This window comes from Prionailurus bengalensis, chromosome A1, assembly GCF_016509475.1.
Source record: "Prionailurus bengalensis isolate Pbe53 chromosome A1, Fcat_Pben_1.1_paternal_pri, whole genome shotgun sequence".
Lineage (NCBI taxonomy): Eukaryota > Metazoa > Chordata > Mammalia > Carnivora > Felidae > Prionailurus > Prionailurus bengalensis.
This window is the reverse complement of record NC_057343.1, coordinates 150,429,802-150,501,890: the sequence shown is the minus strand read 5'-3', so window position 1 is coordinate 150,501,890 and position 72,089 is coordinate 150,429,802. Positions and strand designations below refer to the sequence as shown.

Below are 72,089 nucleotides of genomic sequence, written 5' to 3'. Positions count from 1 at the left end.
TGAGTGAAAGAGTTAGAATTGTTAAGTTTCTCATTTTATAAAACAATTATCTTTTAAAAAATCACAACTAGGAAAGGTTTAAGAAAAAAATGTATATAAAAATATTAACCACATATCTTCTGCATATTTTGTGCATTTTTTTCTGGTCTTTGCACATACCTTAAAAAAAAAGAGGACTGTATTGACTATATTTTTGTATTCTGCTTTTTTCCATTTTTCTTTTAATACTAATTGCTGTTGAAAAACATTGTTCTTTTTTTAAAATTTGTTAACATTTATTTATTTTTGAGAGAAAGCGTGAGCGGGAAAGGGGCAGAGGGAGAGAGAGGGAGACACAGAATCTGAAGCAGGCTCCGGGCTCCCAGCTGTAAGCACAGAGCTCTGGGTGGGGCTTGGACTCACGAGCCATGAGATCATGACCTGAGCTGAAGTCAGACACTTAACTGACTGAGCCACCCAGGTGCCCCCCAAAACATTATTCTTAATGGTGTTTAATATTTCACTGTTTGAATGTTCAATAACTTATCCATTTCTGGAAATGGGGGCATGTATCTCCCAACTGTTATTTGGACATTTACTTTGCTTCTAGTCTTGCACTAATAAAAAGTGATGTTGAAAATTCTTGTACCTAAATATATATTTATCCTTATGTGGAGAGCTTTCATGGAAACAGTGAGGCCAATGATTCCTAAAGTAATTTTGATTGTACTCTTCAATTTTAATTATGGAATTCAAGAAGAAAAGCATGTGTGTTATGAAATGAAGATTAAGGGATGTGCTGAAGAAGAGTTGGCTAATACCATAACTGTAACCTCACCATAACTTAAATAAAAATTGGACCAGAGATTTAGCCAGGGCAGAAAGGTAAGCGAAGATATAGCAAGAAATGACCGTATTATTATTTGAAAGAAAGAAAAGACAAACAAGCAGGACTCAAGCTGTCTTTAAGATGCTATGTCAGGATTTCAGAAGTATGATATTAAAGATTTTTACAAGAAGATGAGAAACTATTTTGATCATTACGAAGAAATGATTAGACATTCAGATACATACAGTTGTAGGAGTGATACTAAATTCTAGCAAAAGCTCAGAAGATTATTAAATTAAAAACCATCATGATGTAGGTGACCATCAGAAGAGTGAGACAAAGTAAAATGCCTTCAGCCTCATCCCTACGGCACCTACCATAAAGAAAGTGATGTGTTAGGTGCTCAAGGGAATAGGAACATGAACGTCAAAAGCAAATGGTGAGGTGATAGACCAATGTAAACAGGTTTTCCAGAAAAATTATTATGTTTAAACTATACTTTGATATATATCAGTTTTAGTCATGGTTATAAAGGGAAATAGTCTAAGACAAAATCAAGTATTATCGGCCATCCCTTGTAATGATTAAAGAAACAGAATAACCATGAGGTGGCGCTATTCAACAAGGAATCAGAAACCACTGAGCAGGAAGAACTTTAATGTTTCTTTTGGCATGCTAATTCTCTGAAAAGACACACTGAAACTGTTAAATCATAAGAAAAGAAACAGTAGGCATTTAAAGGGACAAATTACTAACTGCTCCATCTACCTCATTTCCTAAGGCCATTTTATTTTTGAAACATACTGCAAATAAATGAATTTGTGGTTTTTTAGAATTGGGAACAATAGCAAAGCTTGAAGACCCTCAGTCCGAAGGCTTGGATAAGTGCCTGTTGAGTCTCCGTGTGGGCGGGCTGAAAGGCCACAGCGCTGGCAACTCCAGAACAGAGGCCCTTCTGTTTTCTTCAGTTTACATGTGTCAGTTTCTCCAGAGGGCAAGGCGCCTCCATGTGTTTGGCAGAGAATGGCTTTGAGCGGAGCAATATGGAATATTTTGTGAAAGAGACATGGGTTGATTTATATTAATGTAAAAGCAAGTGTTTTAAAAATTGTAAAGTGGGGCAGTGACAGTGGGGGAAAAAAAGAGCAGTTCTGCTCCGGCGACTCATAATACTTTCGGTTATTTTGAGCCATTTGAAAATAAACAGTGAACAGCTATATATTAAAACAGAGACATTTAATTTTTTTTTTCGTAAACCACAGTTACAAATGGGATTAATTTTGTATCTTTCAGGAGAGTTCTAAGACCGAGTGTGAGCTAAACTAGTGTTTAAATTCTACCCTCTTTCTCCTGGACAATTCTTATGTCTTTTGTTTGTTTGTTTTTGTTTTTTTCAAAATCTATGTGGTCTCTAGAGTTAAACCTCCTGGTCCTTTGAAAGGACATATATCTGGAAATGGGGTCAGATGAGGAAAGACCTACAAAAAATATCTCCCCTGAATAAAAAAAAAAAGATTATAACATCAGTTGGGATTTCAAAACATTTAGGAAATACCATAAAAAAAGCAGAGTCTAAGAAAACCAGTTGGAAATAAAGATGTCCACAGGCAAAAATAAGTCGAAATAAGAAAAATGAAAGTAGTTTTGACCTGCTGCATATTTGAGTGAAGAGTTCTATAAAATTCAGTGGCTCTTTTGAATCAAAGAAGGATGCTGCTATTTGGATATAATGGCGGGGTGGGTGGGTGGGGGAACATGATTTCCTTAGCAGCTAGTACATCTATGTCCTCTGTGTCCCTAAACTTGGAAACCGGTCTTTCTTACCTACAACATATGGGAAGGTAAAGGAATACAAGATGAGGCACACTCACAAGAAGAACACTCTCACTGACTCTGAAAACCTGTAAGGTGATCAAGAAAGAGGAACAATGAAAACTATAGGAAGTTAGCATCAGGGACAGATTTAGACCCTCTATGGTCCCTGACTAAGGATAGAAAGCTCAACTTATGCAGAGAGAGAATACTTTCTTGATTCTGTCATCTTCACAAACACCAAACCTCATTTGGCACTTTCTTTCCACCCCTGCAGAGATGCACCAATTTCCTTTTACCATTCCCCCCCCATATTCTACAGTCTGATTTCTCAATTTAGAACACTGCATGATGTCACCATATTTCTCCAAATTGTCCAGTAGAATGGCATTTTTCCCACAGTCATTGTATTTTTTACTGGATTCAACTCCCCATTGAAATTTGGCTTCCTTTGGCTTCTGTAAGAAGTTGTCCCATGTCTCCCCACCTGATCCCCTGGATATACTTCTCTGTTTCCTCTTCAGCTTTTGCTCCTTGGATATTGACATCCCTCGTGTTCACTCCAAGCTTCTTTCCTCCAGTGCTACACACTTTCACAGCGTTAGCTTCTTCTGCCTTGCCTCATCTTCTAATTCTTTGCTGATCAATCCCAAATCCATGTTCAGAACTACTTGCGGAGGTACATATGTCTGTATCTCACTGTCTGAAGAACATCTCATAAAATGTTTGCAGACACCTCAAACTCAGCAGATTCCTGAAGTGATCTCTGGTGTTTCCTCCTTCTCCCATTTCTCCCAGTAAAGACAGCACTCTCCATTTCCTAGTCAGAAACCTTGGGGCATCCTTGAGACTCCTCTCTCCTCCATCCTCTATCTCATTTTCATCCGAAAGTCATTGGAAGGTGTTTTATATGTTTTAATAGATTATGTTATATATGTGTTTTGCTTGCTTCATATGTTTCAACACAAATATTTGTGCCTATTATCTACCTCTTTGTTTAGATATTACTTTATTTTTTTTCCTGAATCATTCCAATAGCTTCATAACCTGACTCTCTTGTAGATTGTACTTAGTTCTTCATTCAAACTAGTGCCAGATCTAACTTTCCAGAAGACAAATCAGATCCCACATATTTCCATTCTTACAAACTTTCTCTGGCTTCTCAGCATTCACTGATTAAAATCCAAATTTCCTAAGATGGCATTCAAAATTATTCTAGTCCTAACATACCATTTCAGTCTCAACTCATCCCTCTTACACTTAAATCATGCCTAAAGACTTGTCATCACTACGACACCTTTGCAAATTCTAGTGTCTCTTTCTCAAAGATCCCTCTCCCCATTTTCCACATTGTATTGATCAAGACTCAGATCAAACATCAACTCCTCTATGACAGTGGTTCATATTTTTCTACCACCTATTATGTAATAAGAATGTTTTATTTTTCTAAAATTGTACAATGATTTCAAATCATTAATTAAATAGGACATTTTGCATCGACCTTTATGAGTAATTAATATGTGTCAACTAGCATGCTGGGCCATGGGAAGACAAAAATGAATTCATCTTTGCCCTTGAAGGACTTACCATGTATTAGGTAATAAAGACAGAGAAATGCATTACAGTGCAATTGTCCAGTCCTTTGCCTCCATGAATAACTGAAATATTATATCCTTTCCAATGAGAAATGTGAGTTGTGTGTATACCAAATGGATCTCTCTTCTGTCAGACCTCAGGCACATATCCTCAAACTCAGCCAAATCCTAGTACTCTTTACTATTTTGCAGCATGACCAGGGCTTGCAGGATAAACCTGTTTTCCTCTCTCCTCTAAAGCTGCCTTACCACCATTTGATTTTCTTGGGCTTTCCTAGTTTCCTATAAGGAAAAGCAAACAGGCACTTTCATTAGATGAATTTTATTACTGTATGGTCATAACTGGAAAACAGCACTGAAAGGAAGTAATACACAGGGAATTTACAAAATTTAAGAGGATCTTCCAGAATTAATTTAGTGCATTCTGGAATATTATTGCTGAAGTACCCAGGTGCCCCGCTGGCTTTCTTTATTGAGCTTTTATTCCAGAAGGTAAACTTACTGCCTTCTTTCCTCCTTTGTAACTCTTGCTGTTGGGCTTGTGTACCCCAATCTCTGTGGAGATCTGTTTCACAGCAAGGAGGCTAGGACTGTCTATCACAATAGCATCAAGGATTCAGCCATCATCAATTTAGGTGCTTCCTTAAATTAAGGAGGTAATTTACATCTCTATAGACCTTCAGATCTGAGGATGTCTAAGTCAACTTGACCCCTGCCTCTCACAGGAAGGTTCACCTGTGGTCTTTACCCTACAGAAACTTATTTTAGTGGCTCAGTTTATACACTTTCTACTCTAATTTCTCTTACACCTTCCCTGGAAATGGACAGCAGACATTTTCATTTACTGGTATACTATTTCTTCACATAACCTGAAAGTTTATTAATAAGTGGTCGTGCATTTTAAGGCCAAAGAAGCTTAAGACTCAGTGAACAGTAAACTCTAAGAGGGCAGTAATTTTTAGTGTACACTTATCTTGTTGAGTTGTCATTAGTGCTTAGAATACTGCCTGGAAATTGACAAGCAAATATTGTTTCAACAAAATAAAGGTATTATGTTTTAGTATACTAGTTGTGATAGTCTCAAACTAATCAAAAAGAATAATGCATTTAATAATTTTTTGTTTAAAAATCTCATGAAGGGGCATTTGGGTGGCTCAGTCAGTTAAGTATCCGACTTTGGCTCAGGTCGTGATCTCACCATCATGGGTTTGAGCCCCACATCGGGCTCTGTTCTGACGGCTCAGAACCTGGAGCCTGCATCAGATTCTGTGTCTCCCTCTCTCTGCCCTCTCCCACCATTAGCACTCTGTCCCTCTCTCTCAAAAATAAATAAACATTAAAAAAAAAATCTCATGAAAAATGATGAGTGCTAACAGAGCTCAACCATTTTGGCTCTTTTAGAGGCAGCTAAGAAAATTATCTATATATTTAGCTTTTTTAGTGCAGATTATATAATCAGAACAATTTCTTCTGTGTTGTCACTAGTGTTTATCATCATAACAATGATTTAACTTAAGTAATTTCTGTATCAAATTATACATTGTTCATTTTAAATTTTAAAATACTTTTATAAGAAAACCTTATCTAGTGGGCTGGTAGTTAAAGAGGAAAACTTTTAATTAATTGAGATTAAATTAGCATGGTTGTTTTTGAGTACTTAACAGGTCATGAACAAAACCAAACAACATAAATCCAATGTCACCAATTTACTTTTGCTTCTGTTTTCTAGGAAAAATATTCTCAAACACTACATTCATAGGAATCAAGCAGAATTCTTCATACAGTATGGGTAGGGCTCCAGAATGTCACTTATAATAAATACCCAGGTGAATCTGGTAAGGCACTGAGCAGATTACAATTTGAGTACCTTGTTCAAAGGGTCACATTTGTAATGTAACAATAATATAGTCATTATCTTTAGAAATGAGTCTGTACTTAACCTGAATACTTAGTAGTTTGTTATACTATACAATTGACTATGTTCATACATGGAATATTCAGTTGTTTAGTTTAGTTCATTCTAAATTAGCATATGTTATTTAGAGTATAAGCTCCATATGCAGACTGTGTTGATCCAAATCCTCATTCTGTGTTGTATGACTTTGTGACTTTGATGAAGATTGCCTTGTGGTTTTATCCATTGTAAAGATTTAAAATCACTTTTTGGAATTATTTTTTATTATATACACAGATCTGAGTGTATATACCCTAAGGCTTGCACAGAATAGCTCTAATTTATGCCTATTGTCCAGTAATTCTCTCTGGTTTAGCATTTGTCATTTGTAAAAGTTTCATAGTTTGGACACGTTTGGACATTATTTGGTCACTTTTAAGTGTATAAATGGAACAGTATATTTTGAGAGCACAGAATTCATGACTAGCCAGTTATATATAAAAACAGTTTTCTTTTTTCCTTTAGGCAGAAAATTTGGAAGTTTTATAGGTATAGTTTATTATGGACTGTGCTAATCTGGCCCCATAAACTCTTATTTCTACCAGTATCTGAACTAAGACAAGCTTCTCGGTAGTGACTCCACCAATGAAGAGGACACGTTTACCAGTTATCCTATTGTGACCTCCTTAAGCACGGTATTATTTTATGAATCAACATTCATGGCATCATTTGCTGTATCAGTAAGATCTGTGGCATCTCTCATCCAGAGCCAATTCTGCTAAACATGTCCAATAACTATATCTGTTTCTTTGAAAAGGTGAGTATCCCTGACTTATCATTCACCCTTTCAGTTTCCTAGAAATAAGTTAAATAACTCCATCTTATGTATAACTCATCTAATAAGCCTTCCTGTAATAAGCATATGTTGGAATATGTTACCTGAATCTAATCACAGAGCAGATAGTGTGACCAATAACTGGTAATTGGCTCTCAAATTTCTGGTGTAAATCAGTGCTCAAAGTTTATTCCAATGTATCAGAAGAGTTTGAAGAATAGAACCGCTCCCATTCTCCCAGTTTTTGGCTAAACTGCATCTACCTCTGTTTTTTGGAAGCCAAGGTGAAGTTCTAAATGATGAGTTTCTCCTGGAACTGCAGATGTTCTGTCAGAGAACAAATACAGATTTTTCTGCTTGACCCAAAAACGTCATGGTGCGTCATGCAACATCAAACAGCTTGACTCTCCAAAGATAGTACACAATATTCTTTTGCCTTCAGTACCTCTGTACACAACCTAAAGTATTTCCTTTATAGAAAACAATAATGGTATATGTTTAACATATGCTAAACTGATCTATAATTATAACAATTTGTTCAGGGAACTAAGCTGTGATTTTGAGATGGATGTATAGATATGCATAAACACAAGCAGATACAAATAGGCCAAAACAAGTTTTGGAAACCCTGTAGTTTTCTTTCTTTCTTTCTTTCTTTCTTTCTTTCTTTCTTTCTTTCTTTCTTTCTTTCTTCCTTCCTTCCTTCCTTCCTTCCTTCCTTCCTTCCTTCCTTCCTTCCTTCCTTCCTTTCCTTCCTTTCCTTCCTTTCCTTCCTTTCCTTCCTTTCCTTCCTTCTTTCTTTCCTTTCCTTCCTTCCTTCCTTTCTTTTCGAAGCAAGATTGCATCTAGCATTCCAAATCGGTGAATGTTCGTCCTTATTTTTAAGCTCTCAAAAAATTTAGGGTTTTGTACGGCATAGAGAATATAGTTAATAATATGTCACAACTTTGTATGGTGACAGATGATAGCTAGATTTATCATGGAGATCACTTTGTGATGTACATAAATGTTGAATCACTGTGTTGTATACCTGAAACTAAGATAATATTGTATGTCAACTATAGTTAAAAATTCAAGGTTTCGTTTCTTTCTCAATGCTTCTTTTGTGATTGTTATCATGCTTTCCAGACAGTATAAGTTACTTCATGTCTAACTCAGATCTGAGAATGCACCCAAGTTAGAGTTGCCAGATAAAATACAGGACACCTCATTAAATTTGAGTTTCAGAATAACAACAAATAATTTTTTGTATATCTATGAAATATTTAGGACATAAACTAAAAACCATTTAACACTACTTAAATTTGATTGCAGATAAAGACTTTTTTAGTGTATGTATGTATACATACACTAAATACCATATGGGTTATAGTAAAAACATTAGCTCTTTATCTGAAATTCAAATTTAACTTGGAATTCTGTATTTTTGTTTACTAAATCTGACAACCATAACCCAAATCTAACTGTCAACTGAATTCTTAAACTCAGAAAGGAGACTAGTTATGGTTTAGCACATTTACCTCTAATGGATAGACAACTATGATATATGGCTGGTTAAGGTGAGGAAGTAGGACTTTTGACTCCTTCATATGAGTGATGTGGAACCCAGTATAACAGATTTCTAATACAATAAGGAAGTGTGAGCACTCCTTTGGAATTCATCATGATTGGATCTGACTAGGAATAATATGTTGACCATTATTAGTAGCTGGACGTCAGGTAGGATGTAAGTAAAACATTTGAAAAGAAATATGCATAATCTGGTTATGTGAAAGTCATCTGATAATGATATGAGTGCTTTCAGTAGTTAAATGAAAACTGTGATCATTAGATGTACTTTTGCCACCAGTTTGAGTGGTTGGAATGACAATAACAATATGAGCAATAATATCAGAATTCAGAATACAAAGGCAAGTTGAAATAGAATGCATATTAATAGTTGAAAATATAGGATGTGGACTAATTCTGTTAGAAGAACACAACAATTTCTAAATATGCAAGTGAAAGTGTGTAGGCAAATGTATGTAGAGGAGACCCAGGAACTGGAAATGCAGTAATAAGTAATGTACATTATTTAAGGAGCAAATGAGAGATGTGCAAAAAAAAAAAAGAGTGAAACATGAAGAGAAATCCTATTTTAATCAGCTTTGGTTGGAGTCAGTGTGGGCCCAAGTGCTGAAAATTATAAATTAAGGAAACTAATAGAAAAATTAATAGAGAGACAACAATATAAATGAGATGGAAGACTGCCCAGGAGGAAAGCACAAACAAGTGGTGATGATTTGGATATACGAAGGAAAGGTTGCAATGAGATTTATTTACCAAAAAAGACTAAGAAAATGGAGATAAGCCTTAAGTAGCTTTACTTTCCTTCTGTAAAATATCCGGGGAAAGCTGTCTCATACCTATTTCTGAGGCTATTTGCTGCTACTTCGCAGCGAAGAGGAATGGAAATTGGTATGCCTCAGTGGCCTGTACTTTCTATAAACTACTCAACAGGAAGTAATAGCTACATGACTTTTTGTGGCTGGCTATCTCTACTCACACAGCTACTTACCTGTTATACAATATGTTTATTTTATTTAAGATGTACTGAATATTATGCTGGGCATTTGAAATATACAAATGAACAAGTAACAGAATCTTTGACCTTTCAGAATTTATAGCTGTGAGCGTGTGTGTGTGTGTGTGTGTGTGTGTGTGTGTGTGTGCTGGGAGAGTGATTATAAGTAATTTGCTATTTCGGAACTCTAAACTTCACGGTGAGGAAATCTAAATAAAACACAGGAATGAAAAGAGTACATATTTATTAGAACTTGATATTAAAGCATTAATATACATGAAATATAAATACATAAGCAGAAAGAACAATATTATGTTAGATCATAGCCCAGAATCTAAAAAGTTTGTTTTCCCACACAGTTTTAGTAACTTACTTATTAGCAGAGTACTTACAAATTCTGTATTCTATGCATGTGTGTGTTGTGTGTGAGTGTGTGTGTGTGTGTGTGTGTGTGTGTGTGTGTGTGTGTAGTGGGGGTGGCTGGTTTACAAATTCACTTCTAAAGAACGAGGAGGGAGCTAGGAATGTACATTTGAAAATCTTTAAGCTTTTGTAAGCCAGTCCTATTTAGTCATGAATCAATGCAGTGGATCCTTGCGTGCTGAGGGCTCTAAGACTTACTTTGCACCTTCTATGAATTCCCTATCCACCAACCTCATTATTAAGTTCCTCTTTGTTTTCTCTCCTTCCTTCTTTAGTTTGATGCAGTTAGTCAGTTTCCTCTGGATCTTTAGATCTTAATTCCCTGTCTGGTAATGTTTGCCCCTCATTCTACTTATTGGAAATGCCCTTCCTCACTCAGTCTGGTCCATAGACTACCTCCTTATAGTCTTGTTTCATATTGACTTGTTCTCACCACATCTATCATGAAGGTCATGAAGTGGTGTTTGGTTTGAATCTAGAGTCTCAAATAGAAGTCACTTCCATAAGATCCATGGAGAGAGCAAGATAAGGCAAAGATAGATTTTAGTTCCAAATTTCGTGTCCTAGAGGGCAAGGACTGCACCACGAGGCTACACTAGGGGGTTTTAGTAACCTGCCTCTAGCCTTCTCCCCTACTGAAATACTGTGAGGATTAGGACACAATGCAAAGACAACTAGAACAAGGACAGAATGATAATGAGGTTTTTTCCTGGTGCCTAGGCTCTTCTCAGACCACATGTCCAGGTAGAGCCTCCCTTCCTGGGACTTATTGCCACATCAGTCTCATGAAAGAAGAAAGAGCAATAAAGGCATCTTCAAGAAAAGAGGAATCCAAGAAGGGCAGCTCTAGACCTTAATGGCTCTATAAGTGTCTCTAAGCCTTCACCCATCAATTTCAGTTCCCTTCCTCTTTGAACATGAAATAAGAGGACAGGTAGGAAAGAATATAGATGCTCCCTAACAACAAAATAGAATGCCTTCTGTGTACTTTACAACTCTTAAGCCAAATCATCAGGGCATTTATGCATCATTTTTTTTTTATAGAGAACCTGCTATATGTCAGGAATTGTTCTAGTCTCTCTCGTAAAGCTTACATTCTAGGTCCAGGGTTGTCTTATGTTTTGGTCTTTAGTAATACCATGTGGCTGAGGAATAGTGAAGGCCTTATAGGCTCTGACCTGATGTACTCAGCTACAGTACTTGCACCTACACATCCTCTCCAACATATAGAAAAGCTATTAGCTAAACCTTTGCTGTGTCTTACCGATTACTTTGTGTCAGAGAGATTCAGCTCACTTGTCTGGATTTTCAGTAGTATATTCCGAATTTATTTTTTTTCTTGACCAGCTCCTACTCATCATTAAAACCTTTTATAAAGTCTTTCCCTAACCGCCCCACCCGCCCAATGAAATAGAATATACAAGAAGAACAAAGCCACTTGTTCTACCATGGGTTCAAGTTAACAAAGAAAAATAATAAATTGAAAATAAAAGAAGAAATCTCTAGATATAGAAGATAAATATAAATAACAAACCTTAAACTATTGTATTGCAAGATGGGCATATTCTTACTCAGAATGGGTGTTCATTACTGTCAAAATGGTTATTGAATACAAAAAGTATTGAATGAATGACTCTCAAATAGAAGAATTTTTGTGAATGAATGAGTACAAAAGAATGTTAGGTTATCCCATGGCTATCATGCTTTTATTGCTGTGAAATAGTGGTAAAAGTAGGTTAGCATAGCTCTTTCTAAATGCTGAGTAATTGCATAAAGCATCGACTTGAGGTATTGTTATGCACTGTTAACTGTAGTATATGACCATTTCCAGTCAAAGAAATGCTTAAGTCAGAATCGCAATGAAGTACTCAACAGAATAAGGGCTAATATGAAAGGTTTTAATGTATTTATGAGGATTATAAAATTAGCTTGAATATTGACCAGGATGTTTCAAAGAAGAGAAATATTCTGCAAATGCCTTTTAAAATACACACCAAGTATATTGAAAATGGAATATAAAGTTTATAATTGCCCTACAAAAACTTCAGGTGATTTATAATATAGATTAGTTGCATGTTATATCAGAATTACTACCCATATAAATGTCTCAATGCCAAATATAGATCTGAATACTTATAATAAATATTAAACTTCCTAACTTTCCATTGCAGAAAATTTGTTCTGCTTGTATATCAGAGTAGTGACAAGTAGGTGAGTCAATAATGCTTCACACAATCTTGGTATCATCCCTAGCCCCTTATTTCTCCAGTTGAAACCTGAAATAACTCTTAGGTCCAGGTGAGATGAGTATAGTATGATGTACTGAGTGGAAAGCATTGGGCGGCACAACTTCCCCATTTTCCCACTCAATGACCTTGAGAAAATTACTTAACCTCTATAAATCTACATTCCTCACATGGAAAACAGGGACAATAGCACCAGTGTGGAAAAAAAAATTAAATAAAACCACACATGTAAAGTGTTGATGCCAGTACCAGTTCATAGAAAGCTTTAGGTAAAGGTGATTTTTTTTCTTTCCTTGTTGCTGCAACTTAGATTGGAAGCAGAAGGAAGGGAAAGTAGATGAATGTTACAAGACTAATGCCTTAATACCTTCACACCTCCTGCCTGTTCTGCATACAGACAGTACAGAGCAAGCACCAAAGGATGAGAAAGAACAAGGCTGGGAAGAGGGAAACACAGCAACCTTTGTTGTGATTGCTAATGTAAAGAACACTCTCGACCCTCCAGGGAAAACTTAGAGTGTGTCAGAAATGACAGCCGGCATAGACCTCATCTATGGGAAACCCTGCTAAGTTCTTGATCAGAATTCTGATTTTGCTTTTCTATCCAATGTCAATAGCTCTAAGGCTTAAAATCATTTGTCTTTAACCTTCTGATTTGTTTTCCTTTTATTATTATTATTTTTTAAGTTTATTTATTTATTTTGAAAGAGAGCATGAGCCCAAGAGGGACAGAGAGAGAAGGAGAGAGAGAATCTCAAACAGGCTCTGCAGGGTCAGAGCAGAGCCTGATGTGGGACTTGAACTCATCAACCATGAGATCATGACCTGAGCTGAACTCAAGAGTCGGACGCTTAATAAACTGTGCCACTCAGGCACCCCTAACCTTCTGATTTCTAAAAGCATGCAGGTGAACTATAGTAATGAGTTCAGACTTTGAGCTCTAAGTATATTTTTGTATAAGTTGATTAACCTCACTAAAGTTTTTGTTTTTATTTTTTTAATGTTTATTTATTTTTAAGAGAGAGAGAGAGACAGAGCATGAGCAGGGGAGGGACAGAGAGAGAGGGAGACACAGAATGTGAAGCAGGCTCCAGGGTCTGAGTTGTCAGCACGGAGCCCTACATGGGGTTCAGACCCACAGACCAGAAGATCATGACCTGAGCTGAAGTCAGATGCTTAACTGACTGAGTCACCCAGGTGCTCCTAACCTCACTAAAGTTTTTTTTTTTAATGGTAAATATTGATGACAAAATACATCACTGCTTTTAAACTCGTCGCTTCTCATTGGAAGTGGGCACAAAGGGGCAATTAGAGCTCACATTGTCACTTTGAGGGTTAGGATCTGAGGTAGATTTTGACATCAGAAAGGGAAAAAGCAAGCATACAGTTGTCCTTGCTTTATGTAAATTAGTTCACTAATGGAGGCACATATTCTGCTGCTAAAAAACCAAAGAGGATTTTTTTCTCTTTAAATAAATAGTATTTCCTGTAACTCTAGCAAGTGCTTGAGTAGTCACTTTATACAATTCTTTACCTTAAAAAAAATAAATCCTGGTAATGCATCAAAAAATTAAAGCAAGCATCACAGATTTTGTGGCACTAGTGAGAGACAGGGCAGAAGTAAGTGAAAATGATACAATTTACTAAGTCTCAATTTTGATCAGAAAAAGAAGCAAGGCAGTAAGATATGTCACTTTAGGTAGCCCAATTCAATCATTGTCAAACATATCTTGAGGTCCCTGTCAATTTTATAACAAAACCTGCTCTCAGTCAATATTTTCTTTCTTCTTCAACTTATCAAACATCTTCTGACTTTTATCACTTTATAACATTTTGAAAATTCCCCTTTCTTTTGAACAAGATGTCACTGATGATTTGGTGGCAGAACTCACCCTCTGAAATGGATGTCCCAGTTTGAACTGCCTTTACCTCTGTTCTCCTGCTCTGATTACCTGATGCTCTTTGCAAATACTGATTATAAATGTCATTAGGTTTAGCGACTCACCTTCAGTTTCTAATGCTTAAGGAATGGATCATTAACTCATCTAAAAAATGTCCCAAAAAAGGATGGTTCTACCCACTTGTCCTTCATTTAATTACCAGCCTGCAGAATAGAAGAAACAGAAGCTGTACTAAATGACATCTTAGACCAGAAAAAAGAGTCAGGTTGCCAGCAGAGCATATTTAAAAGAATGATTAATCTTTCTAAATTTGATAGTCAAAACATTTTGACACTAACTGGCAGTTTTAATGACGACTATAATTTAGCTGATGGATTCATTAATAAAACTCCAGGACTACTTTATAACATTTAACACTGAGATCACTACAGTTAAGGTTACAGAGAAAAGGGAGCAATTCCTTTGCACTTGTGTAACGTGCTCTCAGGGTACAGTTCAGGTAGTATTCATGGCCTGATAGAGGCCGTAATGTCCAATACTCCCAACATATAGTTGGAGAGTCATTTGGGGGGAAGTATTTATTTTGCCTGGATATCAGAGAACTGGCAAATGATGTCAAAGTGGAGTGTCATAAAAATAATAACAAACATTTGCTGTGTCAATTACCTTATACAGTAATCTGGATAAGACATAAAATACAAACAGGCAGACCAAATCATGATCAGTCCATATCCATTCCCCCCCAGCCTGCCCCTCACCTTCTACAGCAACAGAATATTTCGCTGGAAACATTAGACCAAAACAAAGACCACGTTTCCTAGTCTTCCCGTGACTGCAGAATTAGGTTATAGGAGTCAAGGAGAAGTATTGTATAACATCTGGGAGTCTTCTTTAGGAAATAATGCTCATATAATCTTTGTTCTATGCTTCCTTCACTCCTTCTTCTCTTCTGCTTCTTGGAATATACATGTGCTGTTATGGAGCACGAAGTTGAAGCTCCATGTGACAGAGCAACAAGACAAAAGGAGACATGTTCTTTGACACTGTGATGTGCCGCTTAGCCTGGGCTTTTATGACAGAAAGGGGCAGACTTCAAAAGTATTTATCCCACAGCTATCATGAATTCCTCTCTGGTGAGCAAATCTAATCCTAAACCTATCAAAACAAATAGAGGCCAATTCTAGATCTGTGATTAATAACCCCCTATTCAATTTGAAACATCATCAGTAAGTAGGCAGGTTCTATTTAAAACTTTTACTCTTTACTTCTGCCAAAAGTATTTTACTCGGAGTTTCCCTTCTCTTTCCTGTTCCCCTCTCTCCATCCAAAGGATGAGAAAGGAAATTTTCATTCTTCCAAAGTAGCCTGTACCATAAAACACCTAAATACACACATACACTACAGAGATATTCTTTTATTTAGCCATATTCAATAAATACGTATTTGACATCTACTATTTTTCCATCTCTTTTGCTATATACTGAGATTATCAAGATAGATGACATTGTAAACTCATAATGCATTCTGATAGATGCTTTAATGTAAGTATATCATTGGGAAAACAGTATAAAAAGAGGTGACTAACTCTGCCTAGAAGCTTTGGGGGTTTCACGAAGGTGGTATTATTTGAATTAAATCTTAAATGCTGAGTATTAGGAGGCAGAATATTTTGAGCAAAATAGCCTAAAGGATGAAGTAGCATTATGAAAACCTGATGGCATATTTTTAAAAATGAAGTTTAGCACGTGGAGAAGTGGAAGGAGATGTTTCTAGCTGTGTGTCATAGTAAGGTTCTTAGATTACCTCTTTGGGACACCATCAGGGATTTTAGATATGAAATGGCATGATAATTTTTGCATTCTAAAAATTTTATTACAGAATAAGTGACGAGGGGGAGTGAAATGAGAAGGGACACAATTAGAATAATATCAGAGTATTCATTCCGTGAAAGTGGGTTTGTGACAAGGACATGGATTCCAAGATGTGGTTAGGGACTTAGTGGGTTCTTACAAGGTGAGGTAGTGGGGGAGAAATCTGAGAAAGAGAAAGACTTTTTTGGAATCCTCAGCACACAGATAAAAGTTGAAGTCATGAGGTGTGTTGACTCCTTTGGGGAGAGGGTATAGTATTGCAGGATATAGGGCTGAGGATAAAACTCCAGAAAAGAAGTAGAGAGAGAAAAAAAGAGACCATGAATGAGATTTTGGGGTGAAAATCAAGGGACAGTAACTAGGAAAGCCAAGAAGGAGAGAAAGGAGGTGGGAAAGGCTAAAATGATATTTTATGATTTGACTATTTTCTCTACACAACTACAGACATCAAAATATTTTGTTTACCATTCTTTTTTCAGCTTATAATTAAAGTTCAGTGACTAATGTTGTTTATTAAATATGTGTTGAATGAATAAGTACCCAATTCAGGGATTAATTGAGGCCTAGAAGGGACTCAAAGTCAAATTTTTGGGAGAGGTTTTACCAAGCACAACTCAATGTTAAACCCAATGTTCAAAAAAAATAAAATAAAAAGACTATAGTTCAACATGCACATCCTACTTCTGGTTTATGGAAAGAGGGGATCAAGTGCATTTGAGGCTTCCATCTAAAGAGATTGGGGGCTTTATGCCATGTATCAGAACCTTTATTTATTAAATGAAGCATCCTAATTCTTGGTCTGGAAACCATGATCATCAGTATCATCCATAGGGGCAGATCACTAATGGATTCAGACTTATCTGGCCACTTTGCTAAGGGAGAATACCTTGATGAACAGACTGGAAAGGAGCACCATACTAAGTCTACAAAACTCTGTTGAAACAACAGAATGTTGTCAACATATAAAAAATCAAGCAGACAAAACCAAAATATTGTATTCGAGTGGAGAATTGCATTTTAGAAAAGTAGAATGCCCTGGGATAGAAAAATATAGCCCTAGCAAACCTCAGTACCAAAAAAAAAAAAAAAAAAAAAAAAAAAAACCAAAAACAAAAAAACGCACAAAACCCAAAAAAACAAAAAAAAACACGAAAGAAACAAAAAACCAGAGAGAGAATTCAGATGAAGGAAATGTTAACAGGAACTCACATAGAGACAGCATAGCAAACAAAAAAGAATTGAGACTATAAACATCAGATTTAATGTTACTGGGATCCTTGGTTATTGTTTTGTTTTGTTTTGTTTTTGAGAAGTCAAAAAGTTTAATGTTGCTGAATAAAAGAAAGTTCATTCAGGGCTTACACAGACCACAAGAATAGATTATAACAGCTGAGAGATCAATAGCTTATTGGAAGGAAGAAAGAAAGCAGTTTATATTTTCAAGGTAGAAAAAGAAAATCTAATTGCTACAGATGCCTTGTAAAATTCCCCAAAGTCTAGCCAAGTTAATTGTTTAGTGGATTTTTTTCTCTTTTCAAGGGATGAAAAATGAGTTTCAGTGTGTATACTATTGGTTACAACTAATATAAGAGCTTGAAAAAATCATAAGACAAAGCATAAATATAACATAAAAATAAGATTTTAAAATTGTATTTTAGGAATACTAACTATAATAAGTGAAAAGGTACATTAAAACCAGTAGTATGTTACACTAGTTCATTCTAGGCTAAAATATAAAATATAAAAATAATACTTAAGCAATTTTAGGGTTATGAAGGCTTAAAAATTAAATTGCTAGGTATGGAATGTGGAATATTTTCATTTAGTTTGTAATTTCTTCTACATGGGTGGTATTCAGATCCAGAGGGTTTTGGAATAAACAAAGCAATGTGCTATTATTAAATAAAGTTAGAGAGATTTTTGTTTTATGCAATTTTATTTCCATTCTTATTAGCTTAAGGACGTGGAGATAAAACTATGTTCAATTTGACCTTTTATAGTTAGGTTCATAAAAGTAATGAAATTTCAAAATAAAATTTTTATAGAAAATCTATTCTGTTTCATGTTTAGCAGTGACATTATATACCATTGTCAGGTCCTCCCCAGTTATCAATGCTGGGGCTCTCCTTTCTCACCATCTCTACCTGTAGATGTTGCATACCTTCATCTCCCAACTTGGGAGACCCATGAATGTCATTCCAGATGGGGCCTACCAAATTCTTGGGTCACTGGCATGACTATTTAAGCTAGAAGTCCCATGAGCAAAGGGAAGTCATCTCCACACACCCTACCACCAGAGACATCCTGCTATGCCCAGGTGATGAGTAATCTCTATTTGTTGGCTTGACTTCCATAAGACTCTGTGCTGCTGGCCACTAACACTGATGGGCAATCTCCCCTTGAGGACATTACTTCTCGGCACAAGGTTATTCATGACCCAGTTTTACCCCTTTCCCACTCCCTGACTTGCTGTAAGGACATGTCCCACACAGCTCCTCTTTCCAATTTTCCTCTGCCTTCCTCCCTTGCCCAGATAAACTTGTATGCTCTGGATGTGTGTATGTATGTGAGGTGGTCTGTTTTTCCACTAGTCTTTATTCTGTTTAACTGCTGTGGTATAAACTCTATGCCATGCTTTTTTCAGGCTTCCCTTCTACATTGACTACTTCTTGCCATTTTCATTCTTACTGTAAAAAATCCTATTTTTCTGCAAGAAAATATGGGTATCTCTGACTCACTGGTCAAGAGATCTCGTATACAAGAGTGGGAAAAAACAAACATGAAGATTAGTATTTCAAGAGGGCACAGTGAAAATGGTAGCATCAATGCTATTGATGTTTCATACAAGACAAGCCTTAATCTGGATTTGGGATCTAAGCAGCATATAAATTTAACATAAGAAATGAGCATTGTGTATAGTATCTCTCTCTCTCTCTCTGTCTCTCCACAACACCCATCTGTTTCTATGTGCTAAAAGTCACAGTTTCTTTTTTTCACAATTTCAAACTCTTTAACAGGAAATCTGGTCTAACTTCTATTTTTAAGCCATACCATAGAAGCCATATTTTCCAACCAGTTGTGGACAAGTCACCTTGGATTAGATTCCCACCATGCTTCAATTAAGTCATGCAGTGACATGGTATAAAAGGTGACCACAGCAGGAGAGGCTACTGGCCTGGTACCAACCAACATCTCTAATATAATTCTCTTATATTTACTTATTTCTTTATATCCTATCCCTAGATCAACCTAAGACCTTGTCTTTCTCCTTGATTATTACTGTAGCCTATTAATTGGCCTTCCTGTTTTCAGTCATAGTCTGCTTCATCATCTATTATACACCCTGAGTTTTTATTTTCTTAAACTCTATGCCTGTATTGTTTTTCTCAGGCTAAACAGTCAACTGTGGTCACCACTGCCTACATTCCCATAGTATAATTTACAAGATGCAAATAGAGTTTTACTTACACACACACACACACACACACACACACGCACACACGCACACACACACACACACACACACAAAGTATTTTGTCTTTAAGATTGGTAAAAATGATTTAACAAATTCTCACCAACTTTATTTTCTCAGCATTCCGTAGAGCTGTCAAAATATTAGTATGTACTGTCACTCTTTCAAAGGGGAGACACCATATACAGTATTTTCCTTGCTTATTTAAACAAAGCTTTAGTTATGGATCCTTAGCTCTATGTGAAATATCTTTTGGCAAAACATTGGCCAACAGCATAAAATACAAATTCATTATCTGTTTATTTAGGTCTTCCACAATCTATATTTTCAAACTTATGTCCCATATATGCATTTTCTGGTTAGCTATATAAAAGTCCATTTTAGCCCCATCATTTTGACCTTATTATTATAATTTACTCTGCCAGACATTTCTGGACCTAATGGGCCATAAAACAAAATCACTGTAACCTTGCTGTCTCTCATTGTTCTTCCTTTGTTTCTCTTTGTAGATCTCCCCTTTTCTGTCTTATTCACCTACTCTTGTTCTCTCTCCTCCTGTCCATCATCTCGTCCCTTTGCTTCTCTTCTCCACTTTTATCACAAAATGGTCACTTTTTAAATTTAACCAATGAATAAAAATCATAATGGCAAAGCCATAATCTATAAGATTGGTACAGATAAAAAATAATTAATTAAATATTCCTAACAAATTTAAAAAAAATGAATGATTCCAGTTAAAATATTTTTAAAGAGAAAAAAAAAGAAATTCTTTAACTGCTCTAAGAATAATGATCAAAATACTTAATTGACTTAGAAGAGTTCATTGAGGATATTTTCATGAGAAGTTATCAATATTTTCATAATCATGACTAACATGCTTGTATTCAGGATATCTTTTAAGTCAATCTATGTTCTGGGCCAAAGGAGCAATCATAAGTGTGGGGTGCAAATATCAGGAGTAAGAAAAAGTCTTTCCCCATTTACTCACTCCCATTCCTTTTAATTCACTAGCATGTGTTTATAACCTGTTCATATGGTAGAAATATTTTCCTTCTATTTTACACTCCTGAGTCTAAGTGTTCTTCCTCCCCTTTCTATTAAACTATTTTATACCATTTCTCAAGAATCTTTTCTCATGAAACTTTCTGTGATTACCTCAGTCTACCTTAAAATCCTTAAAGAGTAATTATGTTAGTTAGAGATTATTATCAATAACAAATACTTAACAGTTTGTCCTGAGAGCATAGTTTGGTATATATACATATCGTGTGTGTGTGTGTGTGTGTGTGTGTGTGTGTGTGTGTGTGAGTTGTGTCTAACTATTGTTATAGGCTATTTGATGGATAATACAAAGTTTTGCTACACCAATGAAAAATTAAAAGTACCAAGAGGATAGAACAGTTGACATAGGTAATTTTTGATGTGACTTTTTGAACTAAAAAATCATTGGCTAGTTGAAATAATGGGCAAAGTTATTTCTGCAACAACAAGGATAATACTTCAATCAACAGGCAATTCTTACACAATGTTTAATAGGCTAATTACAAAAAACAAATGTCACAAAATGTTCATTACCTATTAAAGATGTGATATCAAATTCTTAATTTGAATTCCAAGAAGCATAGGAAACATGACAACTACAAGTTTAATTAGTTTAAGTTGACAAATTGCACCTTAAAAATAAAGATTATATACCACCCAAATGAATCCTTTCACATGAGTTTAAAATTTATTAGTAAGTGAGGCATTCACAGACTAATTATAAAAGTTGTTAGATTATGAATATAAAAGGAAGGAAAAAGAGTAAATTCATGTATCTTGTCAAAGACATTTTAATTCCTCTTGTGTCCTAGTCTCTGGAGCAAATGAAAAGGCCACAAAACTTCAGTAGAGAGAGTATTCATTAGTCTTATCTACTTTTGTATTTCATCTACCAGAAATTGCCATCTTGCCTTCCAAAGTACTTTCCCCTCCAAGTTAGGTTAACAGTTTAGTTCCTCCAAGAAAGACTTTGTGGTAACCATGTATTCCTTTATTAAGTTCTGTGTTGTTTGGGTATTGATAATGAAATACTAGAGAAAGCCAGAAGGAAAAAAATATGTAGTGTATTTTTTCTGTTTATTAAAGAGATGATTATTAAGTGTTGAAAATTTATCTCTATTAATTATGATTTTCATGATTAAAAACAAAAACAAAGTATTTTAATAACCCCAATTTTCTTGAGGAAAAGAGAATAAGTTTTTAAAAAGTAATTGTCTTTCAATTTAATTTAGTTTGAATGACATTCCAACAAAAAGCCATGTCCATGGTATTCATTCCATTTTAAGTAGGTACTCCTTTTTTTTTTTTAATTTTTTTTTTCAACATTTATTTATTTTTGGGACAGAGAGAGACACAGCATGAATGGGGGAGGGGCAGAGAGAGAGGGAGACACAGATACGGAAACAGGCTCCAGGCTCTGAGCCATCAGCCCAGAGCCTGACGCGGGGCTCGAACTCCCGGACGGCGAGATCGTGACCTGGCTGAAGTCGGACGCTTAACCGACTGCGCCACCCAGGCGCCCCTTGTACTCCTTTTTTTAATGGAAATGGTCAAATTTAAATCTACTTCTCTGTTCCCTGTCTGATTTATCTCCATTTCTTTACAGCTTTTCTTTAATAGTTTAAAGTCATCATTAGTCATGACCTCTCTGATAGTGTAATGTTCTATAGCAAGAGGCCCAACATGCCATGAGCAGGAAACAGGCTGAAAAATCTACTTAACTACAAAAAGAGTAGTTTCTTATGGAAAGGGTAGGTTGAGTCTGAGAGGGAAACCAAAAGCCTCAGATAATCAGCTTTTTGGGAGACAGATTATGCCTGGATCAAGTACTGAAAATATAAATCTAGCAATAATTCAAAATTGTAATAAACCAGTGACTACTCTCTGCTTACCTTTCAAATTTTTTTTTGGTATGGAAGGACTTATTGTGGCTATCTTGTCTTTTATTTTCTGCATTTTATGTTAGGAGTGTATGATGTATAAGAGCAGATTCACAGATCTATCCATACCCAAAGAGTCAGAGGAGCCATACCCATGGAAACTGACCCGAGATATCTCATGTGCACTAAACCTCATTTAGCTAATGAGAAAATGGATTTCAGGCCTGAACATCCAATTGAGCATGATGAAGCAAGTCATTTACTTTCTGGACCTCAGTTTCTTCATCAATAAAATGAGAGGAATTAAAATAGATTATATCTAAGGTCTTTTCTCATTATTTTTGTGACTGTATCACCTGTATGTTCCATTACTTGTATGACTTTGCTGTTTTGGCTGAATTAAAGGGATTACATTATCTTATTGGATCTATACACTTGTAATGAGTCTTTTCAGGTAACAGATTCCCAGGAAGCAACATTCTTTCAATATTCTTTAAAATCTCTATAGTGCTTATTTTAGAGTCAAGTAGCCATTAGATCCTTAGTAAATATTAAATGAGGAACATGACCATGTTAATCTGTAGTGTCCTAGGCGTATTGCACAATTGCTGCTGGCATTTCTTTTGCTTATTAAAACCATTAATGTGAGTATGTGCTCTTTGCTACTATAACATGACAGGTGATGGGACTTACAGCAGTGACCTATTTCAGGACTTCACAAGAAACTAGAAATTGACTTCTAACTTCATGACGGAATTCAAGAATAATTTACACAATGTGAGCTGTCCTTGGGAGATATTTTTCATCAGGTCATTGCTACAAAAGAGGTTGTCTTTCATGGATTATTTGGGATATATTTTGACAAGATGATTTTTGTTTCAAAGGGATACTTGAATAAAGAGCAAAAAGACCAGTGATCAGCCAAATGAAATACTTAAGAGGCCTAAAAGCTAGCTTTTATAACTGAGGGAGGGTTGGTGAATTGTTTGGGGTGAGACTATACTATGATGCATATTTCAGAACTGTGCTTTTCATCATTCACAGTCCCACTAAATAAGGCCAGAAACTTTTGAAAGTCATTTAAAATAGAAATTTCTTTATTTTTTTCTTTAATTTAAATTCCAGTTAGTTAACATAGTCTTGGCTTCATGAGTAGAACCCAATGATTCATCTCTGGTATATGACACCCAAGCTCATCCCATCAAGTGTCCTCCTTAATGCCCATCACCCATTTAATCCATCCCTCACCCACCTCCCCTCCAGCAAACCTCAGGTTGTTCTTTTGGTTTTCCTTGCTCTCTGTTTTTATCTTATTTTAGAAAATTTTTCTTAATAGCCACTTTATTTTCAACTTGCAGCTTCTTTGTAGATTGAAGTAAATGACAAAAAAGATACGGAAGTCTCAAATTCTTTTTTGAAATCCTTCAAACCTCTTCGAGTGTCTTCTATCAGATGCTATTACCTGCCTGTGGGCCCTTTAACTTGTATTCACTATATGGAGGTTTAGGTATTGAGTTTACTGATCAAAGGAAAACCAACCCTTCTGACTTCTTTTAAAATTATGCCTAGAAAAAGAAAAAAGAACCACAGGAATATTCATAACTGAAATGTCTTTCCTCAGTAGGTATTACAGAACCTGTGATTATATGGCATTAAAAAAAGATTAGTCTACTGTCTGGTTAAAATAATCAATTTAATCAGCTAAAGGGAACAAATTTGACATTCTATCAGATGCATTTCCTGTTTTTGCTGCTTCAGTGAATTATGTACACTGGCTTCTAAAACTAAAAGACATGTTTGCAATACAAAACAAAAGACCAAATGATCAAAAGCCATTAGGGTAAGCTTTCTCTCTCTTCCCCTCTCCAGCCTTCTATGCACATACAATGATATGTTTATATAATTAAAATATAAAGGGATTTTGAGACCCAGGGCAAAGTCATTTCTAACAGAAAGGACTACATTGCCAGTGTTATTACTTCCATCACTATCACCTGTCATTTGGAAAAAAATAGAGAAAAAAGGGCTTTTCTTGACACACCTCAATTCTTTATTTGCAGGGCATTCTTTCAGCAATAATAACTGCAATGAATTTCCGAGATGATGCTTAAATGAAAGACTTGATCAATTGTGGTCCACTGAATTTGCAATGTGTACAGGGGGAAGGATGGTAATCTTGTAAAACTGAGCCCTTTGCATCTTATCTGACTCAGCACACTCCTACAGATTGCTGAGCTGAAGAAAGCCAGTCTAGTTGTACCGGCAGCAATAGGTCAGGGAATTGCTTCTTGTCCTAAAAAAAAAAACTGCAGAGGAAAGTGTCCTTGGTGAAATCTGTTCTAAACTCTGTGACTGTAGGGAGGTGCCATAGGAAGGAATAAAGCCCTAGGGATGGCCCTGACCTCCAGTAGGAATCTGTGTCATCCTGATGAATGAAGTCTTTTTGTGATAATTATCCTGAGGCTTTGAGAATTCCTTTCAATTTCCTCTGTAACATTAAAGGGCTCACAGGGGCCACAATCCCGTTGACTCTGCTATTGTGACCACTTCTTGTCCTGCATGCTGGCAGCTAGGCACAAATCACATCCAAGTTGTTCTGGGCAGGGCTTGGATTTCCTTCTTGCCAATGGGAAAGTGAAAGGAGGGAATCAAGTCATGCTCAAGAACATTTTCATCTGAAGACTGTTTTAATCAAGGAGATGATTTTCACTTAATACTCAGAAGTAATATCAGTAAAAGCATCTCTTTCCAAAGCAACAGTGAAATGAATAATATATAATTTTTGATTAAATTTATAATAATACATTTCTACTAATGCTTCTGGCCCATAGCCCAAGCAAATCAAGAAATCAAGCATTTTTCTTAGGACACAGACTTATTCTTTTCTGGTCATTTTCTCTAAACCATGTCATTTGCTGATAATGAAATTGAATTTGAGTGAGCCTTTTTGAGAACGTTCATGTCACATTTCTTAGCTTTTACCTTCAAAATCTCCCCACATCTATAGATGGAGGGCATGATACATATAACATTACTAGATTACAAGTGGGAGGATGATTCATATCAGGTTTGGATGCTGTTTAATCCTACAGAAAAAATATTCTTTGTTTTTACTTACATTGTATAAAGTATTCATTATTACTTTTTTAACCATGCTGGTGTTTGTCCGTCAACACACAATACATTATGGGTTTTAGAATCAGATTACCTGGGTTTAGATACCAGTCCTATCACTGAACCATCTTATGATTTTAGGTAAATTATACTGCATAGCAGGCAGTGAAGAAGTTTTTTCTTCCTTTATTGATTTTTCCTGTTTTGCCTTTCGTATCATTTAATTGCCTTTAGAAACACACTTCTTTCTTTTCATTTTAAAGTCCACTTTCTTATGTATGTAAATAATATACCTGCTATCCAGGTGCTCCAAATATAGTATATGTGAGAATTACATTACACACATGTGACTGGAATACACATGCATGTGTGTGCACCTGTACCCATACACACACATGTGCATGCGCGCACACACACCCCATTTCTAGAGCTGTGTTTCTCAACCAGTAGCAGTTGTGTCTCTTGGAGACACTTGCAAATACGTGGAAATGTTTGGGGTTATTATGATGAGGGAGGGACATTTCTAGCACTTAGTAAGTGGGATCAGAGATGCTAAACATCCTGCAATGTGTGGGACAGTCCTGCACATTTAAGAGCTATTTTAATATCAACAGCATACTTGATAAACATTACTCCAGAAGAAACTCTAGAAAGAGAACATTATTAATATATAATCTTTAAAACACCTCTTCCTGTCACTGGTTGCTACCCAAATCTCTCACAAACATGAGATGTGATCCTGAAATTCTTTCTCTCTCCATTTCTATTCCTAACCACATAATATTTTCCTGATAATCATAGGTGTTTACCTCTCTTCTTCTTCTCCATCCCATTCAGTGACTGATCACCTGCTTCCACTTAGTCTATCAGGCTTCCTGCATTTTCTCTGAACTTTCCCTTTTCCCCTAAGAGACTTCTGGAAATAGTTCAGCAGGCAACATTTTGCTCCTTAAGGGGCTAGAAGAAGGAAGAGGGGAGAACTTGAGGACTCAAATGTTTCTGTTTTTTCCTATTCCGCATGCAGAAATTGCACTGAGGCTGCTGCTGTCAGCATCTGAAGTCTCAGGAAGAGTGAAAAAGACAGTGTGGCAGGGCTGGGTGGGGAATAGGTTGCCATTTCTGAAGCCGCTTTTACATGCATCTTCCCCAAGGCAGGCAGAAGGACACCAGTACTGAGAGGGACCATTTCCCAAAGCTGACATTGTAAGTAGACACCTATGTGGTACGTGTCATCAGGAGTCTATGCCTCTGTCTCTCTTCTGAATTGGGTTCATAGACAGATAGGTAAAAAGATGGTATTGTCCACATTAGTGATGTCTTTAACTGCAACTGAAAATGTTCATTGTATATAGGTATATAAAATATTACGTTCTCAGTCTAAAAAAATTGATAAAATAGGGGCATATGTTTATAAGAATAAAATTTCTCCCTGAATATGAATAAGCCACTAGCAGTGTTATATAAACTATTGAATAATTTTTATTATATAAAATCAATGATTGAAGGAAAGAAGGAGTTCAAGTGAACATGTAACATATTTTAAGTGATGATAAGAATCTTTGCAATTGCATATCTCGGTATGGTACTCAAATGGCTCTCTGAACTTGTACACTCACCAAATAAAAACTTTATATTTCAAGAGAATTGAAAGAGGAAGAAATTATCCTCATATTGTCTATCTTTTCTGTCTTTGACTATGAAGATAAATTATAACTTGAATAAGGGACATACATCATCTATGTTAGGGCAAGTTCAAAAAGTGAGAGACACCACCCAAACATCCCTATCTTTTGTTTAAAAACTGTTATGGCTCATAAATTCAACCTTAAAAATCATAGCTTACATTTAGAAAGAAAACAAAAATTCTGTTTCATGTATAGGCATGTTGGAATAACCTAAGAAATGTCATAAACACATCACATTCTTATTTTACTTCTGTTCCCTGTGCTTCCTTATAAGAGCAATTCAAATAAAAAGATAATAAAATGATATTCATAAAATACAAAGAAAAATCCACGGGGAATGAAGAAACTATTAAATTTTGAAAACACTGTGTAGCATCTTGGGTTTTAAATTTATTGTTTCACCAAACAGTATTTACAAGGTGGGAAAAAGTGCCTTTAGTTTGGTAAAAGCTAACACTGAGATTTAACTTTAAAAGGAGTGCTTGTGAAAGTCCCCTGGGACATTGGTGTACTTGGATAGCTAATGTTCATACCCACCTGTTGGTTGAAACACAATAATAGGAATCTGGTGTTCAGTAAAAACTCAGTACAGGCAGATCAAGAATAACACTCAATTCTGTACATTTGAAACCCTAGGTTTGAACTGTTATTTTGATGAAAGGGGATCTCTAGACCACTTATTCTATCTAGCCACCATGCCTTCACCAAGACTGCATTACTGAAAAATACAGTAGTTAAATATTCTGTAATCTTATTTCTCTGGCCGAACTTCTGCATGAAATTGAAATAAGGCAAGCATTCATTCCATGATGGTGAACTGTAATGTCTTATTGGCATCATACATGATAATTCTACCATCTTCCTCATTACTGAGTCCAAGAGTAATATGGCATTGCAGCCTCTTCACACTGATGGATGGAAAATGATTTTAAAACTCTCGGTATAGATGGAAAGAGTATGGTGCAGATAGATTGGGTTGAGTACTTGATCATTCTGGAAAAAGCAATAGTTTAGGAATTACACTTGATTTTGAGGCCTGATTTAAGCTTTGCACAAGTCATTGAACTCTGGTAGCCCTCATTTTTGAAATAGGGATAATGCATCAACTCCTTTCCAGCTTCAAACGTTAGTTGTGAATAGTACTTAGCAACCTTGTGTAAAGCACCACCCCCAGTTGATAAAGTTCATCACTCTGCTCATTTTGTGATACTTTGCAAATCATTGTGTTGTTGCACTTGAACTTTAAAAGGGAATTTTAAAATTGTATGTCAATTCTTTATTAATTTGTAAATGGCCCAGGTCTTATTCATCTTTTTATCCCTAGGACCTGGCATAAAGGCTGATACAAAGTAGACATTAAGAAATTCATTCACTGAATGAACAAAGCATTTTTCAAACTGTAGAGACCATTTATTAATGGCATTCAAAATTAAATTTTTTCACCCCCATGCTGACTTTTCTGCTTGTATTGTTTTTTCTCTTTACCTATGCTATTACCTAGTTTCAAGTTTCTTCCTTGAAATGTTTTAATATTAAGGTAAATATCTATATGTCCATGTTGAGTAGAAAAGTGATCTAATTAGACAAACATCCCTTTTTAAATGATACTGTCTACATAGAACCTCTTAAAATTAATTTCTAGTATTAAGAATATAAAAATTACAAAAGTAGTTAATTTTTTTGGGGGGGGGAGTAGTATAAACATTTCAATATGTTGATATGACTTTGGGCCATAGAAGAGAGGAGCCAGGGAGGAAAAAAAAAAAGCAAAACATAAAAAAGAAAAAAAACGGCAAAGAAAAAAACTAGTATTTTTTTTCCTAGCCCTCCACAGGCTGAGAGTGTGTCATTTTCAGTTTCATAAAAGAGATAACTGAGACTCTGAAGCATTAAGTAACTTGCTCAAAGTCACATATTTGATTGGTAGCATAGCTACTCACATGTTTAACTAAAACTCTTGCAATCTTTCCGCTAAATCATTTTATAGTACTCCAAAAATATAGTTACTGGGTTCAAGATAATTTAAACTCTGCTGAAAAATTATTAGGAGTTCAGCCCAAAACATATATTCTCCTACAACCATATTTTTAAATAATAAGTACTTTAAAACCATGTTGCAGCCAAAAACACTTCTATTCTTCTCTATGTTAAGTAGAGAACATATCTTCATTCTGAAACTTAAGGTGACAATTCATGTCCTTGGTTTTTTAGTCCTACTAAAAATGTAGGAGGTTTTTTTTGAGTTTTTTTTATGAGTCTACTACTGTTCTGAAATTCACAATCAGTCAATTTCTTGGGCAATTATATATGTAGTTTATGGACTATTCTATATATATGCTCTAACTGAATTAGAATAGTAGTATTTAAATAAATTTCATTTGAAAGAAAATTTTACAAGTGGACAGATACAGATTCATGGCTTTCCTTTTTTTTTTTCTACCAAATAATTACAAATCTTCTTGTTATTCCTTTTTTAATTTTTTTTTTTTGTTTATTTATTTGTGAGAGAGAGACAGAGACAGAGTGTGAGCAGGGGAGAGGCAGAGAGAGGGAGACACAGAATCTGAAGTAGGTTCCAGGCTCTGATCTGTCAGCACAGAACCCGACGCAAGGCTCAAACTCATGAACCATGAGATAGATCATGACCTGAGCTGAAGTCAGACACTTAACCGACTGAGCCACCCAGGCGCCCCTTGTTATTCCTTTTGAATTGGGTCATGTTTTATTTTTCCACTCGATTCCAAAACCTAATAAGTTATTGAACAAATTTCCTTGGAAAATACTAACATTTGAGAAAACAACCTCTGAAATGAATTCTCCCAAACATGGTGATTTTATTTTAATTAATGTAACTTATAAACCCCAACCTGCTACTTTACTAAGGGACTTTTCAAAAACTTGATGTGCAGGGGTGCCTAGGCAGCTCAGTTGGTTGAGCATCCATCTGACTCTTGGTTTTGGCTCAGGTCATGATTCCAGAGTCATGGGATCAAGCCCCGCTTTAGGCTCTGCACTGAGTGTGGAACCTACTTAAGATTCTCTCTCTCTCTCTCTCTCTCTGTGTCCCTCCCCCCTGCTTGCGTGCTTTCTCAAATGAAAAGCAAAAGCAAAAAAAAAAAAAAAAACCAAAAACCCAAAAAACTGAACCTGATATGCATTGTCATTCTCTAGGAGCAAGATTAGGTGAAGCATATTTCTCAATTATGTTTAATTATTGTTACTTCTAATAGTAGTAGTGACACAGCTACTAACATATCCAGAATATCAATTTTGGAAATGTTGCTGTAACTATGTAACTTGAAGGGTGAGCTTGTGTGTATAAGCTTATATACACACAACACAAAACCAACAAAAAGCCTCTCCTAAGAAATAAACTAATATGTATTTATGCCAAAATGCCAAAATAAGGTTTTATGGTAGGCATAATTATAAGAACCTATAATTATAGAGATCATATTATATCAACAACGTTTATCAAGTATATCACTATATGTGAAGTGTTGTGCTATGCAATTTGAAAGACACAAAGAGTAATAATATTTGGTCTCTGACTTGAGAGGTTTAAGTTAAATGCAAAGACAGAGCATATAAACATTTACAAATAAATATAATGAAAAGTCAGTGTGTACATGTCAAATAGTAATAAACAGTGTAAGAATCAGAGAGAGAGTGGAGAAACCCTCGTGAGCTCAGGTAGTCATTAAAGCTTCATAGAGATGGAAGGTTCAAACTAGACTTTGAATGATACACTGGAATTACATAGGTGGAGATGTGGATGGGATGTTCTATGCAAGGGGATGGTACATACTCGATGATACAAAAAAATGTCTGTTTGAGAGATGGATATGACTGAAGTGGAAGATCCCTGTGCAAAAGCAGGAATGAAGTGGGGAAGACAGTTGTGATAACTGACAACACTAGTTAGGCATTTAGACCTCATCCTATTTGGGAAAGGTTTGAATGACACTTTAGGAAAATCAGTTTGCAAGCTACACACAGTATAAATTGAAATGGGGGTAAGATGGGGAGAAAAAAGTGGAGCAAAGGCAAGTGGAATGAAGTCAACAAGACCACCACACACATTTGTGCTGGTTGTGCACTGAACATTTCTGGGGTACTATTATATAAACATATATCTGTGTTCAGTGACTTTGCAGATAAAAGGGAAATAAGGAGAAAATGGTACCAAAATGGAGGACAGCGAGCAAAGAAATATGGCAAAGAAAGGTTTAAATTAACGCAGCATGTTAGGGCCCTGATTAGCAAGGTCAAACTATTTTTCAAAAAAAGGGAAGATCTGTCCATGTGTGAAGTTCAAAGAAAAGGAAGCAATGGCAGAATGATTAAAGAGAGTGTACTTAAAAGAACTGTTTTCTACAAAGGTTGAGATAGAAAGGCCAGATAGAGGATCTGGTCTTTGATAACATTTGGATACTTTTATTTTTGAACCTAGAAGGAAAGAAGCAAAGATGGATATAGATCATTCCATCATTATTTCCTCAGGGAAGTACTGCAAACATGCCTATGGAATACGGTAGAGAAAGTCAGACAATTCTGAAACACCAAATGCTATTTGTCCACCTGGGAAGGTTGAGAATGGATTTTCATATGATCCTGGGACTAAATGGTTATACCTGCTACAATGCTGAATTTTAATGTCTGGTATTTTAGGGCCAAAAATATAAGCCCTAGTGTGCCCCCCAGCATACCCAGCTCTCTAACAATATATTCAGAGGGATAAGGGAGATGAGACATTCATTTTACTCATTAGTCAATAAATTTGTTGTTAATGTCATATTAACCTTATGTTGTTAGGTCAGTTAATTCTATGTTTAATTATACAACTTTACCAATTAATTAAGTTATGTAATTAATGAATATCTACTTAACATTTTACAATGATCAAAATATTGGGCTGGCATTTAGAGGCTACATGGACTTATAATATTTGGTCCTTATCCTCAAGGAGTATACTGTATAGGCGGAAAGACCACTCACACATACATACAAACACATACGCTCACAAATAGGTATAATAAAAGCCAATGTAAAATACCAAATGGTTGGTAAAGCTAATAAGTATTATGGGAACTCAGAGGAGAGAGTAGATGATCATTAGAGGGCAGAGCTTTGTAGAAAAGTGTGGCTGTCCTTTACCCTGAAAGCTAAATAGTGATACCTATTACAAAGTTTAATTTAAGGGTGTGCTCTTGTTTATTTAAAAATTTTTTTTTAACATTTATTTATTTTTGAGACTGAGAGAGAGAGAGAGAGCATGAACAGGGGAGGGTCAGAGGAACAGGGAGACATAGAATCTGAAACAGGCTCCAGGCTCTGAGCTGTCAGCACAGAGCCCGATGCAGGGCTCGAACCCACAGACTGCGAGGTCATGACCTGAGCCGAAGCCGGACGCTTAACCGACTGAGCCACCCATGCGCCCCTGTGTGTGCTCCTGTTTAAAACCAAAGGGATATAATAATCCCGGGTATGTTTACTATAATTTGTAGTGCATGTTATACTCATGAGTTATGTTTTATTTATAACTAAGTTACCATTTTGGACTATCATAGTCTTTAACAGTAGACATTTAGTTTTTCCCTAAAAGTAATACATGATTATGGTAGGAATCCTGGAAAATATAAAGTAGTATATATATAATATTATATACTTAAGTATAGATAAAACATGATACCACCAGAGATAAATACTATTACTATATTGTCATATGTTTTCCTATGTCAGGTTTGAGCTCTTATCTGAGTCTGTCTTGTACTTTTTGACTCGATTCTGCCACTAGAATGTCTGTTCCCTGAGTTAAGTAATCTTTGTATTTCCTTATTAGTAAATCACCATTTCTCCCATTTGTGTAACAATAAATAGAAACCATTGCTTGCTTTTCACAGTAGACCGTAAAATTCTCCCTTTTAAATTAAAATTTTCTGTAAATAAAAGTTTTTGTCACTCACAACCTATTTTCAAACCTAAATCTGAATAATACTTCTTACATGCATCTTATTGTAGTTGAAAGGCCTCTCAGGTATGAATTCCCCCTTTTATTATAAGTGATACTTAAAAATGAAGTGCTTTTTCTTGCTTATAGGTACTTAAGTTTCTCTTGTACCCCTCCTCCCCAGATCATGTATGAGATGTTCTTTTTCAGAATCTTTTAGGTTTCCAAGATACTGATTCATTCTGCAATCATTATGTACTCTGGAGTGGGATGAAATTCTGAGAAAGGGTTGGCAGCTGATTTCTATGTAAGGAAGTTCTTAACCATGTTAAGCATAGAATGACCTGTCCTGAAACAAATGTCTGTAACGTTTGTTCCCACATTCTAGATTCTTTGAAGGTTCATGTGAACTGCTAGAGAGTGTTCCCTTAATCATGTTGAAGAGTCACAAATAGGATTTTGGACAGAGTTGGACTTACAAATAATTGAATATTTGCTCTGCTGTCTATGAGCCAACATATTTTTTTAAGTTTTAGACAAAAAAAAACCCTAAAAAAAATAGTAGCATACCACAGGAAACTTTGCTCAGTGGCTTATACTTACAGGAGGGGGGCTTGCTGGATGTACTAAAAGAAAGTAGCGCATACCTATACAAAGGAGCATGATAGTTAGGGCTGTAACTATTCCTTTAAATTTAAAATTCCTTTAAAAATTCCTTTAAAAATATACTTATGAACAATATTTTGAACATGAATAATAAGACATGCAGATGGTAAAAAAACTCTAATAGTTCTACAGACCTTCTTGCCAGAGGGTGTTACCAATTGGGGTGTGTGTGTGTGTGTGTGTGTGTGTGTGTATGTGTGTGTGACCTTCTAGGAATAGTTTCTGTATGTATAAGCATACTTAATCTATTGTTTCATAGATGGAAATATAGTGCCCATACCATTCTTCAAGAAACTTGTCTTTTATGTCTTCCACCTTTAAAAATTATCTTGATAGTATACCTTGGGAATTATCCTATATCAGTGTCTATGTATATGTGTTATATTCATTACTATATATGTTTTTTAAATAGATATACTAACATTTATTCCCCTATAGATGATTATGCAAATTGTTCCTGGCATTTTTATATTTCAAAAAATCTTCCAAAAATACTCTTCTACGTTATCTTTTCACTTATATGAAATAATAGCTGTAGGATAATTCTTGTACATGCTACACAGATGACTAAGAGCCAAATTCCTGAGCCTTTGATTTGATGCCAAGATGTAAAGTTCCTGGAAGTTTATTCCAAGACCCATAGAAACTGAACTCAGCAAAACTAGTAACATCACTTGAATGATCAGAAAATTTTGCTCGAAGGGAAATGGTTGGTCAGCTGCTTGGGTTGTAGGGTAAAAAAACCTTAGTGAAAAAAAGACTTGGATGTAGTTCAAGTACTTATGAGTTTAGGGAGCTCTCCAGTGTACTGAAGAGCTGCCACAGGAAGCAGTCTGTTCCAGGAGACCAGAAACCTCAGTTTCCCAATTTTTGTCTCCCCTGTCTTTGATCTTGCCCTTGAGATTCTGAACATTTCCAAGTCATCTATAACCCCTCAGCCTATTCTTTCTCTGTTTTTAACTCACTTCATCCTCCATCTGCCTCAATCCAAGTCTATTATGCCTGTTTTTCCAACCGACACCGGCTGTGACCCACTTCCACCCTTTGATGTCAGATTTCCAAGATAAATAAGCTAAAAATGCAGAGGTAATGTCACTTGCATTTGACTGATTCCTGATAATGGTTTATATAGGTGTGTGTATATGTGTGTGTGTGTGTGTGTGTGTGTGTGTGTGTACACAATTTAAAGGTACATCAGAAGTTAATATCTGAGTGTCTTGATTTTTTTATTGCTGAGCTTTGTTTTCCTTTCTAATAACAGAATGACTTATTTATTCATGTTAATTATAACTGTCTGTAAATTTTTTGAGTAGCAAAGAATTCTTTTCCTTCCTGCTAAAGGCATGGCAATGGATAACTTCAAAAAGCCAATGTATTTGTTCTATTACTTGGTTTTGACATTTGGACCACTTAATACATTGACTAGTTGTAAAGAAATATCAGAATTCCTACATCTTTCCAGCTGGAAAAATGTAGGGGAGGACATTTTTTTGTATTTTTGGTTTACATATTCTTGCAAATCCTCTCACTAAAGGACTCAGATTATAAGGGGCAGGACAAAAGGAGGGTCTGGTATAGTTCTCTCATCTAGACATATGAAAGGAGAGAAAGGGAAAGAGAAATCTTGGTTACAAGTATGAGGAAACATAGTCAAAGTTGGCATAAGCAAAAGGAAGTTATTAATGTGCCTGAATAGTCTAATAATGCATCTTGATTCAGAGGCTTCAGGTACCCACTATCACCTAAGTTCTCTATTTATTTTTGGCTTTGCTTCATCTGTGTTGGCTTCAATCTCAAATATGTGGTCCCTGGATGGTAGTATGGTCATCACAAAAGCTTACCCCTACATTCTCCCAGATTCAAATTCAATGAATCCCCTTTCCCACTCTAGCAAAAGTCTAAGACAAACTATCAGTGTTCTGATTATTTTTGGTTTTAGTCACAAGGCCTATCCTCAAACAATTACAGTAGATGGGGCATGAAAACTATTATCTATTTATTTTTGGGTCTCTTCTACCCTGTATCTGGTTGAGAAGGCTTATTATCCCACTTATAAAAAATTTAGGGAATTATTATCAAAAGAGTATAGAATGGTCAATGACAAAAAGATAAAACAAAAGTAAAATACACACGGGGCACCTGGGTGGCTCAGTCAGTTAAGCATCAGACTTTGGCTCAGGTCATGATCTCATAGTTCGTGACTTTTTGCTTCGTGTGGGGCTCTATGCTGACAGCTCAGAGCCTGGAGCCTGCTTCGGATTCTGTGACTCCCTCTCTCTCTGCCCCCACTCACACTGTCTCTCTCTGTCTCTCAAAAAGAAAAAAAATACACACACACACACATACTATATAAAGAGAAATATACTACATAAAGAGAAAATATACTAAGGGGGAAAACTAAGGGGTAAAAATTATTTAGTAATGTAATGAAAAACTAACACTTATTAAACTGTTTATTTGTATTATGTCAATTGATCCCTGGTAGGTCTTATCAGGTAGGAAATATTTTTATGATTTTTAATAATCATACATAATTAAAAATAAATTCTTTTTTAAAACAAGATATAAATTAGTTTTTTTTCTGAATTAGAAAGTTGTATCTTGCTCTAAATTACCTCTCCTATTTCTCAAAAGATTCATAAAAGTGGGTGAAAGCTGTTCATATAAACTTGTAAAACTTTAGCCTGGGGACTGACATTATACTTGCTGAAAATAGATCTGAGCACTTTGCTTCTTCTAAACTTATCATACACTTTCAGAGTGCACAGCATATAAACAGTGACCCTTTTTTTTTTGGCCTAGACTACCACTCAACCATTCCCTTTCCCAACTGGAGTGGTTGGACAGTGTATAAGCAAAATTAGCTCTTTATATTATCCATATAAATCCATCCATGATGATGCTTGATTATTAAGAATCAAAGTAACAACCTATATAGGTTGTTTGTATTGTTGTTGTTGTGTTGCTTCCAAAGGCATCCTTTCCTTCAAATTGCTACTGGAACATGGCAACAGTCATTTCCTGCCTTTGGCTCTTTGGATGGCCAGTAAACAGTGTTACTTTATACTACTTGTCTGTTGTCCATTTTCACTTATTTGTCCCTACTATCTTATCTTCATTCTTACTTACTTCATTCTTAACTTACTATTATAACACATCCAATAAGTACTTAGTTAGGTATGATGCTTCATAAAATTCTTATCCTGGCTTCATATCACAGTTGTAATATTTTTGATGTTGCTTATTGTCTAAAATTTTAACTTGCCTTTTCCATTTTCTTTATAGTATAATAATTCTTAACATCTATTTAGCATCTATACTTATCAATTTCTTACGGCACCTTTCACATTAAATAACTATCTTATCATTAGGAAACTCAAACACTGATTTGGCTTACTTGAGAAAAAAATGAACAAAAATCAATGATTAATAATAAGAATCATCATCTCTTTCCTTTGAGTTATATTCTTATATAACAGAATATATTTGGGGACTGCTAGCATATACACATACTGTCCTTTTGGAGTATATTTTCTATACATGCTAGTCCAAGGGAGATCCTAAGAGACATATTTTCTCAATTTTTGCTTAAAAATAAGTAAAAGGATAAGGTGTATTTCTCAGTAATTCATAACAAAGTAATGTTGGAAATATAAGAATGTATAAGACCACCAAATTGTAGGAAATAATAAGGTTGGAGAGAAGAAAGTGAATGGATTTTATGGAGGAATAATTGGAGAATTAAGAAGAACTTATATACATCTTATTGTCCTTTAATTATTTGAAAGGTGTTAATCTTTTATCCCCCTTACTACATGGTAATTTCTTTGAGTGTCAGGACCATAGAAATTCTCCTTTGAAATCCTAGGCCTTTCAATGTGGAGATCAAATTTAATGAATTTTGAATACTGAGACTAGGAAGATAGCCAATCCAAGTGAAAGAAATATTTACATATGGCTACCACTGGAAACCAATTAACAATCTCATCTACAGTCACTCAAGTTATTTATGTGACTGTGACAGGATAACATTTATTAACATCCTCCCTTATCTGAATCATCAAAGGGAATCCTGATGAACCTGCAGAGAGGAAGATTGGGCTAGGGAGGGAGAAGAAAAGACTGGTTAATTACATGGACCCTGGTGCCAGACTTTCTCCCTTAGGGTCTGGATCTGTCACTAACCACATTTGGAAACCTGGGGAATTACTTAACCTCTCTATAGCTTTGACGAGGGTTTATAATGGAATTTATCCTTTGGTGTTATTTGGATAAATAAATCGGTTAATATAGTAAAGTTTATAGAAAAGAGGCTGCAACTTACTAAATGTTAAATAAGGGCAAACAATGATTATGGGTAGGGATAAGAGAAAAGGCTTGACAAATAAGTTAATGTACAAAATAAAAAACCAAGAGAAAGAAAAAGAAGCAGAAAGAGTGGGAATGTGGGAAATCAGGATAAGGGGGGAGTTTGATAAAACATTTTGGGAAAGGATGAAATGTGAAGAATGTGGAGTTCTCCAGAGCAGGAAAGGAGATAAAAGAGAGAAAAGACGTAGGAAATGTTGCCATGACTGATCATGAATTGCATTTTCTTTAATATTCTCTTAGAGACACAAATAAAGAATAGGACTGCTTTTTAGATTTATTGCAGGGGAGGGAGAGGATTTGTGTAAATTGGATACTGTTTTAGAACTAAGCCATATAAATCCTCACTTTTACAGGTTTTATTCATATGTTCCTTGATTCTCTGTCTTTTCTGTCCAGTCCTTCTGGTTATTGAGTTCAAGCCATAGTCCTAGGGAAATATGAGTGAGAACAGAAATGCAGAGCTTATACGTCTGGGCTCATGGTTGAGAGGAGGCATGAAAACAAAGAGAATCTTAGCCCCCTCATGAGCTCATAGGTGTTGAGCCATGGAAATTTATAGGCAAGTTTTATCATGATCACTATCATTAGAAGTAAAGAGTTTAAGCCCATCTGAATCTGAAAATGCCTCCAGCTGCTTTTTCAATTGTTTATATGTGATACTCATTACCACAGTTAGTATAGAAAACCAATTTCAAAAAGCAGTGCAGCTCTCACACAATCCTTATAAGAATGTGAGTTTTAATGGCTTTGGGGAAAGTAAAATAACATAGACATTCAAATTAAAAATCCACATATACTTTGATCCATTGATCTAATATCTGGGGATCAATTTTAGAAGAATAAAAGCACAGTATGTAAGAATATCAACACACATACACACAAATAAATTAGAACTATGTTTGGATGAAGTGAAAAAAAATTAACAAGCACATGTATGATCCCAGTAGAAGGAGTGGAGATAAAATTGAAACCTGTATCAAAATATAAGATTATGAGCATTATAATATTAAAAGAAAATGTAGAAAAGAAAATGGAACCCATAATTTTACTGTTAGTACCTTAAAAATGATTATACATTTGAAGAAATGATCAAAATGAAAAGGTAAACTTTGGGATGGAAGAAAATATTGCAAAATATACATCTAATAAGGTGTTAATATCCAAAATATGTAAAAAGCTCATATTAGTCAATAACAAAACAAAACAAAAAAACAATCCAGTTTAAAATCAGGCAAAGGACCTGAATAGACATTTTTCCAAGGAAGATATTCAAATGGCCAAGATGTACATGAAAATTTGCTTAGAGTCATTAATCATTAAGGAAAAGCAAATCAAACCACAGTGAGATATCACCCCACACCTATTAGAATGACAATTGTCAAAAAGAAAAGAGATAAATGCTGGTGAGGATGTGAAGAACAGGAATCCTTGTACACTACTGGTGGGAATGTACATTGGTACAGTCAGTATGAAAAACAGTGTGGAAGCTCCTCAAAAAAAAAAAAATAGAATGCCGTATGATCCAGAAATTCTACTGCTGGGTATATATTCAATGGAAATGTCACTATCTCAAAGGCATATCTGAATCCTCATGATCAGTGCAGCATTATTTATAATAGATAAGACACAAAAACGACCTAAAAGTCTATCAACAGATAAGTGGATACACACATACCTATACTAGAAATACTGTTCAGTCATAAACAAAAATAAAGTCCTGCCATTTATCACAACATAGATGGAGGGCATTACGCAAAGTATAATTAGTCGGAAAGAGAAGCACAAATACTATATGATTTCACTTATATGTAGAATCTAAAAACAAAAAACAAACTCATAGAAAAAGAGATCAGATTTATGGTTACCAAAAACAGGGAGTGATGGGAGGGGAAACTGGACAAAGGTAACCAAAAGGTACAAACTTGGAGTTATAATATGAATGCATACTGAGGATATAATGTACAATATGGTGACTCAAGTTAGCAACTTTCATATATACCATGCGAGCAGTATTAAAAGAATAGAACCTAAAAGTTCTCATCACAAGGTAGAAACATTTTTTTTAACTATAGAGGTGATGTATGTTACCTAAACATGTTGGAATCATTTCACAGTTTATGTAAGTCAAGTCATTCTGCTGTACACTTTAGATTTATACAGTGGGATAAACACACCCCAGTGTTTATAGCACCATGATCTACAATAGCTAAACTATGGAAACAGCCCAAGTGTCCACTGACTGATGAATGGATAAAGAAGTCATGGTGTATATATATAATGGAATATTACTCAGTCGTAAAAAAAAGAATGGAATCTTGCATTTACAATGACATGGACAGAACTAGAGACTATTATGCTAAGTGAAATAAGTCAGTGAGAGAAAGACAAATACTATAGGATTTAAGTCATGTATGGAAGTTTAAGAAAGAAATGAGCCAAGAGAAAGTAAAAAGAGAGAGGGAGGCAAATCAAGAAACAGACTTAACTAAAGAGAACAAACTGATGGTTACTGAATGGGTTGGGGGGGAGACGGTGAAACAAGTGATGGGGATTAAGGAGACCACTTGTGAGGAGCACAGGTAGTGCATGGCAGTGCTGAATCACTACATTGTACATCTGAAACTAACATTACACTGTATGTTAAGTAACTGGAATTTAAGTAAAAACAGAAGAAAAGAAAAACATAAACAATAAACCTATAGAGTGCTATATATCAATTATATTTCAAAAAAAACTGGAAAAACATGATATTAAAAAGTAACTTTCAAACTTTGGAGGACATTATCACAAGGTGAAAGTTAATGAATAATAATAAAGATAATATAAGCTTTAAAAAGGAGGTGATATTTATAATTATGGAAGGATGTTGCAAATTAGGACTATGCTGAGAAAAGAATATATAGTTACCCTACTGATAATTCACCCACAGCTGCATGAATATTGAAACCCTACACAATTATCAGGACCACTGAATTTTACTTTCTCTGAGAATTTCAGATAATCAAAAAAAATGTGAGAATTCATAAGGAGCTTAGAGATATCATCTAGCTAAGTTACCTACATCACAGAAGAGAAATCTGAAGATCACGTAAGAAAAAATGGTTTGTCCTAGGTCACACAAGTTTTGGCACAAAAGTTATAGAACACAGGCATTTGATTCCCAGAGTAATATTCTACTATAATAGTTCCATAGGTAGTACAAATACTATAAAAATACCATCATCTTATTATCCAAAGTCAGGATTTCTTGTTTTGAGGTAAATGGTGTTTCCATATGATGGATAAATAATGTAATTTTTCTCTTAGAAAGTTACAAAAATCAACCCAGAACAGAGTTTGTATGTCTGAGCATAGGACGCAAGATTTTTTGTTATAGGTCACCCATCCTTTTTTAAAAAAATATTTTTATTTATTTTGAGATGGCAAGTAGGGAAGGGGCAGAGTGAGAGGGAGAGAGAATCCCAAGCAAGGCTCAAACCCACAAACCGTGAGATCATAACCTGAGTCAAAGCTGAATGCTTAACTGTCTAAGCCACATAGGCGCCCCAGGTCACCCATCCTTTTATGAAGTTTATATTGTGTCATTTGCACATGAAGATTAACCACCGGTTCAAGAGTCCAATCTATATAGTTCCAGTAGCAGATTCACATGGTGCAAGTGTCATAGAGACCTGAAACTCTGAAGACATTGTAACTCACCCAGGATCAGCCTAGAGAAAGTTTCCAATGAGAAGGTTGTGGCTTGAGGTGCCCAGAGTGTAAGTGATTCATTCAGGGTCCTAATGGATCAGAGTAAGGAAGCAAAAATTTTGGTGGTCACGAGTGCTGCAATTTTAAGTGGGTTAATCTGTGTAGGCCTTTTGAGAAGGTGACCTTATGGCAGGAAGGAACACACGATGCAAGATAAAAGAGAGGATAGAGGATACAGGAAATTCCCTATGTCTCATTATTTGATTTTGTGGGTAAGACTGTGGGTTCCAGACTCAGATTGGCTGGATGTGAAGTCTGAACCCACTACTGACTGCATCACTTGAAAACGTGACTTAATCTTTTAAGCCTAGTTGTCTTAATCCATCAAGTGGGGGGAATTTATTGGCCTTACCTTTAAAAGTTGCTGTATAAATGAGAGACTGTTAGTAGCATGCTGGGAATAGGGCCTAAAATATAATATGCAGAGACTAGGTATCAGCTGTTGTTATCATTGCCTTTAGTATCAGATGCAGGATGCGCAGTATGCCAGGGACCAGGACCGTGTGTGAAAGCTGGCATTGGGGCTGCTTTGTCGACCTCACCACCTTCAATGCCACATCCTCTCCATCACTATTTTGCAATAGGAACACACACAGCAGCAAAAAGATCAAAGCCTGCTTTCCCTTCCTTCAAAACTTTTGAGGTGCTCCTAAAGGGAGAGAGACAAAAGTTTTTCCTCTGTATTTGCCACCTGTCAGCTAAAAGACCCCAAAAGGGAAGAGTATTTATTTATACCAAGGTTATTCTTGCAACATAGCTCTTCTTAGCATTGCCAAATTCTTTGATGTTCAAATCCAGATATCTTGCTATGTGTACAGTACCCAGAATAATTCCTTGCTCAAAGTGGCAGATTAATATATAAAAATATAGCATATACAAATATATAAATGTTAAATGACTGAATCATTGAAAGATTACAAAGATGGGAAGAAGGCTGGCATTGAAAGACTAAAACCACACAGGGAGTAAAGCTTGCAAAGCATGATTTGGTTAATTTAAAAAATACATTGAGACGAATGGAAATTATCAGCCAGAGAATGTGGAACCATCTGGAAAAAAGAAACGAGAAACATTAGCCTAAAACAAGAAGGATGCCTGGAGTGAGAAGGGAATGGGGCAGAAATAGAAAAAGAAAAGAAAGTGGCAAGGAAGAGAAGAAGATGGAAAAGAGGTAGGAGAGGCAGTCGTAGAATTTTATAGGAAAATAAAAACGGTAGATTGAAACGACTGGGGTTTTGGCAAGCAGGAAAAGACAACAGGCGTGACAAGCATGAAGCTGCAGAGAATGTCTGTTCACAGACTATTTGTGACTCACTGATGCAGCTATTTCACAAGAGATTTGAAAGACGATTTGAGAGAAAATTGAGGATATTATACACACAGGACTTTTTTATGGTTCATCATGATTATTTACTTTTTCTTATTACATATAAAATGATTCTAAACTAAAACAATGATCTCCCTTCAAAATTTTGTGTCACTTGTTTTATTCTATATAAAAAGCACATCAGATTGGAAATGTGTGGAAGGGATGTTTCTCAGCATTCAGTTTTATATCCCTGAAGCTAATTCCATTTCCATGCCAAGTAGATGTTGGAAATTTTCCGTTGACTATTACACAAATTTCAAAAAGCCAAACCATTGAGTCAGAGGATAGTTTATGGCCCATTAACAATACATTTGCTTCTCAGAACTGTAAACACGGCCTTATGGATCTTAATGTAATTGTTTAGGATGAGTGTGTTGGCAAGAACTGTTGGAGTCTGTTGACACAGTCTGGAAAGCAATGTGTTTTAAGCAAATCTGCAAAATGTTACCAACTCATTAAGCTAAGAGCTTTATGCCTCAGTGTTCTAAAGCAATTCTGTAAGATACATCCGAACAAGGCTGTATATCCATTTCTGGTTCTGCCTTGATTGATGTGTGTATAAAAGGGGCTGACTGTATTTCTCATTGCATTATGCTGATGGTATTTCATCATTATTGTTGCTTTTTTTCATTAAACATTGTTCTTTCATTCTGTTATATAACTAAAAGAATGCAGACAAGCATTTATATACATTCTATGGAATAGATTTGGCTGTATTTAAATATACCATAGGGAATACAAAGGTGCTTCCAAAACTATGTTCCACAGATGCAATATTAATACAAATACACTCCCATTCTCCTTGCATGTTCCTTTAAAATTCAGTCTACCATAGATGCTTGCAACCAGAAGGGACTTTAGATATCATGCAATCCAACCTTGCCCTCACTGAGGTAATACTTTCTAGAGCATCTCTGTTGGGGAGACTAAAATTCAGTACATTTCAAGCGAGGTAGTCTTGATTCTTTTGAAGTTTTCAAATGCAAATGAAAGAAACACAACTCAAACAAGGGGCATTGTTTCCTAAAACCGAAAAATTTAGCAGTGTTTCTCATTTGCAGCATGGGTGGTTTGAAGGCCTCAAATTATATTACTATCTCTCTTCACCTTTTAATCCTGCTTTTTTTCCAGATGAATTTCTCCCATCTGCTTTCTCTTTGAGGTGCCACTCAGGGGTCCCACATTACATCTTAATATCTCCATGGCCAGCTCAAAGAGAAATTCACTATCTTTTTTTTTTTTTAATTTTTTTTTTCAACGTTTATTTATTTTTGGGACAGAGAGAGACAGAGCATGAATGGGGAAGGGGCAGAGAGAGAGGGAGACACAGAATCAGAAACAGGCTCCAGGTTCTGAGCCATCAGCCCAGAGCCTGACACGGGGCTCGAACTCACGGACTGCGAGAGCGTGACCTGGCTGAAGTTGGACGCTTAACCGACTGCGCCACCCAGGCGCCCCGAGAAATTCACTTTCTAATGGTTCAAGTCAAACTTCTAGATTTGGATATAGCAGACTGACTTCTATCACAAACTCATCTCTAAACCAAACACTGGGACCAGGGATGAGAAATATATGGAACTCTCTAGTTAGGTCATATACTCACACACAGAGGCAACTACCAAACCAGAGTGATTTGTTAATTTAATTGATCTGATCTGCTCTAGATTATTTTCAATTTCTTTCTTTCTCGCATTCTCAACAATACTATGAGACAAAATTCTTTCTTTTACCTCATTAGTTGATTCCTTCCTTTCTACTGATACTGGTATTGCCTTAATTCAAATTGTTAAGACTTTCCCTGGGACAATAGAGATACCTCTTTATCTCTAGTCTTCTCTAAACTATTTTTTCATATTGTTTCCAGAGTGATTAAGTTTAAACTCATATTTCTCTACTGCCCCACACCAATCCTTCTAACCCCTTTAAGATCTACTCATTCTTTTTCTTTCTCAAATTCTACTTTAAGTCGAGATTAGTATTTCTCTCTTCTACTATCTCATGATTTTCTCTACTTTCATTTACATTAAGTTTTATATGCGTGTGTCCTCCACTAGATTACCAGTCGTTAGAAGGCAGAAACTATATCTTACTTATTTTTTATCCACAAAAGTAGTGAGAATGAGGTCTTGCCCAAAGTTAGCTTTCACTAAATGCTAGCAAATTTAGTGAAATGCCAAACTGTCCAATATAAACAATAAATATTTTAAGAATGCAATCTAGGCCAAAGTACTCAAGGAAAGGCACATGTATTTGGTATGTAAGATTTTATAGACTTATTGAGAGCCAGGGGTAGGTCTCAGTGTCTGGTTAATATCAGGAAGATATTTTTCCATGGATGTTTTGTATTTCTATAAATCTTGCAGGTGAAGAACAACTGTAATTCTTAACTGTATTTTCAAAGATGTTTTACTGAAAATATATAGCCATTGAAAACAGAGGATAATACTCCCCTCTATAGCAAAATGTGTTTGCTTGTGGTGCATTATAAAAGGTTCGGGTTTCCTTCGAGTTTCTGTCTTTTCTGCAGCCATTGCATGCACATGTGGCCCTGAGTTGATCCTTTCACAGCATACTGCAGGAACCAATATGTGGAAATGGTGATTCTGTGGTTACTGCTACTGTGGAGACTTGCAAAGCCTTCACCTTGAACTCAGGTTTCTCACGTCTTCTGTCAACATTCATGAAACTATGGCAGGCTAACTTGTTCCTTTGTAAGTAGGGAAAATATTAGAACCTTCACAGATCTGAATAGGCTGTGTCATAAAAATGCCCTAGAAGTTCTTGTGTACTTAATGGAACTTTGATTTTTATAGTGTTATACCATGTCAATGATATACCACCAATGGTATGGCAGAATGCTAGCTGTGGTCTTGTATGACCCCAATGGATAATTTAAATATCTACAATAAAGTCAACATTTTGCTACAGTCATTGGCCACTTATTATGTACCAAGTGCATTTCATGAATTAATTTATCATATTCTGCATTCCTTAGTGAATAATACTACCACCTACTATGCCTGGGTTTCTTTCCTAAGTTGTCACTCTCACTTTTCTCTATACTTAGACTTATATTTCTGGAAATGTATTATTTTTTGTCTCTCTGCTTTTCATATCCACAATCCCACCATAATCTCTCCCTCAATTAATGACATAGTCTCCTAAATCTTCTTCTTCTCCTCATCTTGTGGTCTGTACCATCAATTCTGTATACTGAATCAGAGTAAACATTCCAAATTGGAAATATGACCAAATTACTTTCTTACAAACCCTGTCATTGACTACCTTTGCCCTCGGGATAAAACCTATACTCCTAAACCAACTGCATTTAACAGAGACTCAAAATGATAGTAGATGAAATAAGACAGAAGCGTATTTCTCTCAGTTACCAGTTTGGAGAATAGATCATGGTGATTCTGCTCATTGAAGTTGTTGAGCAAGAACATGCTAAAATAATAAGGATTTATCTAAGCTATATAATTCTTGATAAATTAGTTTTTTTTTTCTTTTGTCTGTCTCTATTCATGAAAATACAGAGTGGAAAGCTTTTGAGAGGCCTTCTATTCCTGACTTTCTCTGAGTGTAGGAAATATAATTTTGTAGAAATTTAGTTAAGAAAACAATAATGATCTTTTATTACTGAACTCTTCCCAAAGGGCTGGACACATCTGTTTCCCTGTGTCTTTTAACCAGTTTTATTTTTTTAATTAACATTTTATACTATCTTTGGTATGTAATCCTCTTCATATTATTGTGGAAGCAGAATGAGTGTGAATAAACACATAAAAACATTTTATATAATTTCTTTAGAAAGACATTTTCAGGAATCACTTTTTTTTTAAGAGAAAGAAAGCCTGCACATGAGACAGAGGGGGAAGGAAGGAGAGAGAGTGTGAGCAGCACAGAGTCCAACGTGGGCTCCATTCTATGACCCTGGGATCATGAGTGGAGCCAAAATCAAGAGTCTGATGCTCAAATGACTGATCTACCCAGGCACCCCTCAGGGACCCCTTTTAAATGGATAAGGATAGGAAGGGTTTAACCTTTGCTGAGAGCTTATGCTATCAGAAGCAAACTGTGACATATTTTTTCAGAGAAGCAAAGAAGCATTACATCCTAATTTTAAAAATGATTCTACAATTTTAAAAAGGAGCAGTCAGTAATATAAGAACTGATAAAAAATGGTGGTAGTGGTAGGGAGAGGGCTTAGAACACAAGGGAATTCCCAGATATTTGTTACTTTTTATACTTTTAAAAAATATTTTAGTTAATATACCCACTGTCCGTTTGTTTTCCCTTTCATCTTTGGATAGACCTGTATCTATCTATGTATTCAAAATAGATGTATAAGTCTTGGAGATAAGAGGATAAATGAAGTCTTATGTCCTGGAAAAGGAAATTGGGATTTGTTAAACTTTAAAGAAAGTATCTCGGGTGAGGGATGGTGCATGTTTATACTGACCTTAGCTTATAGAGAAAACAGTCTTTTTCTTTTTATATATGTTCTTGCAATTGTAAAAACTGCATATAATATATTGACTTTGGCAGCTTGAATACACCTAGTCTTGCCAATACAGTTATTTGTAATTAAACTGACTTTCTTTGAAATGTTTAATTGGAATCCTTAAATTGCTCAGCAGACTCATAGCCCAATTGATTGCCTGTCTCCCAAAGGGCATCTCTTGACCACAAACCTCCAAAGTGCTAATTGCTTTACTGCCCAAAACTCTAAGGACCAAAAGTTTGTGAATTGATTTGACATCTGACTCAGTCATTCATTTACAATATATTTACATCACACATTATTACACAACAATCACAGATGCCCCAGTGTTCAATTCAGAATGCCTGCCTTAATTAATCCCAATATTTATTTTAATGTGAAATGACTTGTTCTTTCTCAAAGACGTTGAAATCTGGAAAGTGGGGGAATGGTGCTCAAGAGTGTATATGTTGAGCATAAGCCCTAGAAGCAATGCTGACAAAAACGTTGTGGAATAAAATTTGGGAGATGTTTTCATTTCTTTCACTTTTAGACTTCTGTCCTTCTAGACAATGTGGACAACCTAATCCATAAGCAGTTTTGAAAATTGACCAGGTATCCCGAGCCTTAAAATAAGATGTTGAGTTTTGCATCACTGAAAGGTTATTTTAAAGTTAGTTATTCATTAACAGTGGATAGAATGAAGGATATAAAACCTCTCTCACAAAATTTCTAATTAGAAGGAGAAGTACCTCACAAAAGAAAAAAAAAAAAACATATGGGAAGCAGGCTGACAGTAGATTTTTCAATTATATCAATTAGAAGTAAAATTTTCTTCTTTTCTTAAAGAAAAAGATGGGCCAAACCAATATTTACTTTTATTTTTGCCATCTACTATTTTCAAAAGAAGCAGAAGACAGTATAATGATTTATGAGATAAAGACATATACTTGAGGCATGAAAGGCTCATATGACTCATTTATCACTTTAAGTACTTAATCCCCACATAGTTTACATTAATCTATTGATTTGCTTATTAATCACAGACAGAAAGTTGACTTCATTCATTTTTCAAATTTGATCATAAAATTAAATTACCAAACAAATTCCAAATACCTAGCAAATTAGAGGCTATTTGGCTTCAACTCTGACCTTTTTGCTTATACCTTATTTTAATGTGTTCTCTGAAGTAACAAAATATAACCAATTACTCATCTATAGGTACCCTCTTATACTTGTTCACTTCCAAACTTTTCTATTGCTGGTCTGTTGTTCTGGAAAACATTTTTTTCTAAATATCTACAGCCAAAATTTTAACAATCTTTTAAGTCCCCTTTAAATGTCTTTTCCTTGTTTGCCACTGTTCTTTGGGGAGGGTAATGATTCGAGTAAGATCAGAAGAATATTATTCTTACTGTTGTGTAGAGGGGCTTAAGAGCAGAAACAGAACAGTTAAGAGGTTGTTGTAATAGTCTAAGGAAGAAACAATGATAACCTGGAATAGAGTATAATCAATGGAAAGGAGAGAAGTGGACAGATTGTATGTATATTCTGGAAGTAGAATTAATTGGTCTACTTCATGAATCAGATACAGACATGAATAAAAAAGAGGAATTAATAATTTTTTTCTTTTTGTCTTGAGCTAAATGAAGAAGGCTAGGGGAAAAAACACATTTTCTTATAAAATTCAAGAGATTATTTTAAGCCATATTAAATTTGAAATGTCTATTAGAGACCCAAATTGATGGGACAGGAAGACATCAGATACAATTCAGGATGTTAGAGGACGGTGTGAAGGCTGAAATTATGAATATGGGAAATGAAAGTATGGATTACCTTTAAAAGCCCTGAGAATAGAGGCAATTGCCTAGGGAAATAAGTAGAAAGGAGAGGACTCTGAAAGGATCAGAAAGGCCAAAAACCAAAACCAAAACCAAAACCAAAACACCACACACTCATATACACACACACCCCAGAAGGATTTGGTTTTGCAGAAGGAAGAACTGTTAACTAGTGTCTTATATACTAAGAAAACCTGGCAAAATATCCATTAATTTGGCAACATGGATATCATCCAGAACTTTGGCAAGAATTTTGATCAGGAAATATATGGAGTGGAAGCAAGATTGCTACAGGTAGAATTGTGAACTGAAGTTCAGGAAATAGAGAAAAAATTTAAGAAGTTAACAGCAGCTGAAAGCTGAAAAATAGGGAAGAACTTAGGGCACAATGTACTGTTGAGGCAGGTTTCTCTTTTTAATAAGGAAGAACATGTCCATTAATGGGAATGACCCAGTGAAGAGGGGAAGACTGAAGATGCAAGAAGAGGGAGTTGAGGTGGCAAAATTTTTAGAAAGACTCTAAGGATTCAATCCAAGGGACAAGGAAGGAGGTACTGGCCTTTGGTCAAAGAAAAAGCGGTCCTCTATTTTATTCTGAAGAGAAGACAGATGCAGGGGCAGGTACATCACAGATTTCATTGTGGGAATGTGAGACCTGAAATCAGCTTCCATTTTGCCAATAAAGTGCTGCGTAAAGGCCTTCCAGCATGGGAGCTGCAGAACGTGGGCCTGACAACTAGAGGAGAGGAGAATCTTTCAGAGTTGCCTCTGCAAGTGGGAAAGTGAGTTTACTGCAGAAGCAGATAAAATTTCATGGGACACTATTGTATGCCTAATTGAGATTTGAAATGGAAACTTCTCAATTTGGTTCTGTGACTTTCTTTACTCACATTCAAATGCATCTGGAAAGATGCAGAAGATATCAGATTACTTTTTACTGTACATTGTAGTTAAATATTTACATATCTTATTTTTCCTCCATATAATAAAGTCATGAAGAAACAGTATGGAAAACAACACTAAAAATAGAAAATTCCCATCTGTACTCCCCACAGCACTTAGCACATTGCAATCTCTTAATAAATTTATCAATACATTTTGGAATGAATGAACGTTTTCCTTGCTGTCTTTGTAAATTGGGTCAATGTTTTTTTTAAGTTAAAAACTATTATGAATCATTACCTAGGAAATGAATGTAAAATAGGAATGTCACACTTTTTAAAAATCAGATTTAAAATAAAATATAGTGTCTTTCCATTTTTTCTTTTGCATTCCTTTCAGTCTCTCAGGAAGCTTAAAGAATATGTCCTAATGAATCTCCAAAATAGTATCCCAAGGTGGAGAAGCACAAGAGTGGCTGAGAGACAAAATAGAGATGCAGAGCAGTTCAACAGATTGCCTCAGTGGACTGTAAACAGTACTAATGCAGTAGATAGTGAAGGCGGGGTGGTAGCCTGGGCTTCTTGCTGCAAACACCAAACTGACTCATAAAAGAGCTGGAACTGTGATACTAGCTTGTCAAGTGCAATGTGACCTGAAGCAAATCTCGATATGGAAACCTGTTTGCATATTAGCAGAAATCCTTGCATTTAAACATCTTACTATGAACTCTCCAGTTACTATTCAATATTTGGGTAACTTTTAGTTAAAATATTGGCATAAATTCATAGTAAGCATAATGGATTTTGAAAACATGTTTTCAAGACTTACTGTCTTGAAACTAAAATATGCATAGATATTCATTACATAAACCATAAAACAACACAGAACCATGACTTGTCACTTTGGGAAATGAAGACTGGCAGTTGTTATTGTTTTCCTTTTAATTGGCCTTAAAATAATCCAAGTGAGTGATAGTAGTCTCAAAGATTCAAATACCTGACAGCTTGTCTTTATCTGAAAAAAAAAAATAAAGTTAAAAGAGCTAAAACAAAAATGATGAATGGAAGGAAAAAAAAAACTGCTGAAAAGTATTTGGGGAATTATTTGGCTTTTCTTTCTTCTCTCTTCCTGTCCATAGAGAAAAAGAATACATTAACTAATTAACTTTGATCCTGTTAAAGGAAACTTCAAAAGGAGAGAATTCTTTGCCTATGAAAATATATTATAGTATTATCATCACATACTGCTTCAGTACTTACCAAGTTCTTATACAAGCACACAAATGAAACTGCTATCGTTCGTTCAACTTATATTTATTGAATACCTATTATGTGATCTGCAAGAGCTGTAAACAAAGAACAAAAGATTATATAAAGATGGCTGATAATGTCCAGACTGGATGGCCGGAAAGGCCTTGCTGAGAAGATATTTGAACTAAAATGTGAATGATACAAGGAAACAGTACATGAAAAGTTCTGAGGAGAGAATTTTTCAAATGGAGGCAGTGGACAGCTTTGCGCAGTGGCAGTATCGTAGCCAATGAGGTTTATCCGAGGCGCGATTATTGCTAATTGGAGGCAGTGGAGTGGAGCTTCAGAATTTTTATATAGAAAGATCTTAGGGATTTAGTATTTAAGACGAAAAACAGGAGCGTTCCTAGAATTTATCATATCCTAACTAGCATACTTCTTCTAATTGGACTGCGTACTCATTTATTTTAATGAGATGGTAGAAATAAGTGAATAAAAAATATGATGATGTTAAAACCCTCATGCAGTGTCAGATGAGTAAGGTACCTTTACGCTGCTCTCCGGGAATGAAGGAATAGCAAATGCTGAATTCCCAAGGCAGGAATGCAGCAGTGTTAACTGGGAGTTTAGGAAGAAGAGTCGTGTGAGAAGAGATGGAGTGAGGTCAAGAATGAGAGAGGCAGCAGACCATGGGGAGGACTGGGTCTAGGACAAATTAAGGTAGATGTGTTTGATCTGCGTGCAGAGAGCAGCTGTTGGAGGGTTTTAAATACACGAATAATGTGATTTTACATATGTTTATATTTATTCTGCTCTATGAGGAAAGGATTAAAGATGCGTTCAAGAGAAATCAAAGGTAACAGTTGGGGCTGTTATAGTAGTCTGGCTGGGCAATGATGGTGCTCGGAATAGGCGAGAGCCAAAGGAGATTGAGACGGTAGATGGATGTGGAAGGTATCTGGAGACAGAGCAGGCAAGACTTACAAACGGGTTGGATATTGGGGGTGGTGATGAGGAAAATGGTAGCTTCAGACTATTAATTGAAAGGAGAAAAAAAAAGCATATGTATGTGTCTCTTTGTGTCTATGACTGTTGATAATTTATATTTTAATACTACTGTGTACAGTTAAAATTTATTACATTAAGTTTTATTGTCTCTCAGTTATAATTTTGAGAGCAAAACATAATGTTGACATACTCAACTGAAGTACTTTCATCAATTTGTTAGTGATTCCAGTGGAAAATAAATAATATGTTGAACTGCTAAGAAAGAAAAAGTAAAATAAAATTGATTTAAAAGTACAAAGTGATTTCTGATCCCTTTTGTATTCATTTGTGTCATTAGCTACCATATACTTGAAAAATTTATAATCTCTAGATAATTTGACAATTGTTGAAAGCTTACAAGATCTTAAATTAAAAATACAAATCAATTAGGATAAGATTTATGCATTATACCAGTAAACATAATATCTCTTAAATATCACTTTCTATTCATATATGGTGGCAGACTGCAAAGCACTTCACCAGTTACTGTGTTTTCTTTTTACAACAATTATGTGAAATGCCAGAATAGCCATTATGATTATTAACCCATTGAGAATGCCAGGACTTAGGCTAAATGACTTGCTCAAGATTGCACAAATAATAATAGAAAAGCCTGACTCAAAACTCATGACCTCTAGCTCTAAATAAAGTTGCTTTTCTATTATAGGAAAGCATATACACACATACGCACACACACACACACACACACAGAAATAGGTTTTAATTTAGAAGTATGCTTGTATATAAGCTGATTTATCATATCTACTAGTAAGCATTTCTACAATACATGTTAAGGCCATTAGACGTGATATTTTTGGATAAAATATAGATCTAAAAATATTTTGGAAAATTATAGAAAGAACAAAGAGAAATGTTTCTTCTCTAGAAAAATATGTACTGTAAAATTTAAGTCTTTAATACATTTTGAGTTAAGTTTTGTGAATGATGTAAGATAGGTGTCCAATTTAGTTCTTTTGCATGTGAATATTCAGTTTCCTCAAGTCCATTCACTGAAGGGAATATTCTAATCCCATTAAGCATTCTTGGCTATCAAATACTGTTTGACCATATATGCAGGGGTTTATTACTGGGCTTTCAATTCTGTTCTATTGGTGTCTTCTTTTATGCCACTATCATATTGTTTTGATTATACAGCTTTGTAATGTAGTTTGAGATCAGGAAGAGGGATGATTCTAGCTACTATCTTCTTCCTCAGGATTGCTTTGGCTATTGGGGTCTTTTGTAGTTTTATTCAAATTTTAGAATTGTTTTTTCACCTGGTCTCTGTGAGAGTAGGGCTGACTCTGGACTGGTGTTAGAGTAGGGCTGGAAGCAGGTCACAGGGTTGCATCAGAATCCAGTTGGGTCTGAAGCTGTAAAGCCCCTTACTGGGGCCACAGACAGATGTGGTTCCTCCAGGGTCCCTTGGTAGATGGCACTGGTTGAAGGACCATGACCAAACAGGGCTAGAACCAGATCCTTAAGGGGTCAGGGCTGCCTTAAGTTGACAGGTGGGACCATGTTTGTGTAGTCTGCCACCAGGGTGCTGTCCTGCCTTCCTGAAGCAGCTCTGTTGATATTGGGCTTCAACCAGGGTTTCACAACCTCCTAACTGGATCCCAAAGTTCTCACAAAAGCACTGTATTGGTGGATCTCTTTCAAATCATTGTGTTAGATGTGAGCTGGGGCTCTCCTATTCTGTCATCTCGTTGACATTCTTGTTATATTTTTTATACTGTGATTTTGGATATTTCCTTATTCTCTGATGTATGAAATGTTAAATAGCAAGCAATGGTACCTTGAACTATGTTCTCTCTTCTGCATTAAATAAAACGCAAATTGCCCCAACAATTTCCTCAAATTAATTTTAAAAATGGGAATAGAGAAAATTGTTGTTCATGATATGTTTAGTGTATGAAATAATGACTAGAGAATATCTTTAAAGACTACTCCAAAGGAAAAAAATCCCTAACAAGGAAGGCAATGTTTCATCTTTACTAATTTTTTTTTTCAGATTTTAAATCAGACAACACTTAGTCTAGCTCTGTTCTAAAAAATAATTAACTTTGGTACTTTGAGTACTTTAAGGTACTTTGAATTAAAGTAGTAAAAACTTGTATTTACTAAAAATCACCTAGGTTTATCTTTTAACAAACCATAGGTAATGACACAAGATTTTTAAAGCAAATAGTGGTAACAAGAGTTTTCTTTGGTGATAATATCTCTTAGAGAAGGAGACAGACCAGTAAGTTACATGTTTATTTTCCTTCTCTTGAGATGTTATTATGTTCTACATATTTTCTTGAATAGACTAAAAAATAGTATTAAATCTCTTTATCCTTTGGTTAGAAGGAGACAACGAAGGTTGGAAGTGAGTATTTTCCCTAATAGATAAAAACTTCTCCCAGAGGTAAACTTTAAACTGCTGTGTGTAGCCTGTTGCTATTGGCAGGCACACATGAGCTCAACTTCAGACCACCTGGACTTACAATTCACCTCCATGGGAGATGCTAGAGGTATGCTGCATGTATACCCACAATAAGTTTCATTAAATAATATCTATTATTTTCACTCAAAAAAATCAATAGAGACTATAAAATCTATGTAACCACTGATCTTTTCTACAGGGTGGAACAGTTATAAAATGCTTTTCTCCCTCTGGGGAGAAAAGGTGTTAAGTGTGAGACATTAGAGGGCTTTAACTGGCAGCTTTCCATGGTGGCCCCATTGATATTTGGTCTTGCTGTAATGGAGTTTTTTAGGATGCTTCTAGGCACAAGTGATATTTAGGGATGGACTTAATTGTTATTCTTTCACTGAGCAAATTTCCCATAGAAAGTAAAATATTTGGCCTAGAACTTCTACTTTCTTCAATCAGAGCACTCATGACTGATGGAATGACACCTGGTTGTAGGGAGGTACCTATTTCATTCAGACAGAGATGCTACTGAGGACCACAGTCCAGGGTTGAAGTCTCACCTGGAACTTTTGGAGACTTCATACAACTCACTTAACTAATATGTCTTCATAAGAAATCGGTCCTATAACTAGTACATTGTTCATTATTATCAGAAATAAGTCATTGTGTTTCCAGAGAAATGCACTGAGACGTCTTTAGTAGCTGAAGACAGTGCTTCTCAAGCATTTTTTTTTAAAGACTTGGTTTGGGACTTTAATTTAAAATTGTAATTAAGATTTATTAGCTTTCTCCCCAAGAGTCAATTATACTCTTATCCTATGTAGGTGCAAACCAAGAACAAATCATTAATTTTTGTAAAAGATATTTTATTGTTTATTTCTCTATTTACCGAAGAGACTTAAGAAAGAAATCTCTCTCCTGGTTCTTAGCTTATTTAGGTTGATAAAGAATGCAGGTTTTCATGGGTGGCAAATATAGTCCGTGAAACTTCTTGGGCTCATGAGCTGAGCTGTAGTAGGGACTCAGGCAAGTGATATTTCTAAAGAAATACCAAGTTCTATGGAATGGCTTTGGGTTTGTTCAAATTTTATTTTCATTTATTTACTATGCAGTGATGGCCAGAGCCTGGATTCAAAGAGGTCTCTTCCCAGAGCCCCATCTTCACATACTTGTGGGATATCTATGACCTTTGCCTCTGTACCCACTGTCCTCAGTCTTGACAGATAAATCTATATTAAATTAATAATTGCAATATCACCTTAATTATATTTACTGTTTTAGCCTTCAATGTGTACTTAACATTTTTAGTTAAGTCCTTTTTCTGCCATCATTTAACAGATATTGGTGAGAATGTGCAGAAACAGGAAACCTCTTGCACTGTGGTGGGAATGCAAACTGGTGCAATTGCTCTGGAAAACACTGTGGAGGTTCCTCAAAAAATTAAAAATAGAATTACCCTACAACCCAGAAATAGCACTACTAGGAATTTATCCAAAGGATACAGGAATGCTGATTCATAGGGGCATATGTATCCCAATGTTTATCACAGCGCTATCAATAGCCCAACTATGGAAAGAGCCCAAATGTCCATCAACTGACGAATGGATAAAGAAGATGTGGTTTCTATATACAATGGTATACAAGTGCATACTTGACAATGAGAAAGAATGAAATCTTGCCATCTGCAAGAATGTGGATGGAACTGGAAGATATTATGCTAAGTGAAATAAGTCAGTCAGAGAAAGACAGAGATCATATATTTTCACTCATATGTAGAATTTAAGAAACTTAGAAGACCATGGGAGAAGGGAAGGGGAAAAAATAGTTTCAAACAGAGAGGGAGGCAAATAATAAGAGACTCTTAAATACAGAGAACAAATTGAGGGTTGATGGAGTGGGGAGAGGGAAAATGGGCAATGGGCACTGAGTAGGGCACTTGTTGGGATAAGCACTGGGTATTACATGTAGCGATGAATCATGGGAATCTATGCCTGAAGTCAAGAGTACACTGTATACCCTATATTTAGCTAACTTGACAACAAATTATATTTTTAAAAAAGACAAACAAAAATTTCAAAGGAAAATTTACACTTTTTATATTTTTTGAATTTGAAATAACTTCATATTTTTAAACAGACCAGTTTTCCATCTGCATAAACATTATTTTCATAGCATCCTTGCACAGGATAATGAGTCATTACAATATATTATTGGAAGAAAAAATGAGGGAGGAGGACATAATCTTTGATATGCTGAGAATTAATTCTCCAAATGGTCCCCATCAAAACACAGTCAAGTATTTTTTTTTTTAAAGTTTGAGGAACCGGTGCGTTGAATTTGAATATTCCCGAGTCATCAAATGAAGATATGTAAGAATTATTATAAACAAACTATTTATCAAGGGCCATTTTTATTCCAGCCATTTTTCTTCTTTCATTTTCCTTTCCTCCTTTCTATGCTTTCTTCCTGATTTAGCTTAACTTCTCCTTCATGTATAAACTCCATGTCTCAACTCTAATATTGTTTTGCCTGTCCTACTGCAATTCATTTTTAAAGAATGGAAGAATGTTTTAGTTAAATTTATTCAAATATTCAGCTGTCCTAGGTTCTCAGAAATTTATACATATGACAAGTTTCCATCATTTAAAAAAAAGCAGTAAGATTCTAGCAAGTAAGTGTTCTACTTCTGTTTGAAATTTAACAACCATGCTTTCAAAAGTTAATGTCAATATTTAGAGTGCAGTTGGGTTTATGTAGTTTACTGTCTGTCCATATAGAGTGGCATTTAAAAATTCAGTCCTCTACTATTCTTTACCAATTTTACTTGTTCTTGAGGTTTCCATTCGAACTTAATCCCACAATGCCAAATATACTTCTGGGAAGTTAGTAGATACCTTTCTACTGCATGCATACTTATTGAGTTCCTAAAAAAGGCCCATATTTTTAGTTTGTATTAGGTTCCTAAAATAAATCAACTGCAGCCAAGATGGTCATTGCTGTCTTGATCAAAGTAACCAAGTGAACGCCAAATCTCACTCTATTCTGTAAACACAGCTTTTTAGGCATTTCTTACTAAGTGTTAAGAAAAGACAAAGTCTTGAAGATGACAAAACAAACACTTTGCGCTTGTGTAGTTCCCTAGAAATTCAATATGCTGTTAAATTGTCACTACCAACTGAGAAAATAATGTGTGCTAGGCAATATGACAATGCTTTATGTATCTTATCTTTTTCAAAAACCACAAGCTTTTGGGACAAATTGCTTAGGTTTAGATTCTAAGTCCCAACACTGCCACTCACTACCTGCGTGATCTTAGGCAAGTTAACTAACCTCTCTGCAGCTCAGTTTCTTAATTTGTAAAATGGGCAGAGTGACATAACAGGCCTCAAAAGGCTGTCACAAGAATTATGCAAGATATTTACATACCATGAGCTTAGCTAGCACTATGTGTGGCACATAGAAGTGCTCAATAAATATTAGCTTTAATTTACAATAATTCTGACAAATATCCTGAAAAGTTTGGTAAGGGTTATTTTTTCACACGTGTAGATGAAGAAAAAAAAAGATTATAATCTTGTATTTATCAGGATAGCCTAGATTATGCTATGTAACATAAAAGCTCAATATCTCAATGACTTAAAAACACAGTTATTTCTTGCTCATGGTATCTGTCTATCGTGAATGGCTGGAAGCTCTGTTCCTATGTCATCATTATCTTTCCTTCACGACAGGTTGATAGATTTCCCAAATGTTTTACATGATAGAGAATTCTGTAGGTTATTGCACTCACATTAAATGTTCTGACCCAAAAGTGATGCAAATCACTTCTGCTCACAACTTTTGGGCCCAAACTAGTTATGTGACCACACCCAACTACAAAGAGCCAAGGAGTTTAATTCTATCAGGGGCACTAATGACTACCATAGATCTCATTATCCATTAACTTAAATTATTGAATTCTTATAATCTGACAATCACTTTTCTGGGCACTACAGATAGCAGGGAACAAACCAGATATGGAATAAATTCCCATGAAGGCTACATTCTAGTGTGGTAGTTAATAAAAAATAACAGAAAGCATGAATAAATGGATAATTATTTAATAAGAAAAATCAAATGTTAACTATGCAAAAAGTTATAAAAGGACAATCTCATAAGAAGTAATTTGTTAGTAATTTAGACTGGTGAGCAGAAAAAAAAAGTCTCTCTGAGGAGGTGACATTTGAAATAAGAACTGAATAGCCATTAAGAAATGGTCCCATGAAGACTGGGAGGAAGCACTCAAAGCAGAGAGCACAGCAGTACAATAATTTCAAGGTAGAAACACATCTTTTGTATTTGAGCAGAAGGAACATAAGTGTGGAGACAGCATGATGGTTGAGGGAAAGAATGTTAAAAGACAAATGGCAGCAGTAAGCCAGGGAAAAGTTTTGTGTTTTTTTCTACTTGACGGGAAGGTGAAGGGTGAAACATTAAAATAGTTTGTAGTTTTAAAAGATCCTATGGGGTAGGGGCACCTGGGTGGCTCAGTCTGTTGAGCGTCGACTTCGCTTAGGTCATGATCTCACAGTTTATGAGTTCAAGCTCTATAAGAGGCTCGCTGCTGTCAGTGCAAAGCCTGCTTCAGATCATCTGTCCCCTTCTCTCTGCCCCAACCCCATTTGTACTCTTTCAAAAACAATAAAACATTTACAAAAAGAGAGAGAGAGAGAGAGAGAGAGAGAGAGAGAGAGATCCCACAGTGTATTGTGAAGAAATGGAGTATGAAAGGTCAAGAGAGGAAGCAGAAAGTAGACAGATATGAAATATGTTTTGGGGAAGATCTATGATCCTGTTAATGGATTAAGTGGAGGATGTAGAAATAGAAATGAATCAAGAATGATTTCTCAGGATTTTTGCCTTAAACATCTATGTAGATAGTAAATTAGCACTAAGATGGGGGAAATTGGGAAGAAAAGCAAGTTTGTGAGTGTGAATGGGGTAGGAATATGGAGATCTGCTAAGATAATGTCAACTTTTGGATGCATAGTTGACATCCAAATTGAGACATAATAAAGGAAGTTATATACAGGAGTTTGGAGACTAGGTTAGGTTTAGATATATAGATGTGGAACAATTCATTAACTAGATGATATTTAAAATCATGGAACTGAATAAAATAACCTATGTAAAATATGTAGATAGAAAAGAAAAAAAATACCAGCAGTGAGGCCCACATCACTCCAAAATTTAGTGATCATAAAAGGCAAGCAAGCAGGACACTGAGAATGACCAGTAGTAGGAAAATAATCACATACTTAAGTTAGGAGGTAAGTCTTTCGAGAAGCAATCAGTGCCAATGAATGTTCTTGAGAGATCAAGTAAAATAAGAACAGAAAAGTGTCTGTTGGGCTTGGCAATATGGAGGTTATTATTTGCCTTACCAAGAGCAGTCTCTATGGAAGGGTATAAGAATGAACCTAATTGGAGTGAGTTAAGAAGAGACTTTGAGGTGAAAAAGTACAGATAAGACTTTCACTATGAAGAAGATAAAAATGGGGTGTTGATTGGAGGAGGATGTAGTGTCAGTGAAAGTATTTTAAAAAACTGAGGGATGATAGATATAATCCAGAGGATAGGGGGCAGGGAGGAAAGGAGATTAAGAGAGAGAAGAAAAGAAAAAACTGATGGTGCAGACAAAGTTCAGGAACAAACATCCTGAGAAGAAATGGGTGTCTGGAATCCAGAATACAAGTGGACTCCAGCAAGGATAGTTCATTCACAAATGCAGGAAATAAGGGAAGTATCTATGCAAACAGAGGTTTATTGGCAGATCTGTGGAAAGTAGAGGAGACACCTCTGGTTGGAGTGCTTTTTTTTTTTTTTAATTTTAAGTATGAGATAAGATCAACAGCTGCATGTGAAATGGGGGACTACAGGTGGCTCTAGGAGAGAGTTCAGGGTGTGAGCTATTCAATTTGGAGAGTGGCAAAACAACAATAAGTATGAAAATATTGCTGTGTTGTATTGGATGATTTTATCCCTGTGTACATGTTCATAAATATGTTCTCAATTGTAGTGAGATCCGTTAGCCTGATTTATATTACTCTCCAGCAAAGTTCAGTTGTTTGGATGCAGGGATGGACGGGTAAAATAGGTAAATGTAATCAGGATGAGGCTTTGCCAAGAAAGATGGAGGAAGAGATATGTGAAATAATTGTTTGTAACGGTAATTATAATGCTAATTAGCTCTAAATTTAGTACACAGAAGTGGGGCTATGACAGGTTAGAGGGTAGAGCTTAATGGTAAAAAAGTGGTATGGTGCTGAATTAAAAATCTTACTCTTTGGGGGTAGACAGGCATATAAATAATTAACTATAAAACAATGTGATATATCCTATCTTTAGGCAAGTTTAGAGTCCTATGGGAATAATTAATTCTGCCTAGGGGTAGGGGTTGGGGAATATATTGAATACACTCACCTCTTTCTAACAATTATGCCAAATCTTTAGAGCAGAGGTAGCCTTTTTACTACCTAGGCTGTAAATAACATTTAGAATTTGGAGAGCCAGTCACTATGTTGAGAGCGTATTTTTTCAACAACCCTCCCTTATGCAAGAAACAGAGAGATCAGTTAAGAAGCTACTATTGTAATCTGGGCACATGGAGATGCACTAAATTTTACCACGTTCTCAAGTAATAACTGAAATGAAGAAACAATGCCCTGTTGGACATTAGAACTAGGGGACAAAAAGAAGGAAACATAAAAGATGTAGTTTGGAAGAATGGAAGAAATAGCAATACCATGCTTATATAAAAAAAAAAAGAGCAGAGACTGGGAGAAAAATGGCTGACATTGGGAATGAGAGATTTGAGCTGGTTATAAAACATGTTTTGGGATCAGATGAAAAAATACAGTTGGTGAGCCAGGACTAGAAATGAAGACTGGGAGCCACTAGAATAGGAATAATAGTTGACCACCATATTCATCAAGATGCTTCTTAGCCCCCAAACCTGTAATGGTTACTTATGTTATCAATTTTAACATTGCCATAACCTCTTCCAATCTAGACATCAAATTTCTTCCCTCACTACTTTTCTAGTCAGCCCAGACACCTTACCAACCTCCACATATTCATGCTTATATCTACCCCCTGCATTTGTCTTGTTCTGTTTCTTTTACCTGGAATGTTTTCACTCTTTCCTTAGCATGTATACAAATCTTACCCATCTTAAAATCTACTTTTTCCTTAAAAATCTACTCTAGACCCAAATTGTAGCTATGTAACAGACATATAACTTCTTTTCACACTTAAGGTTAGAACTTGCTCTTGTAATAGCTCAATTTTTCGATGTGGTTAATTTCATTTGCCTAAATGGATTTATTGGCAATAGAGCTGTAATCAAAGGAGCACTGGATTTGGGTTCTTGAGTTCTGGCTTCAAATCTTTAGCTTTTTATCTTCCCAGAGCAGTGCAAAACATTTTCCTTAATTGGTTTCTTTACTCATAAAATAAGGGTTGCAATTCTTAACCTTCAAGGTTATTATTGGATTACATGAAATGATGTGAAATTTTAGAGTTTTTCATCATGGACCACAAAATCCACTCTAAGTAGTTGTGATGGTTAGTATTTATTTATTTATTTATTTATTCATTCATTCATTCATTCATTCATTCATTCATTCATTCATTCATTTAGAGCAGAGGAGAGAGTAAGCAGTTGAGAGAGAGAATCCTAAGCAGGCTCCATACTGGCAGTGCAGAGCCTAATGCAGGGCTCAAACTCACCAACTGAGATCATGACCTGAGCCCAAACCAGGAGTCAGACATTTAACTAACTGGGCCGCCCAGCGCCCCTTGCGATGATTAATTTTATGTGTCAACTTGACTAGGCCATGGTACTTAGATACTTATTCAAACATTCTAGATCTTTCTGTGAAGGTATTTTTTAAAATATTTATTTATTTTGGGGCTCCAGGGTGGCTTAGTCACTTAAGTGTCTGACTTCAGCTCAAGTCATGATCTTGTGGTTGACGAGTTCGAGCCCCACGCTGGGCTCTGTGCTAACAGTTTGGAGCCTGGAGCCTGCTTCAGATTCTGTGTCTTCCTTGGTCTGTCCCTTCCTTGCTTGAACTCCCTCTCTCAAAAATAAGTAAACATTTAAAAAAAGAAAAGAATTGTCAACTTATCGATTATTAGAAAAAAATTGTGAGAATGGAAGTCTTCTGTTATTCCCCTTTGTGTACCTCTAAAGTCCCAAACTTCTGATATTCAGGTCACACACAGATTCTCTAATCAGCTACCTTTATCTTTGTTCCATGTTTCTCCTCTCTCCCTGCAATGCACCACACTGTTAACATTTTAAAATTTAACTTCTGCCAGGACTAATTTTCCATTTATTCCTGAAATCACATTTTAGGCACAATTTTAGTAGTAGGCCCATTGTTTTTATGACAATGTCTGGCATTTGGTTCATTGACTGATTTAATTTTGGGTCAATTGATTTAAAATGTAGACTACTGATGTAGAAATTTCCACAGTACTCTGTATTAAAGAGACTTACATTGGTAAGCTTGATAAATGCAAAAAGATAAAAGGAAATAAACACGTATTTGGATGGCCAACAAAATTAGCCAAGTTTCAGAGCAGAAAGTATGAGTATTATTTAAAAATTCTGAGTCAGATAAAAAGAGTTGCTTTTTTTCCATGAAGAAATGGGATTTATTAACTTATCTGATTCTATTGATCTCTCATGATGAAAATATTAGGGCTGGACCACAATGAAGTGAAGATAGGTATGCTAAAAGCTAACAGCTAATATAACTGAGTCCTAAACTTCATGCTAGTCACTGAGCTCAATATTGTAAGTGCAATTGATTTAATTCTCACAATAGTTTTTAATGCAGGTAAAACTTCCCCACTGTACAAATGAGCAAACTGAAGAACTTGTAAGGTTAAGAAACTTTCCAAAGATATAATAAGGGCAGAACATTCAGGCTCTAGAATGGACCTCCTAACCGAGATTCTACTATTTCTCACTGAACAGCATTATTACTGGGGCATTTATTTTTTGTTCTTATATATATACTTTTCTTTGATTGCCAAGAGAAGTAAGAATTAGTGAAATTCAGCTTCCAAAGATTTTGCTATCCATACATGAAAGTTGCTCACCAGATCATTTTCTTTTTCTCTTTTTCTCCATCCACCTTATTTTCACCCCCCCTTTTTTTTCAAGTAAAATATGAACATAATGTATGTGGCTCTAGACAAGGAATACCCTCTGGCTCTACCCTACTCTGGAATGAGAAAGGGGGTACATACACTCTGATGGATGAAGCTGAGGGGTCTATGAGTAGCAACGACATATAAAGGTAACTCCTGAAGACTTGGACCAGAAGGCAGAAGAGTATATAGTATGTTTGGGGATGTTCATATGCTTATCAAGTGAATTAAATGTTGAGGACAGAGAAGTGAATCACCCAAATAATATATCACAATGCATCTATCAGATGACTGTAAAAACTTTCTCTCTGTGGGAAGAGGAGACTCATTTAAAACTAATTTGGTCTTTGGGGAGTGGGAGAAGGCTTCAAAAACATTTCAAGTCTTGGGGCACCTGGATGATTCAGTTGGTTATGTCCAACTCTTGATTTAGGCTCAGGTCATGATCCCACAGTGGTGTGATTGCCTGCTTAGGATTCTCTCCCTCCCTCTCCTTCTGCCTCTCCCCTGCTTGTGCACACGTGTCCTTCTTCAAACAATAAAAATAAATTTTAAAAATCAAAAAAAAATTCAAGTCTTAACAGAATTACACAAATACAAAATTACATAATTACAAAATTTTTTCAAAGAAATGATTATAAATTGGAACAAAATTATACCCCAAAATATATTATTTTCTTTTTTTCTTAAAGGATATTGTGTTTTCAGCCCAATAGTGTTGGATTTCAAAATGAAAGCCTGAATGACTAAAAATGAGAAAAGACCCTATTTTTATTGTTCTTCATTCTCTTTGTCCTGGGAGATTAATTATCAGTCATTTTCTTTGAGAAGTTTACCTTCTTTTGATGATTGAACAGAATTAGCTTAACAATGAGGAGGGCAAAAGTCTTATGATGGCACCACAGAATCTCCATCTGTAAATTATATGGTTATCTGAATTAGTTGGTCATTTTTTTTTTTGGTGTGTTTTCTGAAAAGAAGCATGAGAATGAGGAAGAACAGCAATTTAAAAGTGTGAATCCACTGCTTTTAATATTGCATGTAACCTGGAAACTGAAGTTTTGGAAGTAAATTATAACAAGAGAGACTTCAATGGAGAATATGAAAGGAAACAGAATTAATCTTCAGAGAGTAGTTCTCACCATTTAGCTGGCTTGCGAGAGTGGACCCAGATAATATACAGGTATGCTGAATAATGTATTGGGTGTTTGCCAATCCTTCAAGCTGAATTTTCTTACCTCTGGGAGAAAAAGTCTTTTGTGTATAGGTCTTTGTTCTTTTTAGAGTCCATAACCCTGTTTTATCTGCAATCGGTGCTTCAGCAGGAAGTATGTCTGTTAATTTTAGAATATGTACAATGATAACATTGTGAGGAAAATGGTACAGAGGAAGGGTAATTGAAGTGGAATTTTACATTTTTTAAACAAAAATAATGGAATATTTTGAAGTTCATCTAGGAAGATTCCATATGTTCAGTATAATACTGACCTCCTACATAGTTCTTTAAAATGCACCCAGTATATATTCCCATGAAACACGGCAGGAGAGAAGTGATTTGCCCTGTTTTAACTATGGGAAAAAATCAGGTAAAGAGGTCAGGTGACTTGCCCAAGAGCTAAATGGAATAAGTCCAAATACTTTAGAACTTCTGGCTTACCTCTAACTGTGAATTTACCTACTTGTATATTGTGATACTTTAATTATAGCATTTAGGTGCACCTTAAACTAGCACACTTTTCATGCCTCAGAAAGGTAACCCCTCTAAACATGCCTAATGAGATTCCTAGGGCTTGGCATTCTGAATGATTGTCTCTAAAAGATGGTAAATGTAAGGCATGTTATGTTGATATAAAAATGACTGGGAGCCAGATGCTCTTTCCACGATTAAATCATGATACTCTGAGTATAAAAGCTACATAAATGGGGGCACCTGGGTGGCTCAGTTGGTTAAGTGTCTGACTCTTGTTTCAGCTCAAGTCATGATCTCACAGTTTATGAGATAGAGCCTCAGATGGGGTTCTGGACTGACAGCGTGGAGTCTGCTTGGAATTTTCTCTCTCCCTCTCTGTTTGCCCCTCTCCCACTTGTGCTCTCTCTTTCTCTCTCTGAAAATAAATAAACTTAAAAAAAACTACAAAAACTATTCCTCATCTGCCTTCCTAAGTACCCACACCTCTGGTTTTTGTCTGTTTGTTTTTGAGAGAGAGAAAGAAATAGAGAGTGAGCAGGGGAGGGGCAGAAAGAGTAGGGAGACAGAAAAGTCCCAAGCAGCCTCCACACTGTCAGTGCTGAGCCCGATCAGGGCTAAAACCCACAAACGATGAGATCATGACCTGAACCGAAACCAACAGTTGGACGCTTAACTAAGTCACCCAGATGCACCTCCATCTCTGTTTTTAACCCCTCTTCATTATTCCTTTCCAATCTCCACCAGGAACTCTGGATCCTCATGCTGGAACCTCTTTAGTATCAAGGGCTCCCTCCTGAGGTGTCTAATGCATAGATTTTGAAATCTTATCCAAATAACTTCCATGTTTTGGTCTTTACTCCTTTTCTCATCAAAACTGAGCTGTTCTCAATCTATTCCCTTAGGATATTGCTGTGCAGCAGGTGGTCTAATCCGCTAAATGTAAATGGGTTTTAACACCTCTCAAACCACATCTCTCTTCCCACAGACTTAAGCATACATTAACTCTGTTACAGAAGTCCACACTAAATGCAACTTTCACTCTCCAGCTCCTTTCTCACTCTGAGCCCTTTCCAAACTGTTTTTTCTATACAAAAAAAAATGCTACAGTAAAGGCAAAGCGGGAATCTGTAGATTACATGGGTGGTAAATAACCACTTGATTACACTGGTATGCCTCATTTTTCTAAAGTTCACATTATGCCGCTTCATTTTTATAAAAGACATATATTAGTACTTGTTTTCACTAAATGAAAGAAAGCCAAAGAGGATTTTTGCTTTGTGAAAATAACATTTGGTGTTTGTTTTGCAGAGAGCTCTGTTATAGAGGCAGTTTGCACCCTGAGCAGCAAGAGTGAGTCCATTAAACTCCTTCCCCAGAACTATACTCAGCATCTCCGCATCAGGTGGTCATAGCTTTGAACTGTGTCTGTGAGCGTCTGTGTTTTATATCGACTTGTTTTGAGTTTCCATTAGCAAAATATGTCCTAAGGTATCAGAAAAGCCTAACAGAGGTTATTTATTATTATTATTATTATTATTATTATTATTATTATTATTATTGAATATGGGAAAGTTTGAAATCTTTCCATGCAAATTAATGGTAATTGCTTCTTTGCTTTATGCCATTTGAGCTTATGAAAGTTTTCATAGGAACGCTCTATTTTCGGACAGCAGGAGAAACATGTATAGCTTTCCTTGAGAGTATCTTCTCCCCCCTAATTAGGTGAAAACTCCTGGAAGTAATGCCTACTGTTTTTGTTTTGTTTTGCTTTTAAAGCTTATTTATTTATTTTGAGAGAGAGAGAGAAAGGGAGAAAGAGAGAGAGAGAGCACACACGACTGGGGGAAAGGCAGAGAGAGACAGAGAGAGAATCCCAAGCAGGCTCTGCACTATCAGCATAGAGCCCTACATGGGGCTCAAACCCATGAACTGTGAGATCATGACCTGAGCCAAAGTCAAGAGCCAGATGCTTAACTGACTGAGCCACCCAGGTGCCCCAGTTTTTACTGCTGTCATTATCTTCTTGTCACTTTTACAAACTGTTGCAATTATACCAATAATGAAATTATCAGAAATTTAATACTTTTTCATTCAACTTATACTTTCATTTCACATATATGTCCGCACATATGTGTATATTTGAACCATAAACTCAACTCTAACTCATGCTCTTCTTACTCTGTTTCACTATATTTCAGATAAAAGTAGGCACGTTGCTAGGTAATGCATGTGTAGGTGGCAATCGATTTAAAGTTTATTGTTCATATTTAGAACTTTTAATGGCATTCACATAGCTAGTAGTTAGTTAAAATACTTGTTAAATAAATGTTATTTCAGAGTGTAGAACTAAATTCCCAAGTTAGAAACTGGCATTTATTCCTTCCTAATGTATTTGTCTTCTGTATACATTGTTGGATATAGATGAGGAGTTTCTGAGTCATCAGAAAACAGGAAAACAAGATAGGAATGATCTGAAGGGCAATGATGCACATTAGAAAATGTCAATCAAGCCGCTACTGGGTTTAGTAGATAAATCTTCAAACTGTTTTGAAAAGACTGCTCTTACATATGAAGTTTAAAAATGCTCCTTTGATATATAACATTTATAATTCATCTCTTCCTCTTATATTTTCATGAACTTCTGCAGAAAACTTCCCATCATAGTAAGAGTCACAAGGACAATTATTTTGACATTCTCTGGGAGCACTATTAACACACTGGAACAACAGGTACAAACTAGGACAGTCTGGTGGAAACCAAGGCAAATGTTTACCTTTCAAAACGTCCTATGAACATTTTAGCTCATCCACATAGAGAAGGCAAACACTATCAAGATAATTTCATCAGAAATGTGTTCTTCTCTCCTAATGTTTGTATTTAAACTTATAAATTATTAAAATGTTTTTATGTAAGTGTCCAACCCTGAAAAGTCTACTCTATTAAAACACTCTGAAGAACACTGCAAAAGCTCAAGTTTACTGCTTGAGAGACTTTTGTAACAGTGGATAAGAGAATGGGTTTTGGTGTCAGACTTGGGTTTCAATGTTAGTTTCTCCCCTTACAATTATACAAATTTGGCCAATTAGACTCTAAGAATGTCAGTTTTCTCATCCATTAAATAAGTAGTTTCTGAGTCATCAGAAAACAGGAAAACAAGATAGGGATGATTGAAGATATTAATGGTAACTCAGTCAAAGATCTCATTCGGATTAAATGAAATAAGGTAGGAAAGTACTCAGTAGAGTATCCGGTGTATAAGTGGTCCAAACATGTCAGTGTTGGGATAGGAAATTGACATGGTCACTGAATTTCCCTACTGCTTCTTCCCAAGTGTATCAAGAATGCACGATGCTGACCACTGCTTACCCAAGCCACTCCACAGTGTTGAGTTTGCAGTGAATAACACTGAGGGAGAGGAGGAGTAAAGTCTGCTTGTAGGACAAAGAGCAGGCTTGCTTAATGCCTGTCCTAAAGCATGAGGTTCCACAAGTGTTCCTTAGCTGCAGTACAAATCCAGATTATACACAAAGAATTCATCTGGGCCTTCTACATCACTCTCATGGAACTTGGGGTCAAAGGGAACTAAAGCAAACATGATGCTCATGCCACTTGCTGGGCTATGCGTAATATATTTTTTTTGTCTCTGACCCAGGGGTTTTTTATCTTGCCAGTATCCTTGAAATCTTAACAGGTTAACTTATTAGCTTTTAAGTAGGGTGAAAATCAAATCCCCAACTCAATAGTTTTGGTGAAAAGGATAGAATACTCAAAGACATATGGCTTTCAGGTACAAGAAGGACAAAACCCAAAAGGTCAGGTTCAGGGATCTGAAGGACTCCCTAGAATCTGGTAGCAAGTGCTCTTGCCCAAGCCATGGGCAAGAATGGCAGGAGTGGGGATTGGACAGAATAAGGGTTTCTCCTTGCCCTATTAATGAGACAGGTGGTGAGAAGTAAGGCTGAAACAATCTGCCCCAAAGGTGCCTTCGTTATTACTCTCTATCCTCCAGGCAAGGATGTTATCATGACAGTGGGACATAAGCCTCACAGTGCCACCTGAAAGGCAAGGTGGCTTGTGGTTGTAGAGCTGAGTAAACTCTTCATCAAGAATGCCAGCAAAGATGACCCTATTATTTGACAAAGACCTTTGGTTGCATCAAAAATGTAGGAAGTCTGATCTTCACAGGAGCTGCTGCTTGAAACAAAGTAAATGCAAAACCATTTCTTACAATGCAGAGCCAGCCATGTGTATGCACCTGCTGCAGCCCAACCTGGCTGGCAACAATGACAGAATACTGGGTATGGGATGAAAAGAGGAGCTGAAGGCTGTGAGGTTGGAGCTACAGTGACATGGATAGGGGAAGAAAAGTTCCCCTAAGCATAGATGCTTGGGTGCTGAGAGGTAAACAGGGAAGAAAGCAGTGCTGTGTTTGGATTCCACTCTGAAATAAGGGATTTAAGTGAGAAAAAAATTCTCTCTGCTCCCTGCACTCCCACACTGTCTTCTGTGAGACAGCCTCCTCTGCCACTCCACCCATCGTGAATTCTCTGCTGGGAGATAGTGTGAAATCCCTGCTGCCGTTGCTCTGACTCCTAACCCACATACTTTAACTTGTTGGTCTATGTTCTTTTAGGGGAAGATGGTGCTCATATTCCACTGATAGGGTTTTTATGGGACTTACAGTCCCCAAGGAAAGTTAACGTGACATTATATGTGGGGCCCACTGGGCTAACTCACTGTACTGTTTTTGTGGCTCCCATATCTGAATGTATAATGGAATAGTGTGTTAGATGCCTGCATGTCTCCATCTCATGAGTTCCAGCGGGAATTTTCTTGCTTGTACATTCTGTTGCATGTACTCTCTTTTCCAGGGTGCTCCAGTAGAAACAATAAAAAACCCTAGAAAGGGAAAGGGAAATCCTAATTTTAAAGATGCAAACACTCTAGGAACATTCAGAGAGGGCATTTTCCATTGAAACAGTGCCATCTATCTAAACGAGTCACCAAGTACACCCCCTTTGAAAGAACCATTGGCTTGCTACCACTATGCTCTTTATGGAATCAAATACCTTATGAGGATCTTGCGAGTTTCCAGTGTGAAATTTGTATTTATAGGTGAGTAAACTTGAACTTGATAACTAACAAGGTAGGTTGGACCTGGTATGCTTCACCAGCCATGTGGAAATCACATATTTATTAGTGCAGCTAACCTGGCCCTGATATCATCTCAGTTTTACATGAAAAGGCAACTTTCTCCTTTAGGGGAAAATTATCACTCACTCCACTGGCTTGAAGTAAAGGAGTAGGAAAAATGGGTCCCTACTTTGGGTCCCTAGATTGACAGAGGTTCCCCTAAATATCAGGGTCTGATACAATGATAGTTTAGCTAAGTTGACGCCTTACAGTGTCCGTTGGTCTTTGTTACTGTTCAGCCTCAAAGTGAGGATTTGCAAAACCAAAAGCAAATGCTATCAATCCTTTTGGTGGGCAAATTCCAGACAGTGTCCTAGCCCTGGTCAGTCCTCTCCTTGGTGAAACTGGATACATTTTATTGACTCTTGGGCTGTTCTGACTTGGCCATCTGGCTGCCACTTGGAAGACCTCACACTGGCAGATTAAAAACACTCCACTTTGGTGCCATTATAATGGCCTATCCGCTGATGAAACCAAATAGTATCAAGGAGATAAGCCCTACATCACCCAGGTCACTGCCATCACTATCTGGATTTATTGTCATACCAGATTGGATAACACAGGTACCGTCACAATGGATCTTATGCTTCAGATACAGAAGCCACCAATGTTTGTTAGACTTGTGATTCCTGCCAAGGTTGAACTATTTGCATTGCAGAGAAGAAAGAAAAACTGCTGGGGACATTGACTCTGTTTACTCCTGAAAAATTCAATACATTAACTTGACCCCCTCTTGGGGCTATTGCTATCTTGCCATTGCTGAAACTTTTTCAGTTTCCCATTTAATCAGCCAACTCCAGGCATAGTAATATGGGTCTTGAAATTAAACTGTGT

General features: G+C 36.0%; 1 pseudogene; it reads left to right on the top strand.

The window, feature by feature from the left end:
• The first annotated feature begins 51,962 nt into the window (after window positions 1-51,962).
• Window positions 51,963-52,095, top strand: LOC122496236 (annotated as a pseudogene).
• The last annotated feature ends 19,994 nt before the right edge of the window (window positions 52,096-72,089 follow it).